This window comes from Saccopteryx leptura, chromosome 4 (assembly GCF_036850995.1).
Source record: "Saccopteryx leptura isolate mSacLep1 chromosome 4, mSacLep1_pri_phased_curated, whole genome shotgun sequence".
NCBI lineage: Eukaryota > Metazoa > Chordata > Mammalia > Chiroptera > Emballonuridae > Saccopteryx > Saccopteryx leptura.
In genome coordinates, this window is record NC_089506.1 from 95,770,155 (window position 1) to 95,842,243 (window position 72,089).

Genomic DNA, 72,089 nt, shown 5'->3' on the forward strand with positions numbered 1-72,089 from the left:
TCTTTAAAAGTCACCATTTTTTAAAATATAGGTTTGACGTGTTTTTATAAATCTATCCATTATTATCTCCTCCTGGAGTTTTAAAAATGTTTTACTAAAATAAACATGTGGCTTTAGGTATCCTACTGAAGCATCGCCTGCTGGGTCTGTTCAAAGTCCTCGCTGAAACCAGTGAGAAATCAGTTGTAACAATGCCTGCATATAATTATCCTCAAAATGTAAGTCAATACTTTTTATTTTCATTTCATTTTTCTCTGCTGTGTTCTTCAGTCTATTAGCAAACTTTGAAAGTATTTATGACAAAATTTTTTCCATCTATTCATCATCACACTCTCTTATTATTTTTGTTCTGAACATTCTTTTCTAATTCCTCCCGGTCCCTCAGCAACCTTCCATTTCACATCAAGAAAACATTACTGGCAGTCCTTTCCTTTTTGGCTTAAAACAGACTTCTCTGGGGATCTCTCCTAATAGCGACAGATTCCTTAAGGTTAAATGATGATGAACTCCACCATGAGATACTTAGTAGTTCTCAGTCCTTGTTATCACATTTCCTCCTTGAGTCTGTCCTTTATCCTTCATCTAAGTTAGACTTACCTAAAAGGATCAGGGAGCTCATGTCTTTCTCACTGATATGTTTTGTATTTATATGCTTATGATTGCTACCCAGTGCCCTACCGAGAGCACCGAGGGTTCTGATGAGACACTATCAGAAGGTGGTGATTTTCATTTTCAAATCTGACAGTGGTGCAGAAATTACAGAAAGAGAAAACTAGCCTGAGGTCAGTGTAATTCTCTCCTCTCTCAGGCTCATCTCCTTACACAGGTGGCATTACAGCTGCTGTTATGTCTGCAGGGGAATCACAGTCACTGCCAACCCCTTACCCAGCTGGCTGCTGGGTTGAGGGCCATGAGAATCAGGTTCAACATTTCTAAATGGGAAGTGTCCACCTTGCCTCCCAAATGTCTGCTTTTCTTTAACCTGTACCACAAGACAGGTTATTAAATTGTTTTTGTTGTTGCTTTTGTTATTATTTAAATCATGGCTGAGAGTTCAAATTTCTCCTCACCTAGTAAATTGCTTAATTTTACTAATTAAGCAATTTAATTAGTAAAATATCACCAGGATCTAATATCACCATCCAGCTGCACCTTAGGGACCAGTACACAACTCTCAGAAATGAATAAAAAGACTTTTAATATTTTTAAGGTAGCAGTTCATTTTAATCTTTCTTCAACATTTGGAGTAGCTTTGGGTATGCCATGACATATACCCCCAAGAAAAATAAGTTGGATTTTAGTACAGTGGTGTTTCACACAGTAGCATTTACTGTCCATGGTACACGTACATTCTAAGCTTCATTAGCTCTGATGGGCATGCCACCTGTGTACAACTAGAATGAGATTATGCACATAACTTAGCCCAGGCACAGGGTAAAATAGTCACTAAGAACTGCCTCACACGTCACTTTATATCTCCAGGCACATCAACGAGAGCATTTTTGCCACATTTAGTGCAACATATAATAAGAGCATCATGAATTGGCTCTAAGCTAGAGTGCATGAAATCCCACTATAATTAATTAATGTTGTTATAGCAACACCATTGATAGCATTGCTTGACAGCCAAAGGATATAGTGGCATGGTGTAAGCCATTAAAAAAAAAATTTTTGTCATTTTTGTCCTCAACCATGCTCATGCTCCTATCATTTTTGCCCTTTTATTTTTATTATTTTTGCTCTCAATTAGGATCTCTCCCATTTTTCAGGAACTGAATAGTCAAACCTCAGCACAGCAGCAAGTCTTAATATCAGTTTCTTGCACAAATATTGAGAAGCTATCACTAGTTTTCTGTCAGGCAAAACAAACAGTATGTATTTTAGTTAAAATTAACTTTTCTTCAATATGATTGTACAGCATGGAAACAGCATGTCACATTTGACTGCCACTAATCCTTGCCCTGCATCTGCAGTGTACTGTTAGGGGGAAAATATATTTTTCTTAGAACAAAATTTACGTGACTAGATATGCTTGATAGCATATTTGTAAAAAAAAAGAATCTAAATTGAAAAGGAACTTAAGGATCACTTGATACAGCCCCTTTAATTTCTAGGGTGAGATGCAGGAAGAAGGAAATGTCAGAGGTCTCATGGGTAGGTGGTTAACCAGAGAACGGCCATGTGGTAAGCCAAGGTCTCTATATTTCCTAATCAAAATACTTTACACCAAATTACAATCTGCCTCTTGTTACACATTTTTAACACACACAACATCATTTTTTTAAATATAAAATAAAAATTTTAAAAGCTGTGTAGGCAAGGTTAATTTAAGTGTATGACAGTCTTGCTTGGTTGGTGGTAAAGAGCCCATGTTAGTGAGCCAGTGTATCAGATACCTGGTTAGAGACCATAACAGGATTAATTTCAAGTGAAATTGAGTATAAGAGAGAAAAGAAAGTCTGAACAGGCAGGAGCATTGGAAGAGAATGTCTGTGAGTGAACGGTAGAAGTTTTGGGGTATTAGGAATATGATGAACTTCAGAGAATGAAAACAAGCACCTAGTCTAGGAATCTAAGAATATACAACACACTTTATTCATCCTCAAGGAACAGACATAATAATACAATCCTTGAATAATGGGATTTAGAAGGGCAAGCAACAACATTTTTCCCTAACAAATGTCCTTGCCATATCAGGACCTGGTAACATATCATGGTTGACAGCATCATAATTTTGGATTCCTTGTCTATTAAATAGTGGGTTTCTCATTTAATTTTTAAGAATTTCAAGATGGCAACAGCATTAAACCAACTATGAGGCTCTTTAAAGTAAAAGGAGGTTGGGAAGCTGGTATATTCATTTCATAAAGTTCCTTGTAGCTAGATTTATGGATACGACTTTGGTTTTGCCAATTAGATGTATTAATAATTGTTTTAAAAGGCAAAAGTCAAGCCAACACTTTTTTCTATGACTACTAGCAAACTACTTGACCTGAGTTCCTTGAACTAAAGCAATGGACCTCCATTTTCCAACTTCCATGATACTGAGAGGCAAGTGTTTCAGTGATAAACCTTTTGTTGCAATGATAACCCAAGATTGCATCAGAATATTTGCCCCTGTATCAGATTATTGTTGAATTGTACTAGGCATTATTCAAGGACCTTCAGAGAAGAACCAGCTATGTCAAACACCCTAAAACTTTTGTGAGCATCTAATCACCTCTATAATTCTCTCTCTGTTTAAATTACCTAAAATAGTGCTTGTTTTTTTTATTGAATCTTGATTTCATGGAATTTAATTCATTCTAAAAATAAGAATTAAAATCTCAGTAATAATTTTGTAACAGAGATTCTGGTAACCTTTCTTATGTGTAAGTGATATGACATTAATTTACATCAGTGGAAATGTATTTTGTGGCCAATGAAAGTTGAATAGGGAAATTTCAAAAAGTAGAACACTATCATTTATAAGTATATTAGTTTCCTATGGCTGCTATTATAAACTTGGTTTCTTATAACAACAGAAATGTATTCTCAAAGTTCTGGAGGGCAGAAGACTGAAATCAAAGTGGCAACACGGTTGGTTACTTCTGAAGGTGCTCAAGGAGAATCCATTCCTTGCCTCTTCTCTAGTGTCCAGTGGTTTCTGGTAATCCTATGTATTCCTTGATTTTAAGATTCATCACTCCAGTATCCTCTCCCATTCAGGGTGATTTATTTTTAAAATCTTTACCATAATTATACCTGCAAAGACCCTTATGGCACATAAGGTCACATTCTAAGTTTATGGGTTAACATTCTTTTACAAGACATTATTCAACTGACTACACTAAGAAAGTAATGAAATTATGCTTATAAATGAGACTAAATTTTGTGTGTGGGGGGGTTGTTTTTTTGTTTGTTTGTTTGTTTTGCTGGTTACTTTTCCATAGAAATAATGTAAAGTTGACACATCAAAATTGATTTTGAAAGGAAGACTTAGGCAGAATGCATTTAGAAAAGGGAAAATCCAGGCTTTAAAAGAGCTGGTTTTTAAAATAAGAAAAAACAATATGTAATTGAATTAAAAAAATAAAATAAAGAAACTGTAAAATTACCAAGGCATAGATTATAGTAAAAAAAAAAAAGTAATCTTTTCATTTTTCATCTTCATATATTTGCACTGCAAGTCAGGGATAATGTTGTTTTCCTAGTTTTCAGTAACTTATGAAAAATACTCAAGGTTTTATTAATTTTAAACTAAAATTAAAGGTGGTTTTAACTTCCTCAAGTATATACATACAATCAAATATACACTTTTATGTGACATTTTCATGAACAATAAGAGAGCAATATCCTGTTTCAAAAACCCTTGATTTTCAACTTTAGATTTGATTATAAATGTGAAAGTGTGATTTAAAACAAAATTTAATTTTAAGAAAACTTATCAGTGATTTCAAGTTATGGCAAAAATGGATATTTAGATAATGCAAAATAAGTTGGGGTTTTGTTTTTTTTGTTTGTTTGGTAGTTTTTATTCTTAAGTGAGAGGAGTAGAGACAGAGACAAACTCCTGTATGTACCTAGACCAGGATCCACCTGGCAAGCCCACCAGGGGGGGATGCTCTACCCATCCCTTGCTCCATTGCAACCAGAGACAATCTTTTTAGCACCTGAGGTGGAGGCCATGGAGCCATCCTCAGCACCCAGGGCCAATTCGCTCAATTGGGCCTTGGCTGCAGGAGGAGAGGAGAAGAAAGAGATAGAAACACACACACACAGAAAGAAGCTGGTGTGTATGTGTGTGAAGAAGCAGATGAGTGCTTTTTCTGTGTGCCCTGGCCAGGAATTGAACCTGGGACATCCACACGCTAGGCGATGCTCTACCACTGAGCAAACTGACCAGGGAGCTAACTGGCCAGGGCTTAAGTTGGGTTTTGATTCAAACATTTGAAGATGATTTTTTTAACCTAGAGTACCAATATAAAGTCCTAAAGTCCTAAACTGAATATTTAAATAGAACCCTTATAGTTATTCAATATTTGCAATTCCCAAACTAGATATAATGAAAGAGAGAAACATTCTGAATAGACAATCATGCTTTTGACATTCATGAAATTAGAGAAAACCATTCACTCTTTGAAAAATTTTTTTCTGGAAAATAATCTTTGTTTTTAACAAAATGGTATTACTGATTAATTAAATGTAAAATTGCACATTTTAAACCTCAAATTTTGTAGATATAATTTAAATAATCTAAAATAATAAGCAGTTAATGTCAACTTATATTGGGAAAAGAGGAGGGCAATAAATTCATTGATCACTATTATTACAAATTACAATAGAGAGTATATAGAAATATTTGTAAGATATGATAATTTAATAACTATTCTGTAATATAAACTAAAAATATAAAAATAAACTTTCTTTGTACTTTAGATGAAAACTATTTGAATTCCTGATGTTGTACTGGGGTTTTTAGGCATTTTATAGATATTTTAAGTTTCTTTCTTTTTTATAAAGTTGACTGGGTTTCACTTCAAAAATTAAGAACTTAATAATAAAAAAACCAGTGGTATCAACTGTTTAGCACTATAAGACACCTATGTAAACTTCTTAATATTAATTATTTAAAAATTAGATTACAAAGTCAATATATTTATTTATTTATCTATTTATCTATTTATTTATTTATTTACATGAGAGGAGGAGAGATAATTAGACAGACTCCCACATGTGCCCCGACTGGGATTTACCATTTACCTGGCAACCTCCATCTGGGGCTGATGCTAGAATCAATCAAGCTATTTTTAGCATCTGTGGTTGATGCACCCTGAGCAACCAAGTGATCCTCAGCGTCCTGGCTTACACTGGAACCAGTTGAGCTACTGGCTATGTGAGAAGAAGAGAAAAAGAAGGGAAAGAGGAAGGGAGAAAGAAGTAGATGGTCACTTCTCATGTGTGTCCTAACCAGAATTCCAACTGGGACATCCATATGCCAGGTCAATACTCTATACATTGAGCCAACCAACCAAGGCCTCAATTTATTTTAATACTGATTTGATTAATAAAGAGACATATTGAGTTTTTATATATCTATATATATATATTGAATGATAAATTATTTTATTCCTATTTCATCTTTACTTTAAAATGTTTTTGTGCAATATTTTATTTTATTTTTTTACTGCATTTCTATGAGACAAAGACTAAACTCCCCATCAGTGGTCAAAATTTGAGTGAATTTGAGCTTTTTAGATGTGTAGAAAAAAGAAGGCATGTTGGTAAAGGAATGATTCTAGAGATAATGGTGAAAGAATGTATATTAATTCTTACTTCCTGGTAGCCCTAACACTTAGAGGAACCCAATCAATCTTCCATGACTTTCTATTTTTAGTTGACAAAACTAAATTCTATTTCATCTTTTTATCATAAAACACTATTATTTAAAATTGAATTGAAGTGATTCATGAATAAGTGTTTTAAAACAGAAAAATATTCACCCAATTACTTTTGATTATATTTGTTACTCTTCTATAGTTGACAATTTTCAGTATCAAATAATCAGTAATCATAATTTATTTACAAAACCAAATATGAAAAATTAACCTAAATGTAGAACAGAAAAGGAGAGGTGAAGTGCATAAGGTCAAAGATAGGGCCTTACCTAAAACCTATTTTCTTCCAAACTTATAATCATGTATAGTTTTCCTTGATGGCGCTAAGCTGTCAACCAGTCTTGTGTTATTCTTAAAGAACTTGGCATGTATCATCCTTGAAACCTATTAACTTATATTTACCTTCCATCTCACTGTCTCCTTTCCTAGTCTGTGAATAAATTGAAGAAGGATGTATATATTATCTATCCACTCATATTTATTCTCTTTCTGCTCTTCCTCACTTCCTCCCATCCTTTCTATCTTTCTGTATATACTTAGTATCTAATATAATGCTTAGCTCTGGGTGAGTGGTTCTGAAATTTTAATGTTTTTTAGAACCATCTGGAGATGATTTTAATAAGCACAGATTGCTAGTTACATCCTCAGAGTTTCTAATTCAATGGGTCTAGACAGTGGCGGGATTCAAATAATTTAACAACCAGTTCTCTGCTCTAATGACCATTTTATGTATAAAAAAATGATATACCAAAAGGTAGCTTATTATTTCATACATTAAATACTTAAATAAGAACAATAAAAGAGGTACACAACACTAGATTATATTATAAGAAACAGTTTTAAAATAATAATAAAAAATATTAAATAATACCTGACAAAAACCAATAAAACTGTTATTTAAAGTTATTTCCATATTGATTCATGGTTGGCATCCCCACTTGCAATTTTTTCACCTATGGACGGGATGAACATCACTACGGGCACTTAGAATAAGCTGTTGTGCAGACGAACATTAAAAAAGGGTAAGAAATATAAATTTGTGATTTTCACATTTGGTGGCTGCCCAGGGACCCACCTTATAGAGAACCCTGATTACAAGTGCCATTTTAATAACTGGTTCACCAAACTCAATAAAAACTTAGGTATCAGTTCTACCAAACTGGTATGAACCGGATGAATCTCACCACTGGGTCTAGAGCCGTGATGGTGAACCTTTTTATAAAAACCACTCACTTTTGCAGTGCTGATCAACCTGGTTCCTCCTGCCCACCAGTGGGCATTCCAGCTTTCATGGTGGGCGCAGCAGAGCAACCAAACAGCACCGCAATTGGCCCACCATGAAAGCTGGAATGCCCACTAGTGGGCGGGAGGGACCAGGTTGACCAGAACTGCAAAAGTGGGCAGTTTTTATAAAAAGGTTCGCCATCACAGGTCTAGAGTATCACACCTATCGGTTTTCCTTTCCAACACATTTGCAGGTAAACTTGATGATGCTTTAAGAGGACTACACATTGAGAACATGCTCTAGTCTAGCATATAAAAAATGGTCAATAAATGCTTGATAAAGAAAAAAAAGACACTTATGCTAGTGTGACCCACATTGCAATTTTTTTTATTGTAATTGTGGTTTTAATCAGTTTAATGATTGTCTCAAAACAGTTCTAAACAGTTTGTTCTGAGAAAGTATTAAAGTAAATACATCTGTCCTTTTTGTGAATTTCACAGCACCTAGTAAAATAATAATAGACCTCAATCATAGAAATAGATTTATATATAAGATAAATGGCAAATCATAAAAATTATTAAGAGACTATGAATTTCTTTTAAAATGTCCTCAATAAATAACAAAATTAAATTTATAGTTTACACACACTTGCTTTCATTAATTGTTACTGAATTTTTTCCCTCTAAAACTTGAGTTTCAGGATGGCAACAACTTGTTGTAAGTTTGTTGATTATTGTTTACTAAGCAAAGCTCTTGATCTCTGCCTATTGAAACACTCATTCAATAAGCAGAAAGAGGAATGCAAGTTTATTAGAGCAGTGATAATACATTCATTGCTACAAAGCCAAGAAAATAAGTCACATTTTAAATTCTTCATTGAGAAGCCAATTGATAAATATTCACTTCCAAAGTTTTAAAAATTTGTACATCTACATATAAAAAGTAAAACTGGCCATTGATAATTATGCATAACCTCACCCAATGATTGAAGTCATGGTATTAAACAAGCATAGAGTATCATATGAAATCCAGAATTCAAATTTCCATCTGTTAAGAAAATAGCTGTGTTAGGCTTGCTCGCTTATACTTTGCCTGATTAGAGCATGAGCATGTGGTAACACCACATGCATATATAATCTATGTATTGAGGCGCATTGAGGATTGTTTGCCTGCCACTGCAAGGGGTAGGTTTTGCTGTTTGTTTGCCTGCCACAGTGAGAAGTTCTCTCCTGCCAGTTTGCTCATCCTCTGTTTCAAGACTCTACTAAATGGGAATGGCCCACTGCTTTCTGGCTCCGCAGTTGCTCTACAGACTGCCTGAATCCAGTGTGAACCCACCTGGCCTCAGCCACTGGCATTTAACCATAAACTGCATTTCATTATCATCACTATTTTATTCTAAGTACTACAGAAAAAAGTTAAACATATTTTGGAATTGCTAAAGAATTCTTCATGAGAAATAATCCACTGTAATAATAGTGGTCTAGGGCAGGCAGGTTTACTTTGGATTTGGGCAGATGGTAGAGAAACTGTGGAACCAAAAAGCATTGGGCGAGCCTTGTTTATTAGATTCTTGCAACGTTGGGCAAGCAAACAGGAACACCACACCTTGTGGTGGCGGACTAGCGATCTACAGCGAGGGAAATTACTCGTAGCCTTACATAGGCCAGACACACATGGCTCTGCCATGTGCTCATGCACTAATCATGCAAAGTGTAAGCAAGCAAGCCTAACACAGCTGTTGTCCCTACAGCCACCTTTTTTTCACTTCATTTTATGTAACTTTTATCTGTAAACCCAATTTTACATTCTAAATTAGGTATTCATTGGTTCCTACTTCCTCTGAGTAAAACTTACTTTCTCATTAAGAACTGGTTTATTATTTGAGGCTGTGGTTCTCAAACTGAACTACATCACAATAACCTAGAAGATTTGTTAAACACAGACTCTTGGGTTCCAGTATCAGACTCTTAATTCAATAGGTTTGGGGTGGGGCCAGAAAATTTTAATTCTTAATCATTTCCCAGATGATGATAAGGATGCTAGTATAGGAACTTTGAGAAACAGTCACTGGTCAAATACAAATTAGGGCACTTTATTTCTTCTCATCTTGTACAAATCAATCTATTTTTTAAGAACAAAACAGAAAAAAAATATATAACTTATTCCTTTCCAATTACTTATAAATTCTTAATTGATGTCAAATTACAATTTTTAATTGAAATTACAATTGTTAATTTCAAAATCATTAGTCATGACTAATTTTTTATCCTCCAAGAAGAGCAAAGCATATACCTACAAAAATAAAAATGTATTCTAATAATTGTATTGATAAATACAATTGTACACAATGCAATATGCAAATAATTTGTCATAGAATTGTACACATGACACTTGTATAATCTTATTAACCAATGTCACTCCAGTAAATTTAATTTAAAAAAATAAATAACTTTAATTTAAAAACCTGGATTATCTGAAAGAGAAAGCAAATGTAGTTATATAAATATAGGTTAATTTTAGGTGATTTGAATAAATGGATTAATTAACATTTAAAAACAGACCCCATTATTTAAATTATATATTTATTCATCCAATGTTAGGCTGACCATAAAAAGAATAAACTTTAAAAATAATAGTTTTAATAAAATGCACAAGATAAAATTAAATAAAATTAAAGATTTTTATGACAACTCTGTTACTTTTTAATTTTATGTAAAGAGATGGGGAAGTGAAAAGTATTAATGTGATATATAGATATATCTTAAAAATCTTATAGCTAGCTAATAAATATATAAAGTATATATGCTTATATCTTATCACTACCTGAATACAAATATATTTGGACTTTCAGATAATAGAAAGGTCTTTACAGATATATTTGTCCTTCATGCAGAGTTTCTGGCTTACAGCTTCCTATTGCCTTGGAATTGTTTCAGTGAAGACAGCAACAATGGTGTCCCTTGTTAATATCAAAGAGGTGAATTTTGGACTCCATGCAAAGGTAGGAACCAGTTGCCAGTAGCAGCTGACTAGCAGTTAGAGGACTAGAACTCCGCATTCTACCCCCTGATTTCCAGGAAGGGGAGAGATGCTTGAGGTTGAATCAATTGCCAGTGGCCAAGATACAGTCATTCATGACAATGTAATGAAGCTTCTATAAAAACACTAAAGGATAACATGTCCCTCTCTATTGCAGTGCTTCCGTGCTAGGAAATCAGAACGTTTTCATGTGCCCCTACGCTGATCCCCAAACTCCATGAGGGCAGAGACTCCTTTTAGGGGGACCTAACTCTATAGTAGGGATTGGCAAAGTAGGTTTACAATTTTGGCACATGAAACAGAGTTTACTCTTGTATTATTATTTATTAATTATTATATTATTTGTTTTTATTATTACTCTGTTCTTGCCCAGTGCTGCATATCTATTTCTTTATCTGGGTGTTGATTTGTATTTTTTAATATACTTTGCAAAAACTAGGTATTTTAGTAAGAAAATGAGTTTTCCTGAGTTCTGTGAGCTGTTCTAACAAATTAAACTAGAGGAGGGGCATGGGAACCTCTCATTTGTAACTAGTCAGTTGGAAGCTCAGATAAAAATTTAGGCTTTTGATTGGCATCTGAAGTGAAGGACAGTCTTGTGGGACTGAATCCTTTACTTGTAAAGTCGGTTTTTTTGGTTTTTTGTTTTGTTTTTTTTTTATCTATAAGTAGCTAGTCTAGAATTGAGTTGAATTCTCACACCCCCACTAGCATTTGAGAATTATATGTTGATGTGGGTAAGCCTCTGTATACACATTCAAATTGGGTTTGGGTTCACTTTTCAACTAGTATGAAGAACTTGGAAGTGGTTTTGCAAACAAATATGCTAGTCGAAAGTCTATTCCTATCTATAACACTATTTCAGAGCATGGTAAATGTCAACAGTCATACCACTACCATTGTCGAGTTCCACCAGAATGTATAGGGTATGAAATTCCTCACACTAAAATATTTTAAATGAAAACTAAAAAGTTGGAATCTTGGAGGTAGCTGAAGCAAAAGAATACACTTTGAATTTATAACAAATTGGCTACAATGATTCAGAGAATCAGTCCTAAACTTACAGAAAGGTAAAAAATTCAAATAAAAACATAGTTATGGGGAGGCATTTATTAACCCTGGGAAACCAATAGGGTATTGATTTTAGTATCAAAAAAAATCCTTTAATAATAATAGACTTGGAATCAAAGTTTTATAGTAGAACATATACCTAACAGTAAGTCCTATTTCTTTTTTCTTTTTTAAAATCCATATAGGCTTTAGAAATTTATCCTAAGTTAGCTTTTCAAGGTAAAAGCTAAATAAATCCAACAGTTACAAGATAAGAAGGTCACGGTCTGAAAACTAACTAGAACCCAGTATTTTAACATTTTAAATTATTTACTGATTTACTAATATGCAATATATAGAACTAATTTTTCAAGGCCAGAGTTTGAAATCAAGTATGTTTTTCTAAGCAATTCAGTAGAACTATAAAAATAAATGTAAATCAAACATTTGTGCTACTTCAGAGACATTATCAGTGATATTTTCAGTTTACAAACAGAGGACATGTAAAAAGATAAAATTTAAAAAAATTATATCACCATATACAAACATTTGGTAACATGCTATTAATAGTGTCTTACTTTGGATACTTCTTTAGAGTGAAAGTATAGTTCCCATTATTTCACAGGAGTATTGGGATAAATCATAGCAAAATCTGAGTAAATTATTTTTCCATTAAACAATGACTGTTTAAAAGTACAAATATGGAAGTAGTAAATGCCTATATTATACAATAATACTGAAAATTAATAAATGCATATATTGTTAAGTTATTTACAGTAAACTGGAAAACTCCAAATCAGGAGATAAAAAACCCATTTTTCCCCCAGCTTTTTACTAAAGTACTACCAAAACCTACCTCAAATCCTGTAATCTTTCTGAATCTTTGTTTCCCCATCTTTAATTTATACACTGACATAGTCAAGGCCATTTGAGCTCTTATATTCTATACATTCTTTTTGAGTATATTATTTACTAAGGAATAATCCGTCATCTAATGTACATAATACTTTCTATAAAGTAAAACACATTTGGAAATGCTGACTTCAAAGTGAACACGAATAACTCCTGAAGTGAAGCAGAGAAATTTCAGCTTAATTCTCATCTGTGGAATGGTCAATAATCTAAAGCTCTGAGCCGCCAGATACTGAGAGACAGACAGCATGAGAGCATAGCAAAGTCAGCATGAGTCTTAATAAAAAGCAGTTTAGAACAAATGGGAGTTAGTAGCTGAGTGGGTAAACAGAGGTAGAAACTAACAAAGGAAGAAATTAAAGAAAGAGGAAAAAACAGATCAATAAAAAGTAAGCTTAAGAATCAGGGAGCAACTAAGGAAAGGAAGTTTTGAGGGAGTTCAAAAGAATTCATATAGTTGATGTCCTTGACATTTATAGGATCCTATAAATGAGGCAGATTACTTAAAGAAAGCTACAGAGACACAAAGAGATAACAGAATTGAAAACCAAGAGATAGGAAAAGTTCTCAAAAGAATTGTTCTTGTAGAAAAAGAGCATGAAAAAATGTTCTTTTTATCCTCTCGTTAATAAAAGACAATAGAGAGAGAGAGATAGAGAGCACTCATGTCTATTCTGGAGAACAAATTGAAGATGACACCATTTTTAATATCAGTATCTTGAGAAAAATCTATTATGAAGGGGAAAGGAAGCAAAGGTATTTGCACCTAGAAGTGGACCATTCTTTGGAAAAAGCCTGTGGGTAGGTCCTTTTGCATTCACCATTTGTTAAAACCTCTCAAGTGATTACCTTCCTGAAGAATCTATTGCTAATTAGTGTAAGATCAATGATTTTCTTCCTCAGAGCTACTTGTATGCACAGTTTAAAATTCTTTGTGTATATCCATGTGCTCTGACAATAGAATGTTTCTTAAGGTCCCAAGTTTTGGAGGAGTTTATGCTTCTGCGATGAGTTCAATGTATATGCCAGTTCATTTTGCCTCTGTGTGTATAAAATATACCTTATAATCATATTTTGTTGTGGACCGTTAATGGCAAAAAGCCATTATAGATTGGAGGCTTAGCAAAGGCTAAGTTCTCCCCCCTCCATCTCCATATTTGGCTTTGATGCTGAGTATTTGCACCCACTCCACTTCCTTCCTTGGGTTGCAGAAAGCAATATACATGCTCTTCCTCTGACTCTTTGTTTCAGATGTTTGTAAATTTCACTAATGTATCCTGTTTTTGCCTTGGGAGAGTTCCTATCTTAGCCTTTGATGTGCAACTTTGTATCAGGGTCCTTGATTTGCATAGGTCTATATAATAAAGTGAACTGGGGCTGTGAGGCACTCAGATGCTGCCAGGCAGTTTGAGGAGTCCTCCCGGTCCCATCGGTTTTGTTCTGACAAAGTGTATTTCCTCAATTCCGCACCGTTATTTGGAACTGCGCTGGTCCGCAGCAAGTGGCGCCTGAACAGAAGACTTGAGTATGAGTACGAGGAAACTAAAACTGAAGGAAGGTGACGGAACTCCCCAAAGTGAAGTGCGCACAGTGAGCAAAGAAAGTTTTTGGGGGAAAGTGTTGTTGGGAGTAAAAGATTATGGGATAGATAGGGTCAAAAATAAGGGACCTTTATGTAGAAATGTTTCCGTATGAAGACAAATCGTTGTCTGAAGAGTATCAGGGTGAGCTGGAAACAGAGGGATGTGAAAATGAGGATAACTTGGAATCTGAGGATGACAGGGGGGATGAAAAATCTGTGACTATGGCTGCCTTAGCCGCGGGGCCTCCGCTATCCTCAGCTCCTTCCTACATTCAACCCTCTGCTCCTCCGTTCCCTTATCAGGCTGATTACCAGGCTCAAAATGTAGGGGAAACAATAAATGAGGCTTTACCCATTTTCCTGTTGTAGAAATACAGGATGATATGGGGAGACTAGTGAGAGAACATAAACCTGTACCTTTTAAAACTCTGAAAGAGCTTAAACTTGTTTGTGTTCAGTATGGGCCTACTGCCTCTTTTTCACTTGGTTTATTAGATACTATTAGGGCAAAGGCTCTTCCCCCAAATGACTGGAAGGTGATTGCTTGTGCTTGTCTCTCCGGGGGTGATTATTTGTTATGGGAGTTGGACTTTCATGAAAGGGCTGTTGAGGTAGGAGAAAAATCTCAGCATAGTCAACCTGAGCCGCCGGTTACAGCAACTATAGAATTTGAGAATGGATTGGAGATTCAGGTATTAGGAAAGTTACAGTTTTTCCTGTCCTGATCTGATTTTCTTTAATGTTTTGGCTACAATCTTCTGAGCTATCATTTTGTTTCTTTCTTGTTCTTTGCCTGGAGGTTGAGGCAGGGGACCTGTGTTGGATTTGACTATAGGAAATATCCCAGCAGCTGCCAAGAGCAAATTTTCTCGGGGAGATTTTGTTTAGTCACATTTTTCAGTCTCTCTGTCAGAAAATGCCCTGACTAATAACAGGCAGGCATCTTTCTAATCTGGATGTGCTCTGAAATCCCGGGTTTCTCTCTGGTTTGTCTGGTTCGTCTAATTCTTGTCTCTGTTTAGTCTTTGTTTAATGTTGTCAAAATGTGTCTGTTTTTAAGGCCTGAATTAAGTTTGTTTTTGCATGCAAAGGTTGGAAATGCTGGCTCTAATATTTAGAAAAAAATAAAATGTTTTTGGAACTTGTAAGGAGCGCTCATTCAAATTTAAATAGAATAGAATGTAGATCCTTAAGACTTACTGATTTGATTAGTGCATTGTGAGGTGTGTTCAGAGTTAGGAGCCAAATAGCAACTTTAGTAGGAAACTCCTGCAAATCTTCTTTGTCATGCTCTTTTTACTTTAAGTTTCTTTAATACTGATGTACAGGGTCATTCAGCAGCGGAGAGACTCTGGAACCCTGCAAGAAAAGCCTTCCCTGAAGTGCGATGGAGGGACCCACTCACAGGAATCTGGCAAGGGCCAGACCCTGTTCTCTCATGGGGCCGAGGATATGTGTGTGTTTTTCCTAGGTCTGCTGAAGCTCCTCGGTGGATCCCTGAATGACTGGTGAGACACTATGATTCTAGATGAGAGACTCACTTCACAAGAGCAATTGCATAAGACTTACTATGCTCTCTTCCCTTTCTCAATTATTATTATCTAATTTTTTAATGTTTTAGATCATTTTATTTCCTTTCTGCTCCATTGCTTGAAAAGAGGGCGAAAGGGGGGCCTGATTTGGGTATTGCTGAACAGAAATCTCATACGGCCGTCTTGAGATTTTTCAAGAGAGATCTCTGTTTAGTATATATCCTTATTACATTCCTATTAAGGTAGCCCTACTTAAGATCAAGCAGGCCATAGTTTAATTTCTAAAACCCCGGGTTTCACTCTTGATTTGTGTGACTGTATGTGAAGTCTTTGTTTAATGCCTAAGTGTCTTTGTTTATAAGGCCTGAATTAAGTCCCTACATGAAAAGTAACAATGATAATAGTTTTGGAAGTGCCGGCTCTAGTATTGAAAACAAAATGGGGATAATTTCATTTCCCTATATAAATATAATTTTGTTTGGAACAAGTAAAGCGCGCTCATTTTGGATCCAAAAGACTTGCTGGTTTGGCCAGGCTGCTCCAGGCTGCAAGTGAAAGGCTTGAAGCAGCATAGATTTACATAATAAAAGTGTAAAGATTTTTTTACTATAGGAGAATAAAGATCACACTGGGATTTTTCAGTTTTGATATGTACTCTTTAAGGTGCCTGTTAATTAATATTAAGGGAGTGTTTTGATAAGTGTGGGAATGTTGCTTGAAGGTGCATTTACTCTATTTTTGTTAAAAGTTAACAAAGTCAAGAATTTCTTGCAATCTTTGAAGTCAAAATATTGTAAAGTGTGCTTAACATTTGCTTGAAGATAAATTGTAAATAATATAAAAAGAAAGAGGGTTGGGTCATGTCCTGGAGTCCCTGCAGGTCTACCCTGTCATGCTTTTAACTTCAAACAGTTTCTTTTGAATGCTGATGTACAAGAGATGCCAAATTTTTTGTCCTGCAAACTACTACCCCTTTTTTATTTTTATTTGATTCCAGCTAATAACAGTGTTTTGTCCTTTTCTGAATAGCTCGAGATATATAGGCAGATAGGGACTCTCAAGCCCCTCAGCGAGATCTTCTAAGCATGGCTTTTAAGGTACCAAGAGGCAGAAAAAAGCCCAAAGGAGATCAGGTAAAATACTAGCTCTTGGCATACGCCCTTAGAGGCTCCAACACTCCAACTGGAACTTCATCAGGGCCCTGCTTCAAAAGAGGAAAGGATGGTCATTTAAGCCAAAGCCTGCCAGGCTTACATGCTTTTGCTGTGAGGAAGAAGGGACACTGGGAGATAGGCTTCCCCCTCACTCCTCTAAGGGAGGGTTCAGTCTCTTCCAACCCTGCTCCAGCCTCCTGTGACCTAATCTTGCCCAGAATACTGGGATTTACCACTGAAGGCTAAAAGGTGCCCAGGGCCATTGACCCCATCTATGACACTGTGGATGAGCCTGGGGTATTTCTTCCAAGTAGCCGGTAGACTGGTCTCATTTACACAGGGGCCATTTAACTATGTCTTGCCTGAATATTCAGGTTTTTTATTCTTCCCTAGAAGATCTTTGTTGTGGGTATTGATAGTCCTGTTTTCTGCTGCTTTGATTAATATATAGTCTTTCCTTTATTCCTCCTGCCTTAATGCCCCACTCATATTTTAGGCTAGGACCTACTCCTAATTCAGAGCTCCTTTTTTCCTTTTTTGCCAACTTACAAATTTACCTCTGCCATCCAGCTTAGTGTATCCCAAGGTTCTCCTCACCACCCCATGGCTGTAAAGCTCCAGTATAGGACCCCTGGGTTCATCTTTCCAGTTTAAAGAAAACGGAAGCTCCGTCTTCATGCGTGCTGCGGATGGCTTTTCCAGTCTACCTGGGTCATTGCCAACTGGGAGCAGCAATTATTGGGACTTTGATGGTAACTGCAGAGTGTGGAAGTGTGACAGCAATTTCAGTGCCATGTGGACTTCTGAATGTGTACTTTTCCTGGACTCCTGCTCCTGTGACAGTTTTTGTTGGACTGAACTGGGGTTGGGTTGCATTTGCAGAGATTTGGAATGGTGTTGGTGCCAACTTGGACTTTAAGGACATTACTCTTTTATAGATTCTTATTGTATTAGCTTAAAGAGTTTGTTTAAAGGCTTTAATCACTGTGATGTATTAGTATACTTGTTTTGGATATCTGTTAGCATTGGCTATACTAATTTTGTGTTTGTTCTGTATTTTTTCCGTCTGCCTCCAAATTAGAAAATCAGAGGAGTGCAAATCTTAGCACACAAATTAAAAAGAAAAGGGGGATATGTTGTGGACCATTAATGGCAAAAAGCCATTATAATTGGAGGCTTAGCAAAGGCTAAATTCTCCCCCCTCCATCTCCATATTTGGCTTTGATGCTGAGTATTTGCACCCACTCCACTTCCTTCCTTGGGTTGCAGAAAGCAATATACATGCCCTTCCTCTGACTCTGTTTGTTTCAGATGTTTGTAAATTTCACTAATGTATCCTGTTTTTGCCTTGAGAGAGTTCCTGTCTTAGCCTTTGATGTGCAACTTTGTATCAGGGACCTTGATTTGCATAGGTCTATATAATAAAGTGAACTGGGGCTGTGAGGCACTCAGATGCTGCCAGGCAGTTTGAGGAGTCCTCCTGGTCCCATCGGTTTTGTTCTGACAAAGTGTGTTTCCTTAATTCTGCACCATTATGTGGAGCTGCGCTGGTCCGCGGCAGTATTTTATATTAACATTTATAATAAAATATTAATATTCATAATTATGTTTATTTTTAAAAGATCTATAAGAAACTGATTGATCATTAACTTCTCTTTTCTTAGAGAGTATTAAATAATGATCAATGGGTTAATACATAAAACTCTCTAGCCAAATGAGGGGAAAAATAACTTCATTCATCTGAGGAAATAATTTATAATATGGAGTACTTAAAATGAAAACTGATGTGTGTTCTCCCCACTGCTACCTTAGATTTAAATCTTGGGACTCATGTAGGTAGGCTTGTGATGTATACCAGTGGCTTCATGGAAGAAGTATTAATTCCTTTCTCAATTCAATCAATATTTATTAACACTCCCAAATTAATAATAAATATTTATTGAAGTAATGAGTAGATCTATGAGAGAAAAAGGGATGACTAAATTACATCTCATACTCTTCATTTTGGCAATTTTACTAAATATAAGTTGCTGGCATAATATTCAATCCATGTAGAAATGTCCACAAATATAAATAAAAATTGAGAGTTAAAATTTAAGGTAATTAAAACCTAGTATATGTGGTTTCCTTGTTGTAAATTAAATTTAGAAAATTTAAATAAAAATAGTGTTGGTAAATGAGAAAATAAATGTGTGAAAATATTAGTCATCTTTTGAATAATAGAATATATTTTGATGGTGGTAGCTTCATATGGTATTTAAAAGCAATGTATATATAACTAGAACTAGAACATTAAACGTTTTAATATGAATCCTATGTAATTTCAATTTCATTTTGTAAGTAATGTAAAGTTACAAAAACATCACTAGCAGAATTAACAACATCAAAAAAGTTAGCGAAGCTAATTAGAGACCTTGAGGGATATCTATATATCATGACTTAGTATAGGAGAAAAATCTAATGAAAAAAAAAAAGAATTTCTATGTCTTCTTTAAAGGTTGGAAGAGATAAAGAAAAGCTGGATAAAAAATATAATAAAAATAATAAGATATTTGGGATATATGTCTGAGCAAAGGAAATGTAAGTGAGCTGAAAGTAAAAAGAGTAGAAATATTATGAATATTTATAAAGAAAACTACTGTTGGAGTTTGCATAAGTTTGAAATGGATTTAATTGTAACTCATCAATTTTTCTAAAAATACCAAGCAAACCTACAAAGCAGTAAAAAAAAAAGATAATTATTCTTTATTTATAAATTCAAGAGATTGATATGACAAGTACATAAAAGTATCACACCTCAGAGTATGTAGTGTTTGATTCAAACTTAAAATTTTAACCTTGACAGTTCTCCTATAAATTTTGGACCTAAATACAACTATGAATCAAGGGTACTTCAGTTTTGTTTTATGTTAAAGCTTCAAATTATTCATGCTTCTCTTAAAATAATGAGTTCCATTCTGTTCAGCATGTATTCATATATTAACACCTTCTGAAGCACTTATATTTATCTAAAACTTCTCCTTTAGATTTGATTATAACATTTTATTTCTTCAAGGTAAATCTACAGCATAATTTCTAAGGAATTGTTTTTACTTATCTCCAAATTCTCTCTGATATCTTCCATAGAAATTTGCAGGTCTGGAATAGGTAAGTTTCAAGGATTTACATCTAAGGGCTAAGATAATACAAATTTCTATTGAAGATATTAGACATAACAAAAATGTCCAGAATACAATTGAAGAAAAAAAATCATCATATCAAGAACCAGGAAAAACTCAATGTGAATGAGAAAGCAATCAATAGATGCCAAGAGAAAAATGACACATGCAAACTCAAATATAAAATCTAAATCTAATTTTTTTTCTTTTCATTGAATTTATTGGGGTGACACTGGTTAACAAATTATATGCTTTAGGTGTACAATTCTATAATACATATAAATCAAATTTAACTTTAAATTTTTAGCAGCCATGATAAAAAATGTTTCAACTAGTAATTAAGAATGCAGTGGAAACAAATGAAAAAATAGCAAGCTTCTACAAAAATATAAACAGTCTCAGCAAAGTAGAAAATACAAAAAACCAAATGGAAAGTTCAGAACTGAAAACTATAATATCATAAAAGCTCAATGGACAGGTTTAGTACCAGAGTGGAAGAAACAGAAGAAAAGATCAATGACTGAATATTTAACAATAGATATTAATTACATAATGTGAGCAACAGAAAGTAAATAGACTTGAAGGAAAGATGAACAAAGTCTTAGGGACCTGTAGGAATACAACATAAGATCTAATATTCATGTCCTTAGGTTACCAGAAGAACAGACAAAAGCATGTATAAGTGAAAAATTACTCAAAATAATAGCTGAAAACTTTGCAAATTTGGCAGGTGATGGGAACCTACAGGTCTAAAAAGGTGAAAGAACATCAAACTGGGTAAGACCAAAGAAATCAGGATAATACACATCATAATTAACTTCTAAAAATGAAGACAAAGTTTGAGCAGTACCTCACTCACTTATAGGGGAAAAACAATTAGAAGACAGTGGGTATCATTCTTAAGAAACAATAGAAGTCAAAGGAAAGTGGCACAATAAATTTTCAGTGCTTAAAGAAAAGAACCCTCTGACCCTGGTTGATTTGCTCAGTGGTAGAGCGTCAGTCAGGCATGTGGATGTCCAGGGTTCAGTTCATAGTCAGGCACACAGAAGAAGCTCTCATTGGCTTCTCTACCTCTCCTTCTCTCATTTTTCTGTCTCTCTTTCTCTCTCTTTCTCTCTCTCTCTCTCTCTCTCTTTCTCTTTCCCTTCTGCATCTTTAGCTTGATTGGAGTGAGTTGGCTCCAAGTACTGAGGATGGCTTCATGGCCTCCGCCTGAGGTACTGAGAAGAGCTTGGTTGCTGTGCAATGCCTTGATGAGCAGAGCATCACCCCCTGGTGGGCTTGCCGGGGTGGATTCCAGTCAGAGTGCATGTGGGAGTCTGTCTCTCTGCCTCCCCTCCTTCCACTGAATTAAAAAAAAAAGTCAATATAGCATCCTATAACCAGTAAACATATTCTTCAGAATAATTAAGGAACAGACGCATAGCTTTAAAGTCACTGGGTCAAATTATATCTCAAAACTTTATGACCTGGTTTACTTTTAGGGTTTATTTTCCCATAGTCACCATGTTCATTGTGCCACCTGAACCTGACCTACCGTTAACAGAGAGAGAAACAGGAATCTCCTAGATGCATATGAGTGCTTCATCCCAGATGTCTTCTTTCAGGAGCCAGATGTACTTTGTGAGCAGTGGAAGATCCAAAGATCCTGGTGAATCTTCCCACAGTTCTGGCACAAGATCCAGCACAAGAAGCCCATTTATCCCTTACAACAGCCAACGTCCAGAGGAGACAGACCAGCAGATGAAGAGAAGTGGGCTTCTAGTAAGAGCACACCTACAAGTGGGTGATCCTCTTACAAGCTCTGGGTCCTGAGCCACATCACCTTGACTCCTCCTTTGCCTTGTATGTTTCAGTTCTTCTCACCTTCTGACCACCTGAACCCACACCTGGGGCACTTGGGACTCATGGGCTCGGCCTCAAATTCTTGGCCAGAGTTGTGCTACCTTACTATTTCTGTGTGGCTGCCCTGGATCCATTTATACTCCTCAGCTGCCAGGCACTCAGGACTTATGTTGTGACTGTACCCTCTAATACATGCCTTGCCTCAGCCTGCTTCCATCCACCGGGCTGAGCCTTGGAAAAAGGAAGAAGAGTAGACCTTCTTTGTGTCCGGGATATCTTGGCCTAAGACAGTAGTTAGAGACCACAGTGAGGAGTGATTGGTAGGCCTTAACGGGACAGTGTCAATTCACAGCTCTGATGCCTGTGGGCAAGTTTTTCTGAAGTCAGGAGAATGGGAGAAGGGGCCAATATGTCCATGCCAGCCTCAATGTCACTTGACATTTTCACATTTCTGTTTATTAACTGGAAGTGCCCACCCTGCAGCCTGGCATTCCCTGTGTCTCTGTTTCCCCTCAGCTTTCTCCCTCCACCCCAACTCTGCACTCCATGGCCATCCCCAAAACACCCCACATGCAGGTGTCCCTAACCCACAACCACTGGGAAAGCAGAAGCTGCAGATTAGATGCCCCATCTCAGGCCCTTACCATTGATCCACAAATAGAATATTTATTTAACTAATCTGTGGCACCAGTTAGACTGTGTCACATTGGGAGTGTGTGTGCATATGTATATGTGTATAATTGGGTGAATATTCTATATCACCAAAACCACCTTTAATACTTGTCATTTATTAAAAGCTCAATGAATATTAATTAAATAAAATATATATATTTAAGACATGCATTTATTTCAACAAAACTTAATTCCACATTTAAACCATAGATATGAACCACAGGTACCTCCATTGCCACTGAGATTTGCACACTGAAGTCTCTATCATTTAAGAGGTTAAATTTTTTTCAAAGCATGCTACAAAATGTTTGCTACCTGGTACTTTATAACTTGGGCAGAGCTTCTTTTTCATGCACAATATTAAGATTTTAAAATTATTTTGGAGGTCTTAATAAATTCATTTGTTAACTAAACTGAAAAACAACAACTTCCAGGCTTTCAGCTTGGAACTAGAGCTATAATAAGGATCAGAGTCTCAACTGACACTGTCTCTGTCTTCATAGAAATGATGACTTTCTGATGAAGACAGCATGAATAAAAGAGTATCTCACAAATAACAAAATATGGATGCTCTTGGGCTTCGGTCATTGCATTATTATTGTATTCAATGCAATTACCTCTTCTTATAGTATTCCTTGGAGTGAAATTAACATTTGAAATTTGATTTTCATTGTATGGAATTGAGGATGCATTACATCTCCTGTGCTCACTATCATTCATCTTCCTTTACTGTGGAACTAGCTCTAGCTCAGTATCATACATCTGAAATTACACAAAACCACTTTGACAAGTACAGAAGACTTAGTAAATGATATGCCCATTATCCTTAAACTGTATTTCAGAATAGTAATTTCTATGTATATTGTAAGTGCTGAAAAATTATAGTCTAACCTTTTGTTCCAAAATTATTAGTACCAGGTTTTAAATAGTGAAGCCTTGACTCTAGTATACCCTGATTAAAGAAGCAAATCTCTTCAAAATGTGTATATCTTTAATGATCGTGTAGACTTTGATCATGTCTCAGACTTGACAAAACCAGTCTTTTTATCTGGCCTCAGGCAGCTTTATCTACAACATGTTAGCAAGGTAATTACCATCTTTTGAATTTCTCCAATTCTATCTTGCTTTTTTTTTCACAGATAGTACTCTGTGTTGAAATATCCTGTCTGTTTAAGGGTAGGCTTCAGAATTATTTTAACCTAAATTAGAATTTATTTTTAAAAATTACTTGAGAAAAAAACTTTTTGAAGCCTCATTGCCCTTATCTATAAAGATAAAGTAGTCATTATATTTACTATAACCTAAACCACTTTGGAAGTGCTGCTTTACCTAACTCAAAGAATAAATGTTACCAATTAATTGTGACAAATTATTAATAATAAAATGCACTCTGATTTTAGAGATATACTTCTTAGAAAATTAAAAAATAAGACATTCCACGTATTTGTTAAATCATGCAATATAATAAATGTAAAGCATCAAGTGTAGTTTCTTAGCTGTTTTGCATGTTAGTTTCTTTCCTGATTTACCTTCAGTCAGGCTGTTAATATACAGGCTTTGATGATCAGATTAAATGTGGTTTATAAGGATGATGAGCTTCTACAAATCTGTTGCCAATTCTCTTGCTTACTGTTGCATTATATGATCAGAATCTATGAATATTTTCTCAAATGCTGCATTAATGTGTCTTGTGATTTTACAGAAGTAACTTAATTTTCTTGACTCAATTATTAATTAACAAAATGGAAATACAAGCTTACAAACGTATTAAGTTTAAAATATACAGTAGATTCCAAAATAATTTCCAAATACGATATGTTAAGTGGCAGTGAAAAGAATGCCTAAAGCAAATGAAATCAATCTACTACTGTTAATTCAAAAAACATTGTTTCCTGTATAAGTGCCACTGAATGAGGAATCCTTTCAAGAGAAAGACAAGGCAAAGAACTTAAAAAATCCTCTCATCCTTTATAGGTAAAACTTCCAGAGCAGTGGTTTGGGCAGATGGAAAATTTTTATTCCCTGTGCTGTATGTGTTCAGTTGATAAAAAGGATTTTGATCTCTGAGAATGTCAATCCAGCTCTTTTTTATGAAAAAATTGCCTAAAGTAAACAGTAAAAGTAACAAAGCAGTTATTAAAATTTCATCTCAATTGGCTACACTCCCAGTTTCCAAACACAAAACATAATGCCCACTGATTATTCAGATTATGTTTTAGGCTTTTTTTGTGTGTGTAGTTTTAAAGAACACCACTATAAATAACCAATCTAGTTGAAAATACTACAAATCTTCTCTTTTAAATTCTAATTATATTAGATGAATTAAAGTAAGATCCAGCAAAAAATCCTGTCAATGACATTTCTATTGATACAAGTTCTGTGGGCTGAATTCTGAGCAACTCAAGTTTCATGGATAATTCTAAATGTATTGCACTTGAGCTTAAAACCACTGCCTGTCAATCATCTGAAGAGCACGCTAATCTTCATAATTTTTTAATATATATTTTTAAAGCTTGATATGTTAACCTATTCAGTGAGGCCGGCATTTCCCACTTTAAGTCTACTACAGATCTAGGTTTGTTTTTTTTTAGAGCTGCCCACCAGGGGTTTCAAATACGATGAATTAGCAACGTAAAATGAAACAAAACTCTACCAAAGACATTTCTTTATTTGATCATCTTTACAGATATATTCGTGCCATTTTTTTTTATTTATTTAGAGAAGCTAGGAAGTATAAAAAATAAAAACCATGTTTGTTGGTCTGTATTGCAGCTAAGGTTCTGGAAATAAATTAACTCATTTGTTCCACTAATCCAAAGAAGTGTAGCAGGGACAACCTTCGTGCTGTTGCAGCTAGTAAAAAGAACAGAAGTGAGTGTGTAAAGGACATGTGGAGGCAGAACTGTTATAAGGAATGTGGCAACAGAAGAAGCATTCTCACCTCTGAAGAGCAGCACAGCTACGGTGACTCTGGCTTTCTCTGTCTTCACTTCCAATACTTTTAAGTCTCCTGTATTAAATTCTTTTCATGGGAACTACCTAAAGAGGTTTGTATGTCATTTATTAAACCCTGACCGATAAAATTAATGGTGAGTACATTTAAGTTTTAAAGCATTTTTCTAACATATTTGGACATAAAATGAAATTAAAGAATGCTGATACATGTATTTCAATAAAAAATGAAAGACTAAATAGTTTAGGAAATCAATTACATGTTTCAGAAGCATGAAGAGTGCCATGTAACTATAAAAACCTTATTTGTGGTTAAATGACGTAGCATAGATTTAGACCCCATATTTATAATCATGTCATTTCAGAAATTATGCTATCATGTCATTTAGGTAAGAGTTGCAGGAAAATAAGATCCAAATAGTGGTATAATTGTTTCAACATTATATAATGTCATAAGAATGAACAAAACATACTTTCAATATTTTCTTAACACACACTGTCACTCTATAAAGATCTCCAACTTTGAAAGTTTCAGTTCACTGGAGTTAAAAAAAAAGAGTGAAATACACAAAGAACATAGAGGCATTTATTCAGTTAGTTTATATCCAAAAATTTCATTAATTTTCTACTAGGTGAGAGGCACTTTGATTCGTGCTTTGTTATAAATAAGAAAAAGTGAAAGCCAATGGATATACAAATAATTTTTAGGGAGATTCCAATATGGCAGCAGAGTAGGCACATGCACAGACTGCCACATTCCACAACCAAACTGTATTACAAATTAATTAAAGAACAATTATTATGAAAAACCAACTTTGCACTAAAGAACAGGACTCAAAAACCAAGGAGCACAGAAGAATCCACACCAAGCCTGTGAGGGAGTGCAGGGGTGTGGTGGGAGTTCCCCACTCCCAGGAGGGGAGGCTGAGATTGATGAGCCCCAGAAGGGCTCTCATTTCAAGGAGGGAGACCCTGAGAGGCAGGGGTTCTCAGTCTCAGGACCAGAGCCCCAGCATAGAAACCCAAGGATTGGAGGAGAGAGCCTGACTTCATTGAGTGGGAGAAGAGCAAGCGTTCTGTGTGTGGGAAGTGGCTGGTGAAAGGAGTTGCAGCCTTAATAAGCCAGTACCAAAAATATCGCTCATAGCCACTTGCCTGAGACCCTGGAGGCAACAAGGGCTGAGAGGACTGATCTTTTTTTTTTTTAATTTTATTTTTTTTAACGGGGCGACATCAATAAATCAGGATAGCCTGACCTGTGGTGGTGCAGTGGATAAAACGTCTACCTGGAAATGCTGAGGTTGCCGGTTCGAAAACCTGGGCTTGCCTGGTCAAGGCACATATGGGAGTTGATGCTTCCAGCTCCTCCCCCTGTCTCTCTCTTCTCTCTCTCTCTCTCTCTCTCCTCTCTAAAATGAATAAATTAAAAAAAAATCAGGATACATATATTCAAATATAACAAGTCCAGGTTATCTTGTCGTTCAATTATGTTGCATACCCATCACCCAAAGTCAGATTGTCCTCTGTCACCTTCTATCTAGTTTTCTTTGTGCCCCTCCCCCTCCCCCTTTCCCTCTCCTTTTCCCCCCTCCCCCTGTAACCACCACATTCTTATCAATGTCTCTTAGTTTTACTTTTATGTCCCACCTACGTATGGAATAATGCAGTTCCTGGTTTTTTCTGATTTACTTATTTCGCTTCGTATAATGTTATCAAGATCCCACCATTTTGCTATAAATAATCCGATGCCATCATTTCTTATGGCTGAGTAGTATTCCATAGTGTATATGTGCCACATCTTCTTTATCCAGTCATCTATTGATGGGCTTTTTTGTTGTTTCCATGTCCTGGCCACTGTGAACAATGCTGCAATGAACATGGGGCTGCATGTGTCTTTATGTATCAATGTTTCTGAGTTTTGGGGGTATATACCCAGTAGAGAAATTGCTGGGTCATAAGGTAGTTCTATTTTCAGTTTTTTTGAGGAACCACCGTACTTTCTTCCATAATGGTTGTACTACTTTACATTGAGAGGACTGATCTTGCATAAGGAGAGTGGGGAGATCAAGACACGAGGATGTTGGTCAAATCAGTTTGTAAATATGATATATATCTTTGCTCGCTTATAGTTTGCATTGGGTGTGGGGGACAGGCTGTAAGCAAGCAGGGTCATTACACCCTAAGGCTTAGTTTTAAAACTAAGCCTTTCCCACCCTAAGTGACTTTGTATCAGAGCCTTCCTTGTTTGTATATTTGATTAAAAGTTATGATTTCTATGCTATAAAATGGGGCAGACCAAGAGCTTGCTCTCTCTTGGTTCCTGAGATTAGCATCAGAAGAGAGAGCAGAGAAAGGAGAGCAGAGAAAGGTCACTCAAAGGAGAGAAGAAGCAGCCAAGATAGTGGAGTGCTGAAGGAGAAGCCAGTTTGTGCAGAGTTTGTACAGAGAGGAGGAGATGGAGAACAGAGGTGAATAAGGCTGCTGAGGTAGAAACCTTTGATTCTAGGAAACTTGGAAAAGTCAGTGGCTTTGGTAACCCTGAATAGAAAGAGAAGTGTTTTCCCACTGTGTGTATTTCTTGCCTGCCTGGTGCAAGCTAGGATTAAAAGGTAATGGCCCACCAGTTCTTGGCTTTGTTGTTTCATTACTATCTTCCCAAATCCAATGGGAACTTGCGTGTGAATGGCCACGATGATGGCTCCTGGCCTTACAGAGAACATAAATGGTGATGGGGAGAAGAAAGCCTGAACTGAGTCATTCTCCAGTACTGAGGCAGCCACAGGTGGGGGAGGAATCCCTCCCTCCATCCTGCACAAGACTAGCATGGAACCAGTTGACCCATCTCCAAAAAGCTCTCCAGCTCCAATCAGCGCAAAAGGTTGACTGGAAAAGAGGAAGTAAAAGGGAGGGGCAGTGACTCAGGTTTTCAGGGAGATGCACCCCACCCCTGGAGGAGCACTGGGCAGACCACACTTTAAGGTTCTCAGAGGTCACACCAACCACATTCCTGGATAGAGTTTCAACCAGAGCCAAAGAGCAAGATACAACACCACCCCCATCCTAAACACAGAAATACCCTGCTGGGCTCAGCAAACAAATAACAAGGAAATTAAGACATTTAAACAGCTCTACTAGTTAAGGAGAATTAAAATCTGAACAACCAGCAGAAAGTGAGGGATAAAGACCTGTAGGAGGAGCCGCATTCCATATATGAACCTCAGACCCACAACTATAACGAGCTTGCAAACGGCACACAGAAAGAATAGGAAGATAGAAGAATGAAAACCATATGAATCAACAAGAGAAATCTTCAGAAAAATAATTGAATGAGATGGAAGGAACCAAATTACCACATGCAGAGTTTAAAATAATGATTGTTAGGATGCTTAAAGATCTCAGAGCTACAATGAATGGACTTAATGAACACCTAAATAAATAAATTGGGAGCATCAAAAAAAAAAACACTGAAAACATAAAAATGAATCAACCAGAAATGGCAATTACAATATCAAAAATGAAGACTACACTAGAAGGAATCAACAGTAGGCTGGATGAAGCAGAGGATCGAATCAGCAAATTAAAGGATAAAATAAATAAAAACACAGAAACAGAGCAGCAAAGCCTGACCAGGCAGTGGCTCAGTGGATAGAGTGTTGAAATGGGATGCGGAGGACCCAGGTTCAAGACCCCAAGGTCACCAGCTTGAGCATGGGCTCATCTGGTTTGAGGAAAAGCTCACCAGCTTGGACCCAAGTTTGCTGGCTCAAGCAAGGGGTTACTCAGTCTGCTGTAGCCCCATAGTCAAGGCACATATGAGAAAGTAATCAATGAACAACTAAGGTGTCACAACAAAAAACTAATGATTGATGCTTCTCTTCTCTCTGCATTCCTGTCCATCTGTTCCTATCTATTCCTCTCTCTGACTCTCTCTCTGTCTCTGAAAACAAAAACAAAACAAAACAAACAATAAAACACAGAGCAGCAAAAAGAAAAGAGACTCAAAAAGTCTGAGTAAACTATAAAAGAACATTGTGACAATATAAAGAGAAATAACATCCACATCATAGGGGTTCATGAAGGAGAAAAGAAAGAACAAGGGATAAAGAACCTGCTTGAAGAATTCATAGCTGAAAACTTCCCTAAATTGATGAAGGAAAAAGTCACCCAAGTTCAAAAAGCACGGAGTCCCGATGAAGAGAAACCAATGAGGCCTACATCAGGACATCTCATAATTAAAATACCAAAGTTAAGAGATAAAAAAAAAAATACTAAAAGCAGCAAGAGAAAAGAAGTCAATTACCTACAGAGGAACCCCCATAAGGTTGACATCCAACTTTTCAAAAGAAACACTTGAGGCCAGAAGGAAATGGCAAGAAATATTTAAAGTAATGCAAAACAAGAGCCTACAACCAAGACATTTTTATCCAGCAAGATTATCATTTAAAAATGAAGAAATAAAAAGCTTCCCAGACAACAAAAAACTCAAAGAATTCATTACAACCAAACAAGTACTACATGAAATGCTAAGGGGCTTGCTGTAAAAAAAGCAAACAAAAAGAAATAGAGAAAAAAGAGGACTATAGATTTAAAGGATAAAATGGCAATAAACAACTACATATCAATAATAAGCTTAAATGTAAATGGAATAAATGCTCCAATCAAAAGACATAGGGTAGCTGTGTGGATAAGAAAACAGGACTCATACATATGCTATTTATAAGAGACCCACTTCAGAACAAAAGATACACATAAACTGAGAATAAAGGGATGAAAAAAAGAACAGTTTATGCAAATGAAAAGGAAAAAAAATCTGAGGTAGCAATACTAATATTTAACAAAATAATATTTGAAAAAATAAACTTTAAAATGATGGCTATAGAAAGAGATAATAAAGGTCACTACATAATGATAAAAGGAAAATTATAATAGAAAGATATAACTATTATAAATATATATGCACTTATTATAGTAGCAATTAAATATCTAAACCAGATTTTGATAGACAAAAAGGGCAAGATCAAAGCAATACTATAATAGTAGTGGATTTTAATACCCCACTAACATCAATGGATAGAACCTCTGGACAGAAAATTAACAAAGAAACAGAGGCCTTAAATGATACACTAGATCAACTGGATTTAATAGATATCTTTAGAAACTTTCACCTCAAAGCAGCAGAATATACATTTTTTTTCAAGTGCTCATGGTACATTCTCTAGGATAGACCACATGTTAGGACACAAAACAAGTCTTAATAAATTTAAGAAGTTTGAAATTATATCAAGCACTGTCTCTGACCACAAGAACATAAAACTAAAAATCAAATAAAATAGAAAAACTGAAAAACATTCAAACACTTGGAGACTAAATAGCATGCTATTAAATAATGAATGGGTTAAAAATGAGATCAAAAAAATAAAAAATTTCCTTGAAACAAACGAAAATGTACATACAACAACTCAAAATTTATAGGACACAGCAAAAGCAGTCCTGAGAGGGAAGTTCATAACATTACAGGCATAACTTAAGAAGCAAGAAAAAGCTCAAATAAACAACTTAACCTTGCATCTAAAACAAATAAACAAACAAACAAAAAAAAAAAAAAACAGAAAGAAGAGCAAGTAAAGCCCAAATGGAGTAGAAAGAAGGATTTAATAAAGATCAGGGCGGAAATAAATGACAGAGGCAAAAAAATAAAATAAAATACAGAAGATCAATGAAACCGAGAGCTGGTTCTTTGAAAAGGTAAACAAAATTGATGAACATTTAACCAGACTCACCAAGGAAAAAAGAGAGAGGACACAAATAAAATTAGAAATGAGAGTGGAGAAGTAACAACCAACACAACACAAATTCAAAGGATTATAAGAAAATACAATGAAGAACTGTATGCTCAAAAATGGGACAACCTCAATGAAATGGATAAATTACTTAAAAAATATAATCATTCAAAAATTAATATGGAAGAATAAGAAAACCTAAACAGACCAATTACAACAAAAGAGATGGGAACAGTTATCAAAAAACTCCCAACAAACACAAGTCCTGTGCCTGATTGCTTCACAGGCAAATTTTCCCAAATATTAGAAGAAAACTAACCCCTATCCTTCTCCAGCTATTTTTAAAAATTCAAGAGGAGGGAAAACTTCCAAACTCCTTTTATGAAATGAACACAATTTTCATTCTAAAACCAGGTAAAGACACTACTAAGAAAGAAAACTATAGGCCAATATCCCTGATGAACTTAGATGCTAAAATTTTCAACAAAATATTAGCAAATCAGATACAGCAATATGAAAAAAAATCATACATCATAATCAAGTGTGATTTATTCTAGGGAGGCTAGGCTGGAACAACATTTGCAAATCAATCGACATGATTCATCACAGAAACAAAAGGAAGGATTAAAACCACATGAAAATATCAATCAATGCAGAAAAAGCATTTGATAAAATCCAGCACTCATTTGTGATCAAAACTCTCAGCAAAGTGGGATTACAGAGAACATATCTCAACATGATAAAGGCCATCTATGACAAACCCACAGCCAACATCATACTCAATGGGCAAAAATTAAAAGCAATCCCCTTAAGAACAGGAACAGAGTAGGGGTGCCCCCTTTCACCACTCTTATTCAACATAGTTCTGGAAGTCCTAGCCACAACAATCAGTCAAGAAGAAGAAATGAAAAGCATCTAAATTGGAAAAGAAAAAGTAAAACTTTCATTATTTGTTGATGACTTGATACTGTACATGGAAAATCCTAAAGTCATAGTCAAAAAACTACTGGATCTGATAAATGAATATTCAGCAAGGTGGCAGGATATAAAATAAATATTCAGAATTCAGTGGCATTTATGTATATGAACAATAAACTGTCAGAAAGAGAAATTAAGGAAACAACCTCCTGTACTATTGCAACCCAAAAAAAATAAAGTATCTAGGAGTAAATTTAACAAAGGTAGTTAAAGACCTGTTCACGGAAAACTATAAAACATTGATACAAGAAATCAAGGGAGATACAAACAAATGAAAGCACATATTGTGTTCACAGATAGAAAGAATATATATCATTAAAATGTCTATGCTGCCTGACCAGGCAGTGCCGCAGTGGATAGAGTGTTGGACTGGGATGCAGGGACCCAGGTTCGAGACCCCGAGGTTGCCAGCTTGAGCGTGGGCTCATCTGGTTTGAGCAAAGCTCAACAGCTTGAGCCCAAGGTCGCTGACTCAAGCAAGGGGTTACTTGGTCTGCTGAAGGCCCGCAGTCAAGGCACATATGAGAAAGCAATCAATGAACAACTCAAGTGTCGTAAAAATAAACAACTGATGATTGATGCTTCTCATCTCTCTGCGTTCCTGTCTGTCTGTCCCTATCTATCCCTCTCTCTGACTCTCTCTCTGTCTCTGTAAAAATAAATAAATAAATAAAATGTCTATACTACCCAAAGCAATATATAGATATAAATTCAGTGCAATTTCTATTAAATTACCAATGTCATACTTCAAAGATATAGAACAAGTATTCCAAAAATTTATATTGAATCAAAAAAGACACAAATAGCCTCAGTAATCTTGAAAAATAAAAATAAAAGGGGGGTATTATACTTCCTGATATCAAGTTATACTACAAGGCCATTGTACTCAAAACAGCTTGGTACTGGCATAAGAACAGGCATATAGATCATTGGAACAGAATAGAGGACCCAGAAATAAAGTCACGCCTTTATGGCCAATTGATATTTGACAATGGAGGTAAGAGCTACAATGAAATAAAGACAGTCTCTTTAACCAATGATGTTGGGAAATTGGACAAATACATGCAAAAAAAATGAAAGTAGACCACCAACTTACACCATTTACAAAAATAAACTCAAAATGGATCAAAGACTTAAATGTAGGTCATGAAATCATGATCATCTTGGAAGAAAACGTAGGCAGTAAACTCTCTGACATCTCTCACAGCAATATATGTGTTGATTTAACTCCAGGGGCAAGTGCAATAAAGAACAGGATGAACAAATGGGACTATATCAAACTAAGAAATTTTGCACAGCAAAAGACATCATGAACAAAATAAATAAACAACCCACACAATGGGAGAACATAGTCTCCAACACATTTGATAAGGGGTTAATAACCAAAATCTACAAAGAACTTGTAAAACTCAACACCAGGAAAGTAAACAATCCAATCAAAAATTGGGCAAAAGAAGTGAATAAACACTTCCCCAACGAGGACATACAGGTGGCCAATAGGCAAATGAAAAAATGTTCAACATCACTAATCATTAGAGAAATGCAAATTAAAACCACAATGAGATATCACATCACACATGTCAGAATAGTGCTCATTATAAACACCATTTATTATAAGCGCCAACACACAGTAAGTGCTGGCGAGAATGTGGAGAAAAGGGTACCCTCCTGCACTGCTGGTGGGAATGCAGACTGGTGCAGCCACTGTGGAAAACAGTATGGAGATTCCTCAAACAATTAAAAATGGAATGCCTTTTGACCCAGCTATCCCACTTCTAGGAATATATCCTAAGAATAACAAATCACTGATTCAAAATAAGAAATGTATCCCCATGTTTATTGCAACATGTTTACAATAGCCAAGATCTGGAAACAGCCTAAGTGTCCATCAGTAGATGAGTCGATTAAAGAGCAGTGGTACATATACACAATGGAATACTATGGGGCCATGAAAGAGAAGGAAATCTTACCATTTGCGACAACATAGATGGAGCTGGAGTCTATTATGCTAAGCAAAATAAGCCAGACAGAGAAAGAAGTATCATATGACCTCACTCCTATGAAGAATCCCATGAACAATGTGTACTGAGGAATGGAAGGAAGGCAGAGAAGGGTTCAAAGAGTTCAGAGGGAAGGCAGACAGAGGGAAAGGGGATGGGAGAAGGGGATCAAAGACAGGAAAGACATTAGTGAAAATATATGAACATAACCCACAGAGATAGAGGGCAGGATAATAAATCATGAAGGAAAGGGGGAAGGAGATGGGGGGAGAGGGCAAAAGGAGTATCAAGGAGAACAAGGGGTGGAGGGAGGGAGATAAATTCGGGGGTACACTTTTAACTATGTAAACACAAAAAGTTAAAATCAATAAAAAATTAATTAAATTAAAAATAATTTTTTAAAATTATAAATTGAGTAATTGTTAAAACCTGTGAGGGGAAAAAAAAGAATTAAGTAATACATTACTGTAAGTAATCGTGAAATTGGAAGCAAACAATAAAAAAAGATACATGCAAAACTAGCAGCTTAATTTTTACGAAGAAAAGCTAAAAATCTTAAAAGAATCATCAGGGAAAAAGATGCAAAGAATAGACTGCAGAACACTTATAAAGAGCTAAAGACAATACAACTTGAAAGCAAAAAAAGTTTGTGGTGAACAAATACAGATACTACTTTACACAACAGTATGAGACTATAAAAATTACTACAAGCTGAAACAAATCAACTTCAGTAATCAATGGGGAATACTAAAATTGTCTCATGTCTTTTCAAAGTATTTGTTAAAATACTAAAAATTCTCTAATGATCAATTAAAATTATTTATTTATTTATTTGTTTGTTTATTGTGACAGAGACAGAAGAGAAACAGAGACAGAAAGGGACAGAGAGACAGGAAGGGAGAGAGAGGAGAAACCTCAGTTCTTCATTGTGGCTCCTTAGTTGTTCGTTGATTGCTTTCTCTCATATGAGCCTTTACCGCGAGGCTACTGCAGAGTGAGTGACCCCTTGCTCAGCCGGCGACCTTAGGCTTCAAGCCAGCTACCTTTGGGTTCAAGCCAGTGACCATGAGGTCATATCTGTGATGCCTTGCTCAAGCCAGCAATCCCGTGCTCAAACTGGCGAGCCCGTGCTCTAGCCAACGACCTCGGGGTTTCAAACCTGGGTCCTCCGTGTTCCAGTCCAATGCTCTATTCACTGCACAACCACCTGGTCAGGCTCAATTATAAATTTATTGTAAAATTTTTAAATAGAAAAATTAATCCACATCTAGCACACTGCAATTTAAAATATTAGAAACTGAGAATTAAAGTGCTGTATTTCTTTGTAAAAAATTATGAAAAGAACTTTGAAATTCCCTCACCTTTTAACTCTCAGTGTACAATTTGATACAGGGAAATAGTTTTCCCATACTTTGACAAATTGTTATCCTTATTTATAAGTTTGAATTAGCTTTCCACATTGTATCTTATGTTCTTTCAATGTTAAGATTCTCTGAGAGTTCCTTTAATACGAAGTTTTCCATGGTGTCTATAGAGACATCCTTTTTGTTGTTACAATCACTTTTCTCATTTATATGGAGAAATTTAACCTTCACTAAGTTCCTATGTCTACATATCTAAATTTATAAAATAATAGAAATATTAATATTCCCATGGTCAACTTCAATTATATAATATTTAAATTTCACTTTTAGCATTAGCACTTTCCTTTTTTTTTTTTTTTTTGCAATCTTATATTTTTTGGCCAACACCCTCATTCAATTATCTAACTTATAAAATGTTATTTGTGTTTATCACTAGAATCCAAGCAGGCTACACAACCATGTGTATTCCTGACTGTTTGTGACATGAATGAATAACAGATGTACAGTAGCCATAACTGACAGATTTTGAAAGACTGATGATCAACCACAACTCATGATACAGATCTGTTTTTTATGTAATTATATGTGAGTTAAAGTGCTAATGGCAAAGTTCATACTTTATGTGATTACTCAAAGTTAATATAGCATGGTGACTGAATTTTGAACCATGTGGTTGGAGGAATGTGATTATATAGTTAAACCTTGAGAACTAAAATTTGTACATGACAGACACAGGCAAAATAAGAACTTCCTCTATATATTAACCTATTTAAAAATTTGGAAAAAATGGTAATATTTCTTGAAAGAAATATAAAGTGCTAAAATTGGCACAAGAAATAATAGAACATTTTTGTAAACCAAGAGGCATTAAAGATATTGAAACTATATTCAAAACTCAGAGGCCCAGATGCTTTCACAATCACCTTAAACTGCTTTCATGTGTTAATTAAAAATAAAACAAAACAAAAATTAAAGTTTCCATGGAACTAGCAAAGTGCATTTAATCCAAGGAAATCTTAATGAACTAAATACTAAAAGGAAACAAAGCAAGCCAAACATAGGTAAGCAGAGAGTGACAGAGCTCTCTCATCTTACTTGTGCACCTGGCTTGTGTATGGACCGACAGTTTATGGACGGAGATACGCTGCAGGTTTTGAGAGAAACAGCATTATATTTTGCTCAGATTGAGAAGCTAATTCTAAAATTATATAGAATTGAAAAAACGATAATAGCCAAAATAACTTTGAAGGAAAAATAAAAGTTATATTACCAAATTTCAAGACCTATTATTATAAAGCTACACTTAGCAAAACAGAGGGCTTTTTAAAAAAAACATTGACATATATGAATAAAACCAAACAGAGAGTCTGAAAATAAACACAATTATATGGTCAATTTCCAGCAATGTTACCAAGGCAATTCAATAGAGAAAGAATAAAATTTAAAATATATTTTGCTGGGAAAATTTGATAGCCATAACAAAATAATTAACCACACATTTTCTCATAAATATTAAATGTTAAATTGAAATAGGTCATTGAAATAAATGCAGAAGTAAAACACTTAAACTTTTATAAGAAAACATAAGAGAATATTAATAGGTACTCGAGTTGTTGAAGAATTCTTAAATATTACACAAAAAACAAGACTTTCAAAATATATAAATTTGAGGCCATAAAAATTAAATTTTGTTTCTCCAAATTTACTGCTAAGATAATTAAAAATGAAAAAAATGAACAATGTTAAATGATAATGAACGGTAAAATCAGTATTGTTAACAGACAACAAAGAACTTGAATCTAGCATATGTAAAAATCTTTCACCCCATTTATAAGAAAACAGTGAAATTTTTCTAAATAAGTAGAAAAATAAAGGAGCAATTTATTTGATCAGAAACTTTGGTAAAGAAGACAGTTGGATTAAAAATAAGTACAAGATGTTAACATTGTTAGACAGCAGAGAAATGAAATTAAAACCCCAATGCATCTCACTACACACCCAAAATACAAAAGAGCTAAAATGTAATAGATCGACCACACCATCGCATACTCTGCTTACAGGATTATAATAGGGTACAATCATATATAATAAGAGTTGGAAATTTTTTTTTATAAACTGAAGCATTTATCTAACATGCAATCCAGCTATTTTTTTTCAAAGTAATGAAGAAAAATAAAAGCATTTGGACACATAAAAACTTACTTGATTTAACAAACACTGAAAATAACTCCTATGACTACCAATAGTTGAATGAATTGACAAATTGTGGTATATTCATACGACAAAATATTGCTAGCAATGAAAGGAATGAATTACAGATGCACTCAACAAAATGCATGTTTTGTTATGCCGAATAAGGTAGTCAGGACAAAGGGGTTTTACTGTGTAATAATATTTAAATAATATTCTAGAATATGAAAATTAATCCACTATAACAGATAGCAAATCAATGCTTAAGATTAAAGAAATAGGACAGAGAGCAATGGATTAGAATGGCACTCACGGTAATTTTGGGGGTTATGAACATGCTCATTTTCTTGGTTTGGTGATGGTTTCACAGGTGCATACCTATTCTGAAACTCATACATTCAAATATATGCAGTTTATCATACATCAATATACCTCAATATATTTATTCAAAATATAAACTAAGTTGTAAAAGAAACAAAGTGAGTTTTATAATAGTGCACTACCCATGTAAATTAAAATCAATGTCAAAATAATTATACACAATGTACAATAACAGATAATACTGATGCACAAAATTACACATTAAAATATTTGCTTATAAGAAGGGTAAAAAGTTTAGATTAATAAATATATATCAATAAATTTACATACATTCATGTATGAAATAACTTATTTCACAGATCAATATAATAATTATGATGAAATTAAGAATACACTTACTGAGCTCAAGGTCCAATATTAATACAATAACAATAGCACTTATCGCAATAAATTTTCCTAATTCTAAAACTTTCTACTCTTTTCAAATGTTGAAGTAGTCATGGTGATGAGCATTGAAGTATTGTTCAATTCACTTAAAATTCATTCAAGAAATATTTATTAGATGCCTCTTCTGTAACAAGCACCATGCTGGGGTCCACGATGCATGGAATTGCTGTTTCTTGCTGATATTTTTATTTTATTTGAGTGCAAAAAGCAGATAGTAAACATTGCCTTTCCTGTCTCAGGGTCTTCTCCCTCCCACTAATACTTCACCAGAAACTGCATTCTTTTTGCGTTTTGCATAGGCTAATAAACTGTCTTTCTGGTTCAACTCGAGATACTTCTCGTCAAAGAAAATGACTGATGACCCAATTTAAGTAACATCCCCTCTACTTCCTGCTTCTTCTTGCTCATTGTCTCCAGCTCTGCACTTTAGTTGCATCCTTCCTTTCTTGTCTTCTTTACTTTATCACAACTTCTGCAAAGGAATTACATATTGGCACACAATGGATTTTATTTTTGAGTAAATGCATAAAATGTATCTAAACATATAAAATTAGTTCAATAATAATTTTAATTAGATATTAATTTTTAAGTAGGATATTAATTAAATATTAATAAGCTCATCACAAAGAAAAAAAGTCAATTGTGTTTTTTTTAATGGTAGAAAAAATAGCACAGTAGTCAAGAAACTCAGTACCAAATCATCTCTCACCAAATGTACATTTTTTTCTTTTCTTTTCTTTTCTTTTTGTATTTTTCCAGTGAGAAGTGGGGAAGCAGTCAGACAGACTCCCACATGTGCCCGACAAGGATCCATCAGGCATGCCTACCAGGGGGTGATGCTCTACCCATCTGGGGCATCGCTCTGTTGAGGCTGGAGCCATTCTAGCACCTGAGGTGGAGGCCATGAGGTCATCCTCAGTACCAGGACCAACCCTGCTCCAAAGGAGCCTTGGCTGCAGGAGGGAAAGAGAAAGATAGAGAGAAAGGAGAGGGGGAAAGGAGGAGAAGCAGATGGGCGCTTCTGTGTGCCCTGACCAGAATCGAAACCAGGACTTCCACACACCGGGCCGACGTTCTACCACTCAGCCAACTGGCCAGGCCAAATGTACATTTTTTTTAGTTCAAAATTAACTTAAAAAAATAACTGTAAAATGTTAAAAGGCACAGCATAGAGAAATTTCAATAAATACCCTCACTGATATGAGATTTTTTTTCCCCCATCTAATATATACTGGACCAAAATGCACTTCTGGCTGGTAAGTTTAAAATCCTAAATGAGGAAGTACCTAGAGAACTAAGAAACACTTTCCCACACATATATTTTGGTGATCTTGTGACTTTGAGATTCCTAAAATTTTACAAGTACATGCTTCCATGTATACATGCTAAAAACAACAGGTCTATTTGTAACTCAGATATACTACAGAACCTGAAAAATGGGTGAAAATTGGGTGTATACATAAACAAATGCACACACACATTTACATGTGTATACAATCTGCATAGAGTTATTTTTTTTATTCAGCAAAAAATTTGCTTCATCAGAAAATAAATGAGAATGAAAATATTAAACCAGTGGAAAGGTAAGTGATTTTAAAAATCAAATAATCAAAAATACATTTGCTGCAGATGGTAACTTGTTCCTTCAAGCAACCAAAGAAACTTAAGCATTATTAGATAAATATCACTTATCTTTTCAATTCAACACAGATTTGGTAGTAATCTAATGAGTTCTAATTTAACCTTATTGTAATATACAGAATATTTAATAATTGCTAGAAATGAATTGATAAAAAGTAGACTTTTAACCCTAATACTATTGAACTGGCTTTATTTTTGAGGATTAGTGAGATACTGAAAAAATTTTTTGGAAGAATAAAATATATAGGTTTATATATTCAAAAAGAGTTAAGATTTTTAAAGCATGCATTTGACAGCAAAATCTTAGTGTTTCATATGGCTTAAAGGCAAGCACGTTTATCTATCTTGTGTAGCTGCCACATTTTAATTGAGACATATGGGAAGTTTCTGATTGGGCACTTAATCGTCCTAACAGCTTGCTATTCTAGAGAATTCAATTACAGTAAATATAGCAGTGTTAGTAACCTAGCACTACTTTCCTGAACAACTGGCACAGAGACATTGAGTTTTACAAAATAAATATTTAATGGTTTTGATTTTATGGAGATGAAAAGATGTATCTCAACAGTGGCAATTTGCATTATAATAAATATTGCCTTTAGAGGTGATTGAGATGGAGTAGAAACTAGATAATTTTATACTTACTTCAATGTAATCAAATAACTCTAATGGATTTAAAAATAAAATATTGCTTAAGTTTTGTCTTGATTCCAAAATTTACTTTGAATTGTTTTGCTAGTAATAAGGACTGTGATAAAAAAAATACTCACCTTCAGGAATGCAAGCCAACAACTCATTTATTTTATATTTAAAGAAATCCAGATCTAAGGAGATGGAAATCACTGGTATGGTAAGCATGGAATAAGAATTATAGTTTTTTTTTATGTGGGCAGATTACTTGGACAGAAAAGATTGCCCTTGGTGGGAGATTAAAGTTAGGTATAGAGTACAAGAATGAAAAATAAGAAGGATGCCAACAAATAAAGAATAAATATAATTCAATAGTATGGGAATGTGTTGTTGTTATTGTTTTGCTACTAGACTTGCTAAGGATATTTGATCTGGAAAAGCTCAATTTCAGACCTCAAAGCTATTGCTGTCAGATGAGTCTTTATACAGTTTAGAATACATGCACAGATTCTTATTTCTTTCCTTATATTGGCAATTACTTCAGTACAAGAACTTAAGAAGGCCTTGACAGGTTGGCTCAGCAGTACAGTGTTAGCCCAGAGTGTGGATGTCCTGGGTTCGATTCCCAGTCAGGGCACACAGCAGAGCAACCATCTGCTTCTCTATCTACCTCTCACTCTGTCTTTCTCTCTCTTACCTTCAAATGGTTTGAGCCGATTGGCCCTGGTTGCTGAGGATGGCTCCGTGGCCTCAGCTCAGGTGCTAAAATAGCTCAGTTGCACAAGCAATGGAGCAGTGGCCCCAGATGGGCAGAGCATCATCCAATAGAGGGCTTGTTGGCTGGATCCCAGCTGGGGTTCATGGGGGAATCTGTCTGTCTGTCTGTCTCCCTGTTTCTCACTTAATAATAAAACAAAACAAACAACAAACAAAAAACTTAAAAAGACATGATATTTTGTAGCCAGGCATTAAGAGGTATTAAAAACATGTTTGAACACCTTAGATTATCTACACAGCCTGGCTACTATGATTTTGAATGTAATACACTGTCCATTTTGTATTAAATATTCAACTATATAAGTACATGGAATATTCTGCTGGGAGATTTTGATCAGCAATGGTTGAACACCTATCACACATCAAGGATGCATTAGTAATTTACTCATGTAACAAACCCTCATTGGCAGGCATTGATCCAGATATTGGGGGAAACAGAAGTTTAGTTAACATAAATAAAACTCTCAAAGAGTGTATGTCTTATTGGAGAAAAAAGACAACTAATCTATTATAAAATTGGTGAAAACCAGTGCTGTGATGATGTGCAAAGCAAGATGAATTATTAAAAAATTATAACTATGGAATGCTTGTTTAAGAAAAATTGTTAGAGGCCTCGCTGATGAAACAACACTAGAGCACAGGCGTAAATGGAGTGAGGAAGTAAGCGCCATACATATTCTGTTCAAAATTATTTTAAATAGAAATAACACTAAGTACAAATTCTCCAGAGTAAGGATGAGTCTGATGTATTTTTGGAAAAAGCAAGAAAACAGGAGTGGCTGGCAGGGGTTATGTCAACAATGGAGAGAAATTAAGGAAATGAGCCCTGACCTGTGGTGGTGCAGTCGATAAAGTGCTGACCTGGAAAACTTAGGCTGCTGGTCCAAAACCCTGGGCTTGCCTGGTCAATACACATATAGGAGTTAATGCTTCCTGCTTCTCCCCTCTTTTCTCTCTCCCTTTGCTCTCTAAAATGAATAGTCTTTGAAATATGTTTTAGAAATTAAGAAAAGGATATCAGAGAGTTTGGGGTGGTTTGCAAACAATTAAGCTATGTTAGTCCTTGGTCAAAAAATATCTTCAGCCCTGGCCGGTTGGCTCAGTGGTAGAGAGTCGGCTTGGTGTGTGGAAATCCCAGGTTCGATTTCCAGTCAGGGCACACAGGAGAAGTACCTATCTGCTTCTCCACCCTTCCAACTCTCCTTTCTCTCTGTCTCTCTCTGCCCCTCCCACAGCCAAGGCTCCATTGGAGCAAAGTTGTCCCGGGCACTGAGGATGGTTCCATGGCCTCCACCTCAGGTGCTAGAATGGCTCCAGCCTCAATGGAGCAACACCTCAGATGGGCACAGCATCTCCTTCTGGTAGGCATGCCGGGTGGATCCTGGTAGGGTGCATGTGGAAGTCTGTCTGACTGCTGCCCTGCTTCTAACTTTGGAAAAATAAGAGAAAAAAAAAAAACCCCAAAAAGACTTTGGCCTCATTTGAGCACCTGTAATGTCTTTTCCTCCGAAATTGAACGTATCTTGGAGTCAAATAAAAGCTGGAATTCTTAGTAAAAATAATCTGTTTCCTCTATTTCAGGACACCATAAGGAAAAGACTACTAAAAAAGAGATACAAGTCTTCATCATGTTAATTTTATTAAGACCAACAGGTTTTTTGCACAAAATGCAATTAAAACATACAGTAAGAGTACCTGGCCCAGAGGAGGAAAAACTATTTGTGTAAAAGAAAAAAATAAGAAAAAAGGTTTTGATAAAATTTAGTCATATAGAGTACAAATAAACCAAAGTAAATGGACAGTTAAAAAAAAGGAAATGGTATAAACATGTTACTAAATAAAAAAATATGCAAATTTTAACAGGCAAACAGACATCAATGTTATCATATTGATAATATGTCTTTCAAACGTTTTGAAAGACATAAAAGATGCTTACTTTTATGAAATTTGCAGTCTAGTGTGGGAGATGGAATAAAAAAGAAAGAAAAAATATAATTATGATGATTTTAAAGCAGTCAGAAATAGACTTTTAATATGTTGTGCTGTACCTTTTAATCAATGTATTGTAAAAGGGTAGCCTACTCTAATTTATCCAAGAAACAATATAATAGAAAATTTAAGAAACAATCTCAAAAAATGCATACTGTAAAAAGAAGTGTCAGACCTAATGCCAAACAAATGTCATTTCAACAAATATAAGTAAAATAAAATTATCTATTTCCTAAAAATATCCATATTTAAGTAAAAATAAATAATATAGTAAAATAATTAAATTAAAAGACAAAGGTAGCAAAATGCAAAGAACAAAAAGCATAAGTTATAGTTATTAGAATAAAAATAAAATAAACTTTTTTATGAATTAAGAAAAGCATATTATATCAAAATACACAGATGAAAACTAGGAGAAATAATTGTAAGAATTGAAAGTAATTCTGTCTAGAAAGTGAAAATCAGCTAAGAGTATACTACTTTTCATTGCTAACCTTCCTAAACTATCTGATATTTTTATAAAGTTTATGTATTTGTTAAAACAAATTAAGTGGGGAAAAAAATTTTGGTTGCAAAAATTCCCATGAGCCTGACCAGGTAGTGGCTCAGAGGATAGAGCATCAGACTGGGAGGCGGAGGACCCAGATTCAAAACCCTGAGGTCGCCAGTGTGAGCACAGGCTCATTTGGTTTGAGGAAGGCTCACTGGCTTGAGCAAAGAGTCATTTGCTCTGCTATAGCCTGCCCCTCTCGCCCCCGGTCAAGACACATATGAGAAAGCAATCAATGAACCAAGGTGCCTCAATGAAGAATTGAGGCTTCTCCTCTCTTTCCCTTCCTGTCTTTCTGTCCCTATTTGTCCCTCTCTCTGTTTTTGACCCCCCCAAAAAAAATTCCCATGAAATACCATCAACAGACCATGACAAATGCACATAAAATATTTAAACAAATGAAAAATATACTTCATCCATCTTTAAATTTTTTCATACAATAAAAACTTTAAAAATTTCCATATTCTAGTATCATAATGAATTGAAATTAGGAATGAAAATTGTAAATATAGAATAATAATAAAAATTCTAGCTAGCAGCACACTTGGAAAGATAAATAGAAAAATAATTTAATGTTTAACAAGTGCTTACAAAGAAGTAAAGAAATCAACATTCCAATAGATAATATGCACAAGGCAGTAATAGGATGTTCATTGGAAATAGATAACTACATTTCAATGGCTTATAAAAACATTAGTTGATTCATAAATGAATACAAATATAACTAACAATAATTTAACTTGTCTACTATTGAATTGAAGAAGTTACAAAGTTTTAACCCAGAGGATTAGTGAGATACTTCTCATACGGCTTTATGGAAATGTAAATTGGTCCAAGTTCTTTTTCTGGAAAATTTGTCACTGCTTCTCAAAACAAATTTAGTAATTCTGTTTGTAAAATTTATATTACTGCTATATTAATGCTTATACTTAATTACTAGTTAGCTAGTATATTTATTTCAAAATAAATTATAATACCATAAAAAATAAGAAAAGAGAAATTTTGTTTATGCCATTCAGTATTTTCATGCAATAAAATGTTATTTAGTCATTAAAAATAATAGAATTAATATTTATTATCAGAACATTCTCCAAGTAAAAAAAAATAAAATGTTTGTTTTTTATTTGTTTTTAATAGATAAATAAATGGGATAAATAATTATAAGTGTAATAAAACTTTTAGAATATGAAAGAAATTATAACTGGTTAAATGGAAGGAGTAGGAAGAGAGATTTATTGTAACACTTTTGTATTTAAGTTTCCAGTGTATGAATAGATTACTTTTTCATAGTAACATTTTAAGAGTCAAATATTTAGAACTCAGTAATTTCAAAAAGAAGTAATATTCTCAAATGACTAGTGTTTTTTATGTATTTGTGGTATAGATGAAAAGATCAGAGGTGAGAGAGAAAACAATAAATACAAGTTTTTCTGAAAAAGAAGTTTTGTACCACCACTGTGAAAAGCAATATGGAGTCATCTCAAAAAATTAAAAATTAAACTGCTTTTTGATTCAGTAATCCCTCTTCTGAAAATATATCCTAAGAATTGGGAAACACTAATGCAAAACAATATATTCACCCCAATGTTCATTGCAGTGTTATTTACAATAGCCTAGATCTGGAAAGAGCCCAAGTGCCCATTAGTAGATGAGTGGATAAAAAAACTATATTAAAAAAAAGTACTCCATTACACAATGAAATACTATGCAGCCATAAAAAGAAGGAAATCTTACCTTTTGCAACAGCATGGATGGACCTGGAGATCTTTATGCTTAGTGAAATAAGGAGGCAGAAGAATGCCTTTTTATCATGTTCTATGAATAACAAGAAAGACATTTTGTGTTGAACACAGTAGAACTAGAAAGGGAAAAGTAGAAAATCAAGTGGAAATGGTATGTTTTGGACCAAATAATATATGCTTTTATATATTTTAATAAAGGAATAACAGAGTGCTATGAAATAACTATAGAGTATGTCTTAAGAATATAATTTCCTTGGCACAAACATACAAAAAACAATGGGCTTCTCAATGGTTAATGAAGAAATTTTCTTTCTTTTCATCCTTACTCTCCCATAATTCCCCTCTCCCTTCTCTAACACCCTCTCTCCTCTTCCTTTTATTCTTCCTCCTCTTCCTCCTCATTCTCATTCTCCCATCTCTCCAAAAGGCAGCAAAGAATTCAGCAAGAATCTGGAATTTTAAATATGATTAATCTTATGACCAGTTATTATTTATAAAAAACCTCAGTTGAGAGTAGTAATTTTATGAAGGATATATTTCCTTTATTGTGCTTTACAATGTCTGCTCTTACATCAAGCCCGTTCAGGAGACAAAGGAATATTTAGGTCACAGCTCCTTGACCACCAACAGAATTCCTTTAATAAAATTCAGGTTGCCTATGTTTTAAGCCAATATAAGACAAATATTAAATATTTTCTTTATATCAAACCCCCCAAAAACTTCAACCATATCTTTTTTTTGTATTTTTCCGAAGCTAGAAACGCGGAGGCAGTCAGACAGACTCCCGCATGCGTCCGACCGGGATCCACCTGGCATGCCCACCAGGGGGCGATGCTCTGCCCATCCGGGGCCTCGCTCTATCACAACCAGAGCCACTCTAGCTCCTGGGGCATAGGCCAAGGAGCCAACCCCAGCGCCCAGACCATCTTTTGCTCCAATGGAGCCTCAGCTGTGGGAGGGGAAGAGAGAGATAGAGAGGAAGGAGAGGGAGAGGGATGGAGAAGCAGATGGACGCCTCTCCTGTGTGCCCTGGCCGAGAATCGAACCCGGGACTTCCGCACGCCAGGCCGACGCTCTACCACTGAGCCAACCGGCCAGGGCCTCAACCATATCTTGTTATCAAAAATAAATATATATCTGTTGAGAAACTTTTTGTTATTGTTGTAATTGTTGCTTTATATCTCATCATTTTGAATTATTTGAATATGATTTTCCTTTTTGATATTTCTTTCAAAAAATAAATTTGTGAAGCAAAACATAGCATACATGAAATCATTGTTTAAAAATTTTAGCTTTATTCATGCCTTTTTTTCTCCTGTTATTTTTTCATTCTTCCCATTTTCAAATCATTTTGTAATACATTAATGAAAACTGACTTTCTGAACCAAATTGGAACATAAGAAAAATATATTAATTAAAATGAATAAAATTTAAAAATAAATTAAATATGTATAAGGTTATCTAAAAATTAGAATAATTTCCAATTGCCATTCACTATGTTGAATTCCCAATATTTAAAGCAAAATATTTTTTCAAGATATATTATTTCTTTTAAAATATAAGTTGGTATTTAAAGTACAATATTACTCTTCAATATTTTTCTATAAAAGCAGTTATCAAAACAAATTCCACATATTGCATTATCATGTCCCAACTCTGAATGAATTTCAATAAAACTATTATAGTAATTAAACTTATACAAATACTTTTATCAGAGACCAAGATAATATGTTCCTATAAGTAATTAAGGCATTGAATTAAAATAACATTTATTTCTTATCTATCAGTTGTTTATTAAACAAAATAAGAACACGATTTTTAGTAATGAGTTATCTAATAAATTCCAAAGGATATCATTAATATGTCAAAAAATAATAAAGACTTTTTTCCTTATTTAGTCTTATTTAGTAGACTTTACAGTAGTATCTGAGTAGTCTCTAAAAGTTATCTCCCACCTCATTTCCAATACGCCTAATAATTTGCTGAAAACGTTAACTGTTTTTGGCTTTGGTCTTTTCTGAATCATTTCTTCTTCACTCCCTGTCTCCTCACTCTACTCAGGTCTTCAGTTTTTCCAGAGTCATGTAGTCTCTCATCAGCTCTGTAAAATTCTATTCCTCCTTCAAGGTCCAACTTGAAGATCACTATTTTGAAGTCTTGAAAACTTCCTTTTAATCTTCTAACTCTATCCACAAAAAATCACTCCAAATTTATAGAGTATACATTTAATATTGAACAGGCTGTTGTATTTTATTTGATCAAAATATTGGGTACCTCTAAATGCATCTAACATCTCTTTCTGTATTTGTCATTTATATAATTAAATGCTCTGTCACCTGTGTACACTGTGTCACTACTTGAAAACATATTTAAATAAGTTATCAAAAGTTTCTAACATAATGCTTGGTACAGGTAAATATGTAATACTTTACTGAATTGAAATAAATCCTCAAGTTGTAAGAAACTGAATGAATGGTCATAGTAATCTGTTTGGTATTAAGAAACAATATATTAACCTTAGACTTGTAAAATTAATGATTTTATTCTAAAAATTAGAGAATTCTACCATGTTTGTACAAGCAAAGATGCAGAAAAAAATCTGTTTTTATAAACCTCTCCCCCACACTTAAATAAAATCTGTTATAATAGAAGTTAATAAAGGAAACAAATCTGAGACTGAACTACAAAATTACTGATCATTGCCCTGGCCGGTTGGCCTGGCGTGCGGGGGACCCGGGTTCGATTCCCGGCCAGGGCACATAGGAGAAGTGCCCATTTGCTTCTCCACCCCCCCCCCCCCACCTCCTTCCTCTCTGTCTCTCTCTTCCCCTCCCGCAGCCAAGGCTCCATTGGAGCAAAGATGGCCCAGGCGCTGGGGATGGCTCCTTGGCCTCTGCCCCAGGTGCTAGAGTGGCTCTGGTCGTGGCAGAGCGACGCCCCGGAGGGGCAGAGCATCGCCCCCTGGTGGGCAGAGCGTCGCCCCTGGTGGGCGCGCCGGGTGGATCCCGGTCGGGCGCATGCGGGAGTCTGTCTGACTGTCTCTCTCCGTTTCCAGCTTCAGAAAAATACAAAATTACTGATCATTTTATATGTAGGAGTCATTGCCAATTTAGAGAAACAGAAAGTTCAGTTTTCATCTAAGAACACCAGATATGGCTGCTGTCTGGAGGCACCAGAATTGAAGACAGAAAGTACATAGTAATGAATCCAAAATTCAGAATTGTACCAGAAATCTTTAAATTACTATTTCTTTAGATTTAGTGTACTAAAAAAGAACATTTTTCTTATTATTTTTCTATATTTTCTTGAAAATTCTTAACAATTTTATAGACTTAAGTAATCATTCCCAATATACAGATATTTATTATTTTTAAATTATAGATAAATGTAACTACACTTATTACCTCCTTCTCGCTATTGAATAAGGCGTTAGAACAGCCCTAGGTTAAGACATCAGGCCAAATCCCAGACCAATTAAATGAACCCTAGTTGACATACATGCACCATAACATATGAAAATAATTGATCTAATATAAAGTTGAAAGATTACTTTATATTAAATAAATGTTACTTTGTTTTTACCCTTATGATGTCCCTTGATCTTTGTAGCTTACAGAAAGAAAAGGACTTGTGTAGCCTTCCACCGTAATCATATGCCCTGATTGTTTGATACAGTGAATGTATAATCAAAGACCAAATTTTGACATATAAATAACCCTTTTTCAGCAATCAAAACAAAAAGACACTATGTTTTTGCTAATAAGCTGCAATTCTTATTGATTAAGTATATGAATCCTTCATCTTAATGATGAATTGAATGGGGTCTTTGGCCTCAGGAGTCATAGCAATGGTTTAATCTACTGGGTGTGTCACATTATTATATAATATCTGTAAAATTGTATGGATGTTTATACAATATTTCCAATTATTTTCTACATATAAGCAACAATTAGTATCCTCATGATGAATTATTTGTAGCAATATTAAAGCTTGGTACCAAAAACTCCTGTCTAGTCCCCAGCATACCTGGATGTGTTTTTTGATTAGAATACCTCAAAGTGTAACCTGAGCATAGACCTAATGTATTAAAACTAAGGTGAAAGAAAAGTGTATACCACATGCTGTAGGACAAAACAATTTTAAATATGGTACAATACTATTTTCAATCTTTAATGAATATCCCTGAGGAAAGTATTCTTAAAATAAAATGATATCTTCCTCACTTTATATCAAGTTTTTTTTTAAGCTAATTGAGGTGGCCTTAGTAATGTTACATAAAGTGTAGTTTCATTAGATTAGGTTTGAACCATGATTTCTCAAAAAATATAGACAGAAAACTGCAGATAAGCGATTGCCACGGATGGTTGACAAATGTTTTCTGCTTTACTGAAGCAATTAAGTTTAGTAGGTGTTCCAGATAATGAGTAATGGGAATCTGTTCAAGAGCAAACCTTTTTATATGCTTCTACTAACAACATCTCAGGAAGAACTTCAGTGCCTTCAGGGATTAAAAAGAGAATTTGCTGGCAAAGTGGCTTATTCCAGAATTGTTCCAGGAACAAGACAGTGAAGCAGAATAAGAGAGAAAGAGAGGAATAAATTTCCCCAGAAAAATGCTATGGTTCTTGTTGACCAGAAGTAGGTGTTTTATTTTTCTTGCATATTATATAACAGGTAGCTGGATATAGAAATTTTAATGAAAAAAGAACAGTGGCATAGGGATTGTAATTTAAGTGGTTTGTTCTATAAAATATTTACTTGAATTTACTATAATATCTAAAGAGAACAAAATATAAGATTTGTCAGTTAACACTGTGGGCTAGAATGTTAAAGGCTGACTTTCACTGATTAAAACTCACAAAAAAAAAACTATGTAATCCAAAGAGGTAATTAATTAATTTACAGTGAGAGATATTACATGAGGTAGGTCAGACTTTTGAGTTTGCATAACCACTAATTTGTTCCCTATAGATGACCTACATGGAAGGAAAAAATGGCATGAAAATAAGGCAAAGAGGACTAATCACTGGGTTCACAATTTAGTAATGTAAATCTGGTAGCATTATGAGTTCATCTCAACCCATTTTACACATTTTAACACCACCTACTCTCATGTCCTTACTTAAAACTTAGGCATTACCCCTCCTCCTCTTTCTATCTCTTTTTATATCCCTTAACAATTTCCTTACTATGTTATTTCCAATCTATCTCTAATAGAATCATGTCTCTGGTTACCTGTAACAATTCCATTATTTAACCTTAGTTAAAGCCATTTTAAAGTGAACCATTACTATATATAGACTAGTACTGAGTCTCTCATTTACCACTTTCAGCCTCCACTCCCATCTCCACAGCGTATTTTTATAGCAGCTGGAGGAGTCTGCATGAAAAGCAAAACAGATTACAAAACTGTTGTGAATATAAACTTCAACCGTTTCACATTTTTTTTACAATAAAATTTTTAATTTTTACAAAGAAACTCTCTAAATGTGTGTTTTGTCACTCACCCCCTCATTCAATATGCTCATAAACCTGCTATGCTACTCTACTGTTGCTATGTTATGCTGACACCATGACTAACACACTGATTATCAAAGGTTGAAAGCATCCACAGTGTTTATTGGGGGAAATTAGCACCAGACACAATGTGGTTAGATTCCTCCAAACCAGTATCTCTGCCTTCATCTCACCTCCAGTGAGATGAGCAGTGCAGCAAGGGCAATCAGTTCCAATCTGTAATCTTCTTCACTTACAGGTTTTCTCCTGAGGCTCAATGTTATAAATTTGTCAATTTAACACTTATTAAGTGGAGCCCAAGTTTCCTGATGATAATCCTTGGTTCAGTAATAGACCACAAGAGAAATTAACATAGAGAAATTTATTACTCACAGATCCTGGAGGAAGTACCCAGCAAACCTTGAGGAGTCACATGTAGAGGTCCAGGTAGACAGAGAACCCAGGGCCAAAGCCTTTATTAGGGTTCAAGAGTGGAATGTTTTGTTGTTCTCAGACTAAGGCCAGATTGATAATTCAAACCAAAGGAGTGGGATTTTGTTAAACCCAATCGGGATTTTATCTAAGAGGTGCATAAGGTATTCAGGTGCTGCTAAGCAGGGGAGGCTATTGGCCACAAGGACAGTTGGGGAAGTCATATTAAGAACTCACATTTGTGGCCTGGCCGGTTGGCTCAGCTCAGCGATAGAGCGTCCCCCTGGCATGTGGAAGTCCGGGGTTCAGTTGCTGGTCAGGACACACAGAAATGCTTATCTGCTTCTCTACCCTTACCCCTCTCGTTCCTCTCTATCTCTCTCTTCCCCTCCCGCAGCCAAGGCTCCACTGGAGCAAAGTTGGCCCGGGCGCTGGGGATGGCTCCATGGCCTCCACCTCAAGTGCTAGAATGGCTCCGATTGCCTCGGAGCATCGCGGGGTGGATCCCGTTAGAATGCATGCGGCAGTCTGTCTGCCCCTTCCCCCACTTCTCACTTCGGAAAAATACAAATAAAAAAGAAAAAGAAAGAAAAAAGAACTCACATTTGCTTATGACTTTATACAGATACATTCACTTGCATGAGGGGGTTAGCATCAGTTTAAGATCATTGCAAAATGGATGTATAGGCAGCAATACCATGGAGTACCATAGTTAAACTCTTAACACTGAAAAAATAGTTTTTTATAATCCTGTATGATTAGAACCCATGTTATAATTCATAGAAACTTGACACTTTTATTGTATAAACTCTACAATCTATAGTTATTCAGACTGTCTTATATTGTTGGTGTCCAAATTTGAGCATTTAGAGAAAACTCACTTTTCTCTCAGTAAAGCTTTCCTTCTACAAATTATTCAATACATTACTATTTCCATGAGACATTAAAAAAAACTGTATTTAAAAATTAGCACCCAAGTACTGACCTCTAATAGACCATATCTTTCCAACTTCGGAAACAGAAAAGGCTGTAAGTTCAATGGGTAAGAAGATGTGGGTTAATTATAAACATTTGGTGGTAATGAAAAGAAAAGATAAAAAATATTAGACCTTTGTTGTTATATGACTTCTATGGTGTCAGATACCTTTATTAGTAGACAACATAAGCATGTTGGAGAAAATGTAGTTACCTATTAGATTTCTGAAGTTCTGAAAGCTGCAAGTGAGCGATATATACTGTCTAAGAAGTAAAAGATAGATTTTAAAGGTACAGACACAGTAGATTATTACTTTTCTAACTACATATATCATAAACCAAGTAGAACAGACAAGAGAACTGTAAACATAAAATGGAAGGCTATCACCAATACTCATCAAAGCATTATGAAATAATAGTGAATTACTGGTATTTTAGTGTTGAAAAAAGCTAGTGTTTACTGAATTTGGAATGATAAGACTTTTGTTGACTTTCTACAACTGCACACACAACTATTTATTTTATGTAGTGTTTTAAAGCCTGCAAATTTATCTTTGTTAAAACTATTAAAGTTGCAAGCTAACTTCAACTTTTCTTTTGTATTTTATTTCAGATTTTACATGGATGAAATACCAGATAAAAAAAACTTATGCGTAATTAAAGCCCAACTCATGCTTTTGCCTGCAATCTTTTTCTTACTCTTATAATTTAGTGTTTTGTTAAATTGTCATTATTTGTCACCTCAGCTTGAAACCTTAGGACACATTAATTTTTCTCTAAATTTTGCTGCTATATTAGTCACCTATTTATCCTGAGAATGTATAATGAACTCTCTCTCTCTCTCTGAAGTATATTTTATACGAAGTGTACTAACTCTGGAGTCAAATCATCTATATTGAATTCAGGCTCAGCATTTACTAACTGCGTAACTTTAAGCATGCTACTTCAGTGCTACTTAAAACAACCTGTTTTTCAGAATCCTCTTCCATAAAATGGGAATGATAACAATAGCATTTATCTCTTGCAGTTATTATGAACCCAATTAAATGATTAGTATACCATAAACTCTTACCAAATTTTTGCTGTTATTTATATATTGTTCTAGAATCAACTACTTTCTTTCATGTCTACTGATAATATGCAAAGAATCCTCACTACCTCTCACTTGGAATACTCTAATATTTTATTTGCTTTGTGCCCATTTCTGATTCCATTCTAGTTTTCATATATTGACTTTTCTGTTAATAATCATGTAAACGTCATGCTAAAGATTATCTTCAAAATAAAATTAAAAAAATAAAATTTAAGTGTGTCAGTGATGTGGTAAAAAATGTCACTTTTCTAACCACCTGTTTTTTTGCTCCTTTTTCAGTTCGAGCCAACCAGAAAATTATCTGCATCTTCCTACATATACCTTTCTGTATATTAATGCTGCTGCATATACTGAAATTTCATTTCTTACTGTTACTGGTTGTTGGAATCGATAATGGATACTTTGAATGTTTCACCCATGCTTTCCTTTAGGTCTAAAGTATTCCTCCAACTGCTGAAAGTTGTGGAGCTTTCAATTAACTCTCTGGGTTTCCTAACTTAAGAAAACAACTCCTTTTTTGAGGCAACCCACATCCAGGGAATGACCAATAAAGAAGTGAAAATGTCTAGCTTCATTGTCTCATTCTAGGATAACAGTGAAGGGCTATCACAGCTCCAAAGATTCTTTGGCTTTTGTTGAGTTTCTTGAGATATTTCAGTTTACTTCTCTATGTAATCTGCTTCCTTGTGCTCACATTCACAGTAACAGTCCAAGTAGTACTCTCTAATAATTCTACCCTACACTGTTATTATCTATCTCATAATTTACTCCCATGAGCAGCCAACCTCTGAAAAAATCTTATATACCTTAAAAAAAATTCTCCATGAAATTTTCTCTTATTTCCAATCTTCCTTGATTTCATAGAACTCTGTATTGTTCTTATGGCATTTGCCATATTCATTTTATAAACTAAAATTAATTGTTAATACAAATGATATTTTCATAACTCTTGCGAACAAAATATGTCTAGGCTGATATTTATATCGACCACAGTTTTTAGATTAGTAAATACTTTATTAATTTTTAAAATTTATTTCCATATTGATGCTTACAAACATCTCAAGATTTTTATATTCTTTTTAAAGAATATTTTCTAGTTATGCATGACAAATAACATTTATTATATAAGCACATATACACATATGTAAACATATATAAACACATATATATTTGTATACATTTAAAGAATTACAAAATAAACTTATTAATGTGTAGAATTTGCAGCCATCTAAATCCCTGGAGAAATTCTAGCTAAATACATATAAATCAGTTTATTTAAAGGGTTTTTTAGGGCCCTGGCCGGTTGGCTCAGCGGTAGAGCGTCGGCCTGGCGTGCGGGGGACCCGGGTTCGATTCCCGGCCAGGGCACATAGGAGAAGCGCCCATTTGCTTCTCCACCCCCGCCCCCCCCTTCCTCTCTGTCTCTCTCTTCCCCTCCCACAGCGAGGCTCCATTGGAGCAAAGATGGCCCGGGCGCTGGGGATGGCTCCCTGGCCTCTGCCCCAGGCGCTAGAGTGGCTCTGGTCGCGGCAGAGCGACGCCCCGGAGGGGCAGAGCATCGCCCCCTGGTGGGCAGAGCGTCACCCCTGGTGGGCGTGCCGGGTGGATCCCGGTCGGGCGCATGCGGGAGTCTGTCTGACTATCTCTCCCCATTTCCAGCTTCAGAAAGAAAAAAAAAAAAATACAAAAAAAAAAAAAAGAGTTTTTTAGGTAAATGACAATAACCTTGAGGATATATGTATATTGTTTCTAAAATAGCCGATATTTTGTGAAAAACACAAGTAAAGTATATTGACAAACCAAACATTAAACAAGAGTGTACAAGTTAAAAAAAAATAATTTAAATTAACTCTGAGGAAGAAAAACCTAGAGGCAGCTTTTAAGACAGAAATAAGTATGGAATTTTTTTTCTATTAAGATTATCTCTTTTTCTATTAAGATTAAGTATTCTAGAAATTTGCTTCTCTTTTCTATATGAAAATAGCTGAGTCTTCATTAACGTAAAATCTTCTCTGAAAAGACATTACATTTTATCAAAGTACTTTTTTTTTTTTTGCAAGAGAGAGAGAGAGGAACAGAGCAAGATGAAAAGCATCAGCTGGTAGTTGTGGAACTTTAGCTGTTCAATGATTGTTTCTCATTCGTGCCTTGACCAGGGGGCTCCAAACAAGCCAGTGACTCTTTGTTCAAACCAGTGATCTTGGACTTGAAGCCAGTGACCTTTATGCCCAAGCCAGTGACCATAGGTTAAGATCAATAATCCCCCACGCAATCTGGTGGGCCTGCGCTCAAGCTAGCTACCTCAGGGTTTGGAACCTGGGACCTCAGCATCCCAGGTCAATGCTTTATCCGCTGTGCTGCCTCCAGTCAAGCCAAAGTATATTTTTAAAAAAGAAAGAACAAATAAGAAAAGAGGGTATTCCCATACCAGATATCAAGATTTATAAAATTTCAGTAATTGAGGCAGTTGGTATTGGTACAGTAATAGATCAATGAAACAGAATACTCAGGGAGAAAAATACATATAAGGGAAACTGATTTATCTCAGAAAGAGTTTGCATATTGGTAAGGAAATTAATTGGGCTAATAAAATAATAAAATATTTAGTTATTCAGGACATAAATACAGTAAAATTTCAACATCATACCGTACACAAAAAGTAATTTAAATTAAATTAAAAATTAAAATGAGAATAAAACTATCAGATATTTAGAAAATATTACTGAGGGTAACATTATAACTTAGTTATAGAGAATAACTTTAGACCAAGTCTAAAACCTAAGTTTTAGTTTAAAATAAGATACAAAAAGTAATAATAAAGGCAAAGCTTAACAATGTTAGTAAATAAAAATATAAGAATTTACTTTTTAAGTAAATAAGCCCTGTAGAAAAATGAGGCAGCAATCCATAAACTGAAAGTTATTTACTAAAGAAATAACTAACAATAAATCAATATTCAACATATATTTTTCAAAAGGTCTGCTAAGGTAAAGAAAAAAGATTGCCTCGATAGAAAAATTGTCAAAAGAACTCAAATAGAGACTTTGAAAAATGGAGAAAAGGCCTGCCTGGATCGCTTAGTTGGTTGAGCAACCTCCCAATATGTAATGGTTGTCAGTTTGATCCTGAATCAATGTTTCTGTCTATCTCTTTCTTCTTTCTTCTCTCTAAAATCAATAAAATACTTTTTTTAGAAAAAGAGAAAATAAACAGTTTATACCCATCAACATAATACAATTTTTAAAATTCAATAATATGAAGGGATAACAGAAATGTGAAGTGATGTTTACATCCATCCACTAAAATGTTAATTTAATATATTTAGTAATTTGGTATCGGTTAAGAAAATCAATTATATACATGTTATGACTCAAGGATTTCACTCTTAGGAATATCTTCTTAACGAATTCTTGTGAATTGGCATCATTATTCATATTCAAAAATGTTTTTATCAATGTTCTTCATAACAACAACAAAATAATTCAAAATAAATATTAATTAACAGTAAAATGAATACACTAATTGTATTATATTCATAAAATGGATCACTGTAAAGCCCTGTTAAGAAATGAACTACAGGTAATTATGATGACAAAAGTGAATATCAAAAATACAATGTAGATTTAAGAAGCATGGCACAAAAAATTACCTACAGTGAGGTTCTCTTTTTATAAAAATTTAAACATAAAAGCAATGAATTTATTGTTTAGGTCTACACATGTAAGATATTAATAGAAAAAAAAGATATCACAAAATAGAAGAAAAACAAGACAATAGTGAACAAATATTCAACTTAATAATCACTTCTGTGGATGCAAAGAGCAGTGTGCCTTTAGGGTAGAACATACAGAATACTCCTGGGGCACCATTTAGGTTCAGTTTATTGTCCAAGTCTGTAGTCAAGTAGTATATTTATAGTACTTAGTATATACCAAGAACAAAACTGTGAGATGAGTATTATCCTTCTACTTCAGAAGAGGGAACTATGATGGAGCAATTTACTGGCTTGTTCAGCTTCATAAGAGTAAAACCCAGAGCCATAATTTAAACCAGGGCATCTTGGCCTAGACACTATATTCCAATTTTAGGCCTGGGGCTCCATCCTGGCTGTGTGCAGCAATCACTAGTGAATATGTGGTAGACAGTTGAGTCTCACCCTCAGATATACTGGTATAGTTGGCCTGGCAGGCATCCTGGGTGTTTAGATTTTTAAGAGTTCCCCAGGTGACTTTATTCGACAGCCAATTTAGGCAGTTCTTCATGCTAGACACCCAGGCACATATTTTGTTTTATTTCCTAGAGCTTTTCTCAATATTGTCATAGAATGGAGGTAACAGGGTAACCCCATACCCCCCAAACCTGAAAAGACAGGTAAATAAGAGAACTGCAGCCAAGATTAGCTTAACAGAAGTGGAAGCCACTGGAGCCAGTAGGAGTATTTAAATGATAACCTGAAGAATTGCTGAAGGCTGAGTGTGGATTACCTCGAGAGTTCAAATCTCTGGGGAGGTGCTCATTTCCACATGTCAAGCAGATAGAAGTCACACTCTGTTTAACAACAAGTAAACAGCTGAATAGACTGGAAAATCAACATTTATTGGATTCATAGGAGAGCAGAGGACACAGGCAAATTGCTGCCTGCAAGACTGGAGAGACAGACAGGCAGGTACAGATCAAGGTTTACAAGAGCAGACACTCTTGGTGAAGAGAAAACCCAGAGCAGAGAGGGAAAACCTGAGTGTAATTGGCAAATTGCTGAAAGCTTGGTGCAGACATACTAAGAACTTAAAAACTCCAGGGGGACCCAGTCATAGGGGCCTCCTCCACCATATTGTGAGATTTATTACTAGGATTTGCACAGCAAATATATATTTTAAAAATCTCCTGGTGCTTCTAACAGGGAAAGGGAAAAAGCAACCAATTTAATTACATAAGAGGACTGTTTTTTTAACAAGGCCTTTTCTCGGGAAAATATGTAGTTAACTCAAGCCTGACTAGCTGGGTAATATCAGAGCCCAACTGATCTGGAAGAAGGAAATATATCCAATTTCTGCACACTATAGCTATCTTGTCTCACTTAAAGGAGGAGAAAAGAACTGAGAAAATTGAGTAATAGCAAAATCTTGTGGCATAGCATCACTAAAAGACTTAGATCTACTCATAGACCATGGAAAACCTGTCTTCCCCACCACATTACTAAAGACAATGACTTTCCTTGGAACATCACATCTGACTACAGAGAAAAAAATTACAAGACATGACAAAAGGCAAATGTATAATGTGAAGAAGTAAAATAAATATTAGAACCAGACATGACAGGGATGTTGGAATGATCTGATTGGGGATCTAAAGTAATTATAATTAATTTGCTATGGACACTATTAGATAAAATAGACACCATGCAAGAACTGCATGCAAGACTGGAAAGAAACCAAAATGGAATCTGCAAGTACGTGTTGTGGTACACACAAGATTTAACTTACTCCGAATGGGAATAACAGAAAAAAGAAAATGAAAGAAAGAATGAGAGGAAATGAAGAGAAAAAATAACAATTAACAATAATCTACAATGAAGGTCAGATACCAAACCACGAATTCAGGAATCTCAAAAAACACCATGGTAGCAGAGGTGGATTAAGGTCGTTTGAGACCCTAGGCACAGAAAAAAATATTGAGCCCATTATTAGAAAAAAGTGTAAAGTTGGGGTTTTGTGGGGCCCTTCAGAAGTCGGGGCCCAGCAAGTGAGCCTGGTGTGCCCGCCATTAAGTTCCCCCTCTGCACAGTAGATATATGCCAGAAACAATACCAATATTGAGACTTTGGATAGGAAACTGAAGTCCTCCAAGCCTCTGTCTGTGACATCTAAGAACAATTAATCAATGATAGGCAAGACAACATAATTATCTACTGAAGTTCTTCATAAAATCATGTTTTGCTACTTCCTCAGGCCCTCTATGTAGCACTTCCTTTAAAGCACCATATTTCAACATTTAAAGCACAGTGAACATTTCTTAAATTAGGTATATTCTTAGACAAAATACACCTTACATTTTTAAAATTTTTAAATTATTTAATGGTTAATGTTTACTTGAGAAAGTTCTCTGTAGTTTATCCTTTCCCTCAAAGTAAAATGTTTGTTGATATTAATTTTTGTACCATCTTTCAAGAAAAAATTAATTAGGATTATATTTATAAATTCATTAATTCTCTTTGTTTTATATCAAAAAATTATAAAACATCACATCCTCTATAAAACTCTCACATAATAAATACAAATATAGTTCAATTATAAAAATAACTTGTTATTATATTCTAATTATTAATATGTAAAAGCCTATTATCTCTAACATTTTAAAAGAGAACATTATGATAAGAAGGTAAGTAGAGCATTTAATTCTGAAAAATAAAATTCAATTGAAATATGCACTTCTATGTTCATTGAAGAATTATTCACAATAGCCAACCAAGAGTTGAAAGCAGCCCAAATGTCCACCAATAGATGAATGAATGAAAAAGCTATGGTATAACCCTGGCCGGCTGGCTCAGTGGTAGAGTGTTGGCCTGGCGTGCAGGAGTCCCTGGTTCGATTCCCGGCCAGGGCACACAGGAGAAGCGCCCATCTGCTTCTCTACCCCTCCCCCTCTCTTTCCTCTCTGTCTCTCTCTTCCCCTCCCACAGCCAAGGCTCCACTGGAGCAAAGTTTGCCCGGGTGCTGAGGATGGCTCTGTGGCCTCTGCCTCAGGTGCTAGAATGGCTCTGATTGTGGCAGAGCGACGCCCCAAGATGGGCAGAGCATCGCCCCTAGTGGGTATGCCGGGTGGATCCTGGTCGGGCGCATGAGGGAGTCTGTCTGACTGCCTCCCCTTTTCCAGCTTCGGAAAAGTACAAAAAAAAAAAAAAAAAAAAAGCTATGGAACATTTATACAATGGAATACTATTTGGCTGTAAAAAAGAAAAGAAAAGAAAAAAAGAAGGAAATGTTATCCTTTGTAACAACATGAATGAACTTGGAGAGTATTGCACTAAAGGAAATAAGCCAGTCAGGAAAAAACATGTACCGTATGCTTTTACCCATAGGTGGAATCTAACAAAAAATAAATAAATAAACTAACAAACAAAATAGAAACAGAATAATAGAGAACAGACCAACAGACAGCAGTCCAAGAGGAGGAGGGTTGTGGGTCTGCATGAAAAAGGTGAAGGGATTAAGCAAATAAAACCCTAAAAACTCATAGACACAGACAACATCATGGCAATTACCAGAGGTAAGTAGAAACGGGTATGGGGGCATAAATGGTAACTGAAGAAGACTTGACTTGAGGTGGTGAACACACAATACAATATCCAGATGATGTATAAATATTATAGAATTGTACCTCTGCAACCTATATAATCTTATTAACCAATGTCACCCCAACAAATTAAATAATTGATTATGAATTGAAAACTTGGAAAAATATCTCTTTTATTGCTTATTAATAATTTCATATTGAGATGTTTTAACTTTTTAGTTTATAAAGAATAAACAAAAAGAGAAAATAGATATACCACTGATGTACCACAACCACAAAATATATCTATTCCCTCACAAGAAATCATATCAAATATATTATTACTTATCTGAATTAAAATATGTAAAACTACAATATCAAGAGATAATAGAATTTGAATAATATAATATAAATTATTCATGACTCATAAAAAACTGAATATATTGAAATATTTTCAGAAAATTATATTTATGTAGTCCAGATTATCAAATAATAGTAAAATATTCTATTCATAGGTAAAAAAATTTAAAAAATCAATCATGAATCTTAATGAGAAATTAATATAGCATAACTTGAAACTAAAATTATTATAACCTATGTATTTAATGTAAAATACTTTACTTTTTTTTTTAATAATTTTTTTTAATAGGGTGACATCAATAAATCAGGATACATATATTCAAAGAAAACATGTCCAGGTTATCTTGTCGTTCAATTATGTAGCATACTCATCACCCAAAGTCAGATTGTCCTCTGTCACCTTCTATCTAGTTTTCTTTGTGCCCCTCCCCCTCCCCCTTCCCCTCTCCCTCTCCCCCCTCCCCCTGTAACTACCACACTCTTATCAATGTCTCCTAGTCTCACTTTTATGTCCCACCTACATATGGAATAATGCAGTTCCTGGTTTTTTCTGATTTACTTATTTCACTCCGTATAATGTTATCAAGATCCCACCATTTTGCTGTAAATGATCCGTTGTCATCATTTCTTATGGCTGAGCAGTATTCCATAGTGTATATGTGCCACATCTTCTTTATCCAGTCATCTATTGATGGGCTTTTTGGTTGTTTCCATGTCCTGGCCACTGTGAACAATGCTGCAATGAACATGGGGCGGCATGTGTCTTTATGTATCAATGTTTCTGAGTTTTTGGGGTATATACACAGTAGAGGGATTGCTGGGTCATAAGGTAGTTCTATTTTCAGTTTTTTGAGGAACCACCATACATACTTTCTTCCATAATGGTTGTAACTTTACATTCCCACCAACAGTGAATGAGGGTTCCTTTTTCTCCATAGCCTCTCCAACATTTGCTATTACCTGTCTTGTTAATAATAGCTAATCTAACACGTGTGAGGTGGTCTCTCATTGTAGTTTTGATTTGCATTTCTCTAATAACTAATGAAGATGAGCATCTTTTCATATATCTGTTGGCCATTTGTATTTCTTCCTGGAAGAAGTGGCTGTTCATGTCTTCTTCCAATTTTTTTATTGGATTGTTTGTTTGTTTGTTGTTGAGTTTTATGAGTTCTTTGTATATTTTGGATATTAGGCCCTTATGAGCAGTTGTTTGAAAATATCATTTCCCATTTAGTTGGCTTTCTGTTTATTTTGTTATCAGTTTCTCTTGCTGAGCAAAAACTTCTTAGTCTGATGTAGTCCCATTCATTAATTTTTGCTTTCACTTCTCTTGCCTGTGGAGTCAAATTCATAAAATGCTCTTTTAAACCCAGGCCCAGGGGGTTAGTACCTATGTCTTCTTCTATGTACTTTATTGTTTCAGTTCTTATGTTTAGATCTTTGATCCATTCTGAGTTAATTTTAGTACAGGGGGACAAACTGTAGTCCAGTTTCATTCTTTTGCATGTGGCTTTCCAGTTTTCCCAGCACCATTTGTTGAAGAGGCTTTCTTTTCTCTATTGTGTGTTCTTGGCCACTTTATCAAAAATTATTTGACTATATATATGTGGTTTTATTTCTGGGCTTTCTATTCTGTTGCATTGGTCTGAGTGTCTACTTTTCTGCCAATACCATGCTGTTTGATTGTTGTGGCCCTATAATAGAGTTTGAAGTCAGGTATTGTAATGCTCCCAGCTTCATTCTTTTTCTTTAGGATTGCTTTGGCTATTCGGGGTTTTTTATAGTTCCATATAAATCTGATGATATTTTGCTCCATTTCTTTAAAAAATGTCATTGGAATTTTGATGGAAATTGCATTAAATTTGTATATTGCTTTGGGTAATATGGCCATCTTGATTATATTTATTCTTCCTAACCAAGAACAAAAAATATTCTTCCATCTCATTATATCTTTTTTGATTTCCCTTAACAATGGTTTATAGTTTTCATTATATAAGTCCTTTACATTCTTTGTTATGTTTATTCCTAGGTATTTTTTTTTTTTGAAATCGTGAAGGGGATTATTCTTTTGAGTTTGTTCTCAAATGTTTCATTATTGGCATATAGAAAGGCTATTGACTTCTGTATGTTAATTTTGTATCCTGTGACCTTACTGTATTGGCTTATTGTTTCTAGTAGTCTTTTTGTGGATTCTTTGGGGTTTTCGATGTATAGGATCATATCATCTGCAAAAAGTGATACCTTTACTTCTTTTCCGATATGGATGCCTTTGATTTCTTTGTCTTGTCTGATTGCTCAGGCTAGAACCTCTAGTACCACATTAAATAAGAGTGGAGAGAGTGGACAACCCTGTCTTGTTCCTGATTTAAGGGGGAAAACCTTCAGTTTAGTGCCATTTAATATGATGTTAGCTGATGGTTTATCATATATGGCCTTTATCATGTTGAGATATTTTCCTTCTATACCCATTGAGAGTCTTAAACATAAAATTGTGTTGTATTTTATCAAAAGCCTTTTCTGCGTCTATTGATAAGATCATGTGGTTTTTATTCTTTGTTTTATTGATATGGTATATTACGTTAACTGTTTTATGTATGTTGAACCATCCTTGAGATTCTGGGATGAATCCCACTTGATCATGATGTATTATTTTTTTAATATGTTGTTGTATTCGATTTGCTACTATTTTGTTTAGTAGTTTAGCATCTGTATTCATTAGAGATATTGGTCTGTAGTTTTCTTTTTTTGTGCCATCCTTGCCTGGTTTTGGTATGAGGGTTATGTTGGCCTCATAAAATGTGTTTGGAAGTATTGCTTCTTCTTCAATTTTTTGGGAGACTTTCAGTAGAATAGGAACCAAGTCTTCTTTAAATTTTGATAAAATTCACTGGTATAGCCGTATGGGCTTGAAATTTTATTTGTGGGGAGGTTTTTAATGGTTTTTTCTATTTCTTCTCTACTAATAGGTCTGTTTAGGCTTTCTGCTTCTTCTTGACTCAGTCTAGGAAGGTTTTATTGTTCTAGGAATTTATCCATTTCTTCTAGGTTGTTGAATTTAGTGGCATAAAGTTTTTCATAGTATTCTACAATAATTCTTTGTATATCTACGGTGTCTGTGGTGATTTCTCCTCTTTCATTTTGGATTTTGTTTATAAGAGTTCTTTCTCTTTTTTCCTTGTTAAGTCTTGCCAAGGGTTTGTCAATTTTGTTGATCTTTTCAAAGAACCAGCTTCTTGTTCTATTAATTTTTTCTATAGTTTTTCTGTTCTCTATTTCATTTATTTCTGCTCTGATTTTTATTATCTCCTTTCTTCGGCTGGTTTTGGGTTGTCTTTGTTCTTCTTTTCCTAGTTTCTTAAGGTGTGAAGTTAAGTGGTTCACTTGGGCTCTCTCTTGTTTGTTCATATATGCCTGAAGTGATATGAATTTCCCTCTTATCACTGCTTTTGCTGCATCCCATAGATTCTGATATGTTGTATTGTCATTTTCATTAGTCTGTATATATCTTTTCATCTCTGCACTTATTTCTTCCTTGACCCATTCATTTTTTAAAAGTATGTTGTTTAGTTTCCACATTTTTGTGGGATTTTTTTCCTCTTTTTTGCAGTTGAATTCTAGTTTCAAGGCTTTATGATCAGAAAATATACTTGGCACAACTTCAATTTTTCTGAATTTGCTGATGTTGTTTTTGTGGCCCAACATATGGTCAATTCTTGAGAATGATCCATGTACACTGGAGAAAAATGTATACTCAGTCACTTTGGGATGAAATGTCCTGTAGATATCTATCATATCCAGGTGCTCTAGTGTTTTGTTTAAGGCCACTATGTCTTTGTTGATTCTCTGTTTGGATGACCGATCTAGAGCTGTCAGCAGTGTATTGATGTCTCCAAGTATGATTGTATTTTTGTCAGTTTTTGTTTTAAGGTCAATAAGTAGCTGTCTTATATATTTTGGCGCTCCTTGGTTTGGTGCATATATATTAAGAATTGTTATGTCTTCTTGATTCAGTGTCCCCTTAGCCATTATGAAATGGCCATTTTTGTCTCTGAGTAATTTTGCTGTCTTGTAGTCAGCATTATAAGATATGAGTATTGGTACGCCTGCTTTTTTGGGGATGTTATTTGCTTGGAGTATTGTTTTCCAGCCTTTCACTTTGAATTTTTTTTTATCCTTGTTGCTTAGATGAGTTTCTTGTAGGCAGCATACAGTTGGATTTTCTTTTTTAATCCATTCTTCTACTCTGTGCCTTTTTATTGGTGAGTTTAATCTGTTTACATTTAGTGTAATTATTGATACTTGTGAGTTTCCTATTGCCATTTTATAGATTACTTTCTGTTAGTTTTGTGTCTTGTTTGATCCTTCTCTTTCGTTTTTCTATCTTTTGTTTTTATTTGGTTGTATTCCATACATCTTTCCTCTGTTGCTATCTTTTTTAAAACATGTGCTTCTGTGGTGGTTTTTTCAATGGTGGTTACCATTAAGTAATGAAAAGGGTTCCTACCCTGTTCATTGTAGTGCACTATTTTGTGAATACTTTTGCACTCCACGTCCTTTGCTACTATTAATGTCCATCCTCTCCCCCCCTTTCTTTTTGTTGTTGTCACAGTTTAAATTCAGTTTTGTTGTGTTCTTCTTGAATCTTTTACTTGTGGCTTTGTTTTTTTTTTGTTGTTCTTTGTATCTGATTGGAGAATACCCTTTAGTAATTCCTGGAGTAGGGGTTTTCTGATGATAAATTCCCTCATCTTTTCTGTATCTGTGAATGTTTTCATTTCTTCTTCATATTTTGAAGGATAGCTTTGATGGGTATAGTATTCGTGGCTGAAAGTTCCTCTCTTTCAGCACTTTAAATATTGGGGTCCACTCTCTTCTAGCTTTTAGAGTTTCTGTTGAGAAATCTGATGATTATCTAATGGGCCTTCCTTTATATGTTGTATTCTTTTTTTTCCCTGGCTGCCTTGAGAATTTTTTCTTTGTCGTTGGTTTGTGGCAATTTCATTATGATGTGCCTTGGATTAGGTTTGTTGGGGTTAAGAAAACTCAGAGTTCTGTTTGCTTCTTGAATTTAAGGCTTTATTTCTTTCCACAGGCTTGGGAAGTTCTCATCTATTATTTGTTTGAATATGTTCTCCGTTCCATTTTCTCTCTCTTCTCCCTCTGATATACCTATTATTCTTGTGTTATTCCTTTTGATGGAGTCAAATAATTCCTGTAGGGCTATTTCATTTTTTTTAAATTTTTGAGTCTCTTTCTTCTTCTCTCTGTTGTGCCTCAAGTTGTTTGTCTTCTATTTCACTAATCCTACCTTCTACCTCCCCTGTTCTATTAGTTAAGCTTGTTACCTCGTTTTTCAGCTCCTGAATTGAGATTTTCATCTCTGTTTGATTTGTTTTTATAGTTTCAATTTCCTTGGAAATATATACTTTGTGTTCATTGAGTTGTTTTCTGAGCTCCCTAAATTACCTTTCTGTGTTTTCTTATATATCTCTGAGTATTTTTAGGATTTCTATTTTAAATTCTCTGTTGTTTAACTCCAAGGTTTCCAATATATTAAATTTTTTCTCCATAGATTTTTTTCATCTATCTGGGTTACCTCTCTTTCTTTTGTATCCATGATATTTGATTTTCTCTTCCTTAATGGCATCTGAGGGTGTTTTTGTTGATAGTATTAATGAGATTTAATAAAGAATAAAAATTTTTAAAAAATAAAAAATTGAAGATTTTTTAAAGAAATTAATAATTAAATAAAGAAAAATAAATTAAAATAAAATAAAAATTTTAAAAAAGGAAATTATTCCCCCCTCCTTTTTTTCCTCTCCTCTCATCTCCCTTCTTTCTTGAGAAAATCTTGTGGTGAACTGTAAATAATATTGTACTAAATAGAACAAACAATGCCTATAATGGAGGGCCTGCATTGGGGAGAAGTAATAAAAGGGCAAAAAAAAAGGGGGTATGGACCCACAAAATGCAAATAAGGAAAAAATTTGGGTCAAGAATAAAATGATTTGCTTTTAGGTGTTGGTTGACTAAGAGATATGATGAGAGGAATAAGAGGGAAACAGAAAAATGGGGGGACAAATTAAAAAATTATTATTGTATTTAGTGGAACAAGAACTAGATAAAATGGAGAGCCAGGGATGGGAGCTCTGCTAGTGAGTTAAAAAGGTGAAGTAAAAAAACCCCAAAATGCCACAAACATAGGTTTGAGTCCCAGATAAGATAATTTGTTCATTATTGAGGTATGAATGAGATGAGATGTAAAGGAGAAAGGAAAAAACTAATATGGAGGGAGAAAAGAAAGAGAGAGAAAAAAAGAGGGAACCACTAAAAGAAGAAAAAAGAAAAAAGAGGAGAGAGAGTTAAGAGTTTTGGAGTGCAACCCTCATAGAGAGAAAGGAAGAGGAAAGAAAAGATAATGGGAGATGTAACACTTATGGGTAATGTACTTCAAGGAGAGGAGAGAGTAAGACTGGCAGAGAGTTAAATGATCAAATTGGACAAGGGAAAAAAAAAGAAATCAAGAATAAAGATAAGAGAAACAAACAGACAAATATAATAAAATGGGATAGGTTATAAAGTCTGCGGTTTATTCTTGATTTTGAGAGGTTATCTTCTTGCTTTTTATTTTCTCTCCCTCTTCCTGGTTGGTGACCCTGTACCCCGGGTTCTGCCCCTGTGGCATGCTCAGGTAGAGGTTTGCAGTTGGTAAGTCTCTACGATGATGTCATGTATTGGGCTTCAGTCTCGTTGGCAGTTGAGGCTCATTAGCATTTATAGGCTCCAATAGTGAGAGAGTCCGTGTTCCTGGAGCTTCTCTCCTAGTCTTTCCTTCCTCAATTAGTAGCCTGATAATCCAGCTATGGGGTTGCTGTTGCCTCTCCCTGGATAGTAAGAGGCTCAAAGAGCTGGCAACTCCCCACTCTATTCCCACTCAGCACAGGGCTCTGGATAAGGCTCAGTCAGTCAGAGCTGCTAGCATAATCAGGTGGGGCTTCTGCCCACTCAAAGACCTCTGACTCTTCCACTCTGTCCTGTAACACGGACAGGCGCCCACTTCCGGGGCACTCAGAGGAATCTCTTGCCCACACTCCGTGCACGCCAACCAGGATATCAGGCCAGCAGTCTCACCCTCTGAGTGAAACCCCCGCCCGCATGGAAAAGTTTCAGCATTGGAATTGGCTTTCGCTCCTTCCCGTGCACGGCTTTTTCAGGGCGCTGGGGTGGCCTGGAGATTCCGCTTTTGGCCCACACAAAGGCCCCTGACTCTGCCCCTCTGTGGGATAACACGGGCGCCCACTTTTGAGGTGCTCGGAGGAATCTCTTTCCCACTCTCTGTGCGCGCCGACCAGGATATCAGGCCGGCTGCCTCACATTCCGAGTGAGACCCTCGCCCTTACAGAAAAGTTCCAGCGTTGGAATTAGCTCTCGCTTCCTCCCCGTGCACGGTTTTTTCAGGGCACTGGGGCGGCCCAGAGATTTCACTTTTGGCCCACACAAAGGCCTCTGACTCTGCCTCTTTGTGGGATAACACGGGCGCCCACTCCCGGGGCTTTCGGAGGAATCTCTCGCCCACTATCTGCTCACGCCGACCAGAAGATCAGGGAAAATGGCTGCCCCACTTGTATTTCTTTGTCTGGGTTTGGTGCGAGTGTTAGCTTGTATTGCCTGGGTTGCCACAGGCACAGTTTTTCCTTGGCTTGGATCTCCGTGCCACAGCCTGGTTCGGCGGTTTGTGCCGCGGCCTGGATCTATTCACCCCCTTTGCCCGCCTCAGTTTCTATATTCTCAGTTCCCAGTGAAAGCAGTCCTATTTAGGTTAGTGAGGAAGGCTGAGCATTTCTTACTCCCTATTTCCTTCAAGGTTTGATTATATATTTAGCCAATTTTTCGCTCGACCATACCTTCGGGTATATTGCAAAAGATCTGGAGGCTCCAAGGATAGGTTTTTCTGTTTCTGGTTGAAGATCTTGTAGAGTTTTGGGGGAGATTTATCAGTATCGCTTCCTACCACACCATTACTCCTACTTTACTTAATAAATAATGACATGTGTCTGTTCTTTCATCAAGACCACACTATTTGGATTAATATAATATGTATTAAGTTGCAAAAGTTGTGAATCCTCCAGAAATTTTCTTCTATTTTTTGTTTGGTTATCATAGATATTTTGTCTTTCCATTTAAACTTTAAAACTAGTTTGTCAGTATCTACAAAATAACCTACTAGCTTATGTTTTGAATTGTATTTACTCTAAATATCAACTTGAGAAAAACATCTTTTAATAATGAGTCTTCTAATCCATAAATATAAATAAGACTGCATGGAGTTGTATCTTCTTTAATTGTTTTCAAATGAGTTTCGTACTTTTTCATGTTTAACTCCTGTACACATTTTGTTGTATTTATACCTATGTATTTCATTTTGGAGCTACTTTTTGAAATCATTTTAGGAATTGTATATTCTTGGTTAAATTTATTCCTATTTATTTTATTCTTTTTGAAGCAATTGTGACGTATTGTTTTCTTGGTTTTCCTTTCTAGTAAATCATTACTAGTGAATAAAACTGCAACTGATTTCTGGATATTTATAATATATTCTACTACTTTACTGAACTAATTTATCAGTTCTAGTTGTTTTTTGGTAAAATCTGTAACATTCCCTATATACAGTATCATGTCATCTGTGAATGACAGTTTTACTTCTTCCTTTCCAGTTTGGATGCTTTTTATTTCTTCTTCTTCTCTGATTGCTGTGGCTAGGACTTCCAGTATTATATTAAATAAGAGTGGTTGTAGCAGATATCTTTGTCTTTTTCCTGATTTGAAGGGGAATGTTTATGCTTTTTGCCCATTGAGTAAGATGTTGGTTGTGGGTTTGTCATATATGGCCTTTATTACATTAAGGTATGCTCTTTCTATTCCCATTTTCCTGAGAGTTTTTAAAATAATTGGGTACTAGATTTTATCAAATGCTTTTTTTTGCATCTATTGATATGATCACATAATTTTTATTCTTCATTTTGTTTATTTGGTGTGTCATGTTTATTGACTTACAAACGTTGTATTAATCTTGCATTCCCAGAAGAAATCCCACTTGATCATGGTGTATGACCTCCTTAATGAAGTTTTGGATCCAGTTAGCTAATATGTTGTAGAGGATTTTAGCATCTACAGGGGATCCTTGGGTAATGATAGTCTCAACAGTTGATGTTTTGAGTTTATGACCCTCACTCTCATAAAAACTTTTAAAAAATTGAGACGTGAGGGTTTCTGGCTTATGTTGTTAATATCATACTTTTTTTTTACACTCATTTTTTATTATATTTTCTGTTACTACAGTACAAAATAGAGTATAGTATATTTTATGTACTTTTCCTTATCTGTAGATTAGTTGTGTTTTTATGTTCTAGATTATGATTTTACAACTGTGTTAAGATAGGTAAGTGACTTAGGCTAGGGTGTGTTTTGGCTTACACTAAATTTTGGGTTACATCACTTTTGTAGGAATGGAACTGTGTTATAATTCAAGGACCCCCTGTGTGTTCATCAGGAATACTGGCCTATAATTTTCTTTCTTTGTAATACAGTACTCTGTTTTTATACTGAACCAGTAGTGGGATTCAAATAATTTAGAAACTGATTCTTTTAAGTATAAGATAGATATATCAAAATGTAGTTCATTATTTCATGCATTTAATACTTAAATAGGAGGAATAAAAGAGGTACACAAAACTAGACTATGTTTCAAGAAAGAGTTTTAAAATATTAATAAAAAATATTAAATAATACCTGACAAAAAAAATAAAACTGTCATTTAAGATATTTTCAGCCTGACCTATAGTGGTGCAGAAGATAAAGCATTAAACCTGGAATGCTGAGGTAGCCAATTCAAAACCCCAGGTTAGCACTGTCAAGCACATATGGGAAGCAACTATGAGTGGATGGCTTCCCTCACCAGGAGGTGGAGCAGTGGATAGAGCGTTAGACTGGGACGCAGAGGACCCAGGTTTGAAACCCCAAGGCCACCAGCTTGAACAGCGGCTCATCCGGCTTGAGTGCAGGCTCATCACTGGGATCATAGACATGACCCCATGGTCCCTGACTTGAGCCTAATGTCAATGGCTTGAGAAAGGACTCACTCATTCTGCTGAGCCCCCCAGTCAAGGCACATATGAGAAAGTAATCAATGAACAACTAAAGTGCCACGAAGAATAATTGATGCTTCTCATCTCCCTTCCTGTCTGTCCATCCCTATCTTTTCTTCTCTCTAACTCTCTCACTGTCTCTATCAAAAAAAGAGAATATTTTTAGAATATTTTTATATTGTTTCTTAATTGGCATTCTCACTTGCAATTTCTTTCATCTATGGATGGAACGAACATTACTACGGGCACTTAGAATATGCTGTTTCTCAGATGAATGTTAAAAAAGAGTAAGGAATATAAATTTGTTATTTCCACATTGGGTGGCTGCCCAGGCACTCAACTTAGAGAGAACCTTGATTACAAGTACCATTTTAACAACCAGTTTGCCAAAATCAACAAAAAA